Source organism: Typopeltis vanoorti, chromosome 15, assembly GCF_054136105.1.
Source record: "Typopeltis vanoorti isolate ZY-2024b chromosome 15, IOZ_Tvanoo_1.0, whole genome shotgun sequence".
Taxonomy (NCBI): domain Eukaryota; kingdom Metazoa; phylum Arthropoda; class Arachnida; order Uropygi; family Thelyphonidae; genus Typopeltis; species Typopeltis vanoorti.
In genome coordinates this window covers 95902212-95968281 of record NC_143563.1, presented here as the reverse complement: position 1 = coordinate 95968281, position 66070 = coordinate 95902212, and the positions used below count along the sequence as shown (strand labels likewise).

At 33.2% G+C, this 66070-nt stretch overlaps 1 long non-coding RNA gene across 1 annotated transcript; it reads left to right on the top strand.

Annotated features, from left to right (window-relative positions):
- The first annotated feature begins 7612 nt into the window (after positions 1–7612).
- LOC150099000 (uncharacterized) lies at positions 7613–50107 on the top strand. The gene is made up of 4 exons (XR_016549485.1): positions 7613–7828; positions 26118–26308; positions 30726–30786; positions 49785–50107. It is a non-coding gene; the product is annotated as an uncharacterized LOC150099000 (long non-coding RNA).
- Positions 50108–66070: the final 15963 nt, after the last annotated feature.

The following is a 66070-nucleotide window of genomic DNA, read 5'->3' as shown; positions in this document are numbered from 1 at the left end:
GTTAAAATTAACAACAATATTTATTACGTCATTGAGAGTATTGTTAGAGCAGACAACAACATCTATTACGTCACTGACGATTCATTTGCTGCTTTCAAATTTTGTTCAGTAAAAAAAAAAAAAAAGAGGGGGGGAGAATAATAAAGTTTTGTGCAGGAAGGCTATAAATCCTAAACTGTTATTCAAAACTTGTTAAAGATTGGTAAGTAAGTAAGGGGAGTGGGACGCCAAATTAACCTAAAATAAGACGGTGGTAATTTTGGAAAAATGTTTATGCACGTTTGCTTCAGACCTGAATCATTTGGTTAGTTTTAGAATTAATTTGATTTCGAAAAAATTGAATAAAAATAAAATATAAGTACCATAAACGTACACGCATAAGTAAGAGTACTCTCCTCCTTATCATCATCAGTGGTTCTAGCAGGCACTTAAGTGCCCACGACCTTTCGAGTATCCTTGGATTCCTTAACCATCATTCAAGGATAAAGTGGTTATAGTCCTATGCTTATATTTTATTTTGTATGTACATCACGTGTATTCGACTGGTCGTTTACATAAAAGTTCATCACGTCCTAAACACAATTCGTATCGTGTTCTTTCTAACCAACGGGATTGTTCTACACCGATTCAGCAAGAAATGGAGGCTCTCCTACGTACTCTAGTATTTTAAAAGCTCTGCTATTGCTTCATTTTTATCATATACGCAACGGATGAGATGACGATTCTTTACAAAGGTTTTCTTTCCTTGCCCCTTAGGTCCTAGACCTGTTGCTACAATACTAATCGCAGTCTGTCTTTCCATCGTTTTTTTTTTTTTTTTGTTCTTCTTACGGATCTTCTGACACTTGGTTTCCATTTGAACTTACACCTGACAGGTAGCCTGCTAATCACAAGTGCTTTTTATTGTTTTTCTGTGTTGATATTTCCGTGTTATATTTTTAACAAACCTGTTGAAATGAAACACTTCTCTTTATAATTCTGTGCCTTCTATTCATATTACGTTATCTGCATAACAGATTTGATTTACGATACTGTTACCAATATCATCCCATTTAAAAAAGAATTAGACTGCGGGAGTTTTGTTAAGTTCACGCTATTGTTCAATATTTTAATGTATAAAATAGTAACACAGCTAAAAGAGAAGGGGTGTTACTATTTTATACATTAAAATATTGAACAATAGCGTGAACTTAACAAAACTCCCGCTGTCTAATTCTTTTCCTTATTTTAAGGTTTGTTCCATTATTACACTGCCTTTTTATAATGTTTATAAATATCTTTGATAAGATTTTACTATGCTACGTTAAAAATAACGTAGCATAGTAAAATGCTACGTTATTTTTAACGTAACATTTTACTATAACGTAGTATTGTAATATCCCAATGTGTCGTTATTTTTAATAAAAAAATTATTTTCACTATAAAATTTCTTGTAATTTTATACTATTGAATTGAAGCCCAACATCTAAATGAAACACATTGCAAATTGATAGATCGATCTCCTTTTATTGTATCCTTTATTTCTGTTTTTTTTTTAAAAAAAAAATTAAGGTGTACTTATTTTTCCTCATTTATCTAGTAATTTTTTAAAAAATCACACTTTACTTTCTTGAAAATTCAATTGAAATATTATTTATTTTTCTATTTTTAACTTTTCTTGAAAGATTTTCTATTTATTGTGACATTCTTCATTCTCATGCATGCAACTTAGTAAAATTTCTTACTCGTTTCAGTTACATTTTTTTTTAGTCTATTAAGGGTTTGTTTAAGTATTCACACAATTCAGTGCTTTGGCAATTGTGTATATTGTTGTTAATAATTATCATAGATAATTGTATAATCGCACTGAAGATATTTCTTTTTATTTACAGTTATATTATAACCAAATACAAACAATAATTTGAATATGAGATTATATTCACAGTGAGTCAACTAAAAACAGTCGATACAATTCCTACTTTTTTTAGTAGTAACTCAAAAAAAAAAGTTACAATCGTAAAGCAAACTCTGGGAAGCATATACTGCTTTTCATTTGTAGTGCATTTTAGAGTACCACATAGAAGAGTTTAGTATTTTTTTTTTTTTTTTTTTTTTTCCAGTGTGTCGACAGGAGATAAATCCAATATATCAACAAAAGCGAATCTACAGCATGAAAAAAAAAAAAAAGTATACGCTGCTGCTTGATCTATTAATGCTATATGAGTAATATTGCGGCAGGCTTTCAACTTCGATTTTCACATGTTTGAATATCATGCGGATGAATACAAATACATAATACATGCTAATCGAAGTTGAAAGCCTTCCGCAATACTCATATACAATTAAGAGATCAAGCAGAGGCGTATACATTATTGGATTACCGGATAAAAAGAATAAATATAACTGATCGCATGTAAAGAAAAAATACTACATTCTGGGATTTCTTCTGCATTGGGAAAAACAGAAATAAATATCAAAAATAATTCAAAAACTCAGATTCATAAGCTAAAAACATATCGTTTGGTTGTGAATATTTCACGAGCTTAAAGAGTTGATTAAAAACCTGAGCCAAAAGTATTTTATTGTATTATGCCCAACAATATCAGACGAACTTATTATACATTTTAATACGGACTATTCTTTTTTGCTAAAACAAAATGACATTTTAATATCTTATTAAAATCTTATTTTAATACAGAACTAAAAGCTCTTTTTGCTGTAATTCAGAACTAAAACCTTGTCTGATATTAGTAAGAACCACAAGATAAAGCACGGAAAAATATGCAAAACGCTCGTTAAGTCCTGTTAATAATTTAAATGAGAATGAAAAATGCCGAAATGAGAGAATTATACTTGTGAGTGTTGTATGAAATTCTGTCCTCTTTTTGCAGTGGTTCTATACATTTTTTGCACATTTTTTTGTAGTGATTCTATGCTTCTATTCTTTGGTGTGTTCAATTATTATGAATAAATCTGATTTCTTTTAAGTACAATGATTTTTTTTCTTAATTTTTTTTTAACATTTCAGGTATGCATGCAAGACGTTTTTGGACTACGACAAGTCAAAAGTATTCTCAAGCCTTTCAATGACTCCAAATGGAACTTATCAACGAAGAAAATTGTCTGAATCACGATCGTCTGCCTTATTATACGACAGAAATTTTAATACAAATGTAAATCACTTGGGCTAACGCATAACATATTTTCACACTTGATTTGAATTCGTAATCTCAGTAATGTGAATAGTTGGATTATGCCAATATCGATTTTTTTTTTAGTCAAGATTTGCAGTCTTGATTACAAAAGAAAATATAAACATAAAGAAAATAATAAACATAAAATCTGAAGACTCTACTCAGTGCAAATTAGTTTTCACTACACTTCCATTTTAAAACTGAAAAAAAAAATGTTCTAAAAACTTCTGATGTTTACATCCGAAGTTTTTTTTACACACTTTTACATAATTTTATCTTTTATATTATTTTATGTTAAATAAATTTTTATGCTCAGTTTATGAAACAGAGAAAGATTTCTCTGAATATTTTACTGACCGCTAAATAACGATTGACAATCTCTTTCCGAATTTTATTATTATAACAGATGTTCACAGGAACCTCTTTGCGTCTTGCTATATTTTAATGGACAGATAGACTAATTGTTAGAATACACAGATAAATTGTTAAAACTCTGTAATAGAAGCATAGACATTGCACTTAAAATATAACAATACTCTCATCTAGTGATACACACACACACACACACGCGCTCACGTACGTGAGTAGAATTTTGTATAAATACAGCTGTGTACTGTATGTAGATATACTACGTAAGAGCAATTCTAATCTATCTCAGTCCTCCCTCTTATCTCGACAATTTATTTGTTTTTGAAACTAATCAGGTAGATTTGCGACGAAAGAGGAAGTGGTGCCATTTCCTACTAAACCAAATTTGCATTTAAATAAACATTATGTCCCGCAGATTCGGAATTCAATGAATGATTTGAATGAGTCATTTCATGCAATCACTCATTTCAGAAACGCATCGGCTGAAGTCAACTTTTAAATCATACGAAATGATTTCAAATATGACTTTGGACATAACACATTAGATGGCATGTAAAATAAATAATGGGTGACTATGAAATCAAACTAAATTGCAAATACAATTGATTCTACATGTAAACAATGATGGCGCTTTTCCTACAATATAATGACACTGCCATGTTTCGTAGGTGATTTTATTTTGATTTTGCCAAAGTTTATGAAAGACAGAAAGGATTCTCTGAATAATTTACTGACTGCTAAATAACGATTACCAATCTGTTCCCGAACTTTATTTTATAAGTATGCATATGTATGCATGCATTTAGTAAAATTAGTCCTTATAAGGACTGGCTTAAAAGGGCGAAGCAAGAATGCTTTTCATCTTCTCCGCTATCTGTAGAGGACAGTGTAGGGATAAGGTGTTATTGAGCTATCAGTAAAATTTAATTGTATATTGTAATATATGTATCAATATGATATTTAAAAATAAAAGGTGTACTTAACTATACCATATAAAAATACTTTTTCTCAGTAAAATGCAATTTTTTTAAAAATAATAACTGACAAATAAAATATTCTATGTTAATTTATATATTAAAATTTATAAATAAAGGAAAAATATAGTTAGGTATTATCGCTAAGGCAAAGATATGATTATTTCATAAATAAAAAGTCTGTCCCATGTTAATAACTGAATTGAAATATCCTTAAATTAAGAAAACATTTAACTTTAAATTATATTTAGTAATGCGTATAACTCTGAATCAGTAAATAAATAATAATAATAATAAACTTGGTAACGCAGTTGCCTTATAGGAGAACATTCTTCTGGAGCAGTATTTCCCAAAGTTTTTTGGATCATGCCCCACCTCAACGCCTCAAAGATTTTGATGTGCCCCCTCGCCGACAATGGTGAGTGTTTTGAGAATATCAGTGAGAGGTGACCAATGCAACATCATTTTCTAATGGCAACCCAAAATATTCAAATTGCTCCCCTGTGGGGAGTACGCCCCACGTTGAGAAACACTGTTCTAGAGCAATGTTTCTCAATTAAATTAAGTAAAGGGCAACCAACCTTAATGTTGAATCCATGATAGGTCAATCGTCCGTCACTGAGAAAAGTAATTTTTTTATAAAAATATTAAAAATTAATAAAAATAAAATTAAATAAATATTTTTGGATAAAATTATTAAAAATATAGAAAAGAATGAAAGATATAATTCTTCTCATATCTTATAAAATTATGGATAAAATTATTATAATAAACTTCACGCGAACTTAATAGCCATTAAGGAAGGGGAGGAATATGAAGGTTGATATACCCTTGGAGGGTAATGGATAGCAATGCTGTAGCGAATGAAGTTCTAACTGAGGCTCGGCTATTGCTGTTACCCTCCTGCCATGATCAGAGCTTTATATAGCTCAATAACACTTTATCCTTACACTGTCCTCTACAGATAACGGGGAAGATGAAAAGCATTCTTGCTTCGCCCCTTTAAGCCAGCCCTTTTTTTTTAATAGCCATTAAGGTGTTAGTGCAATCATTTTACATAAGCATGTAAAAAGAAATGTAATTCGTTTTATAAAAAATGATTTTTTAAAACAGCTATCAGAAAAATGGCACAAATTAAGGAATTCTAAAACAAATTTAATTTTTAAGGCTGCTCTAGTGTTGAAAAATAGTTGGATTTCATATACTTACGAATTATAAAATGGTTAAATTGGTAATCATGAAATATATTACTGACAAATTCGAAATAACTTCTATGAAATATTATAATATTAAACTTGTACTAATATTTTCCACTAATTCCATACTCTTGAGCTACTAATTGATATCTATGCATACATGTATAGATATCAATTAGAATATATCAAAAAAGCAGCATTTAAAATATTTACTATTACTTTTTATTATTAATTTTTACTCTCAAATCAAAATCCCAGTCTTCCAGATTCATTTTTCATAGAATTTTGTATATGAAAACTGTGCGTAGACAACTTGATTTGCATAATAATTTTGAAATATGAGCACTTTGCAGAATTTCAAATGAGGTGAGTTGTCGCAACATCACAGAGTGCCATCAAAACAACTTTTTATTCATAGACTAACCGTCATCCAGAACCTTGAAAATTTCACAATAAAATTGTCCGACAATATTACGAGAGACTCGATATATTGGAATACATTTCACATATAAATGAATAGGAAAATACATTTACAAAGCCCATGCCGAAACAAATAGGAAACTCTTGTTTGAGATTACTTTAAAACGAATAATAAGCTACTTTGGGGAAGAAGAATCGTTTAATCAATGAATAGTGATTAAACGATTCTTCGATTAAGTGATTAAACGATTAAGTGATTAAATGAATATTATCGTTCCAATAATGATAATATTCATTATTGGAACTTAACAAGTATTCATTTCATAATTGATTGGAAAATCATTCTTGACATTCGCTTTTAAACCAAGCGACTTACAACTATTGTTGACATTTTTTTAATAAAAAGCAGAAGTCGGAAAAGATCAACAATGGGATGTATTCCATTGTTGATCTTTAATCAACATATATTGCTCATTATATAATTTATAATCGATTGTTCAGTTGTTATTGTCAAAACAAATACTGTGAAATAATCAATATCAATCGATAAACAATCATCAATGCAATCCTGTGTTAGAAAACAGCAGATAAAATACGAGATAATGCAAAGTTGGGGAATATTATTTGACTGAAAAATTATTTGCTATCAGAATATTACTTGTATAAGTGAAATGTATAAGTTAATATAAATTGGTTTCAGAAATATTAGGACATGTTAAATATTAGGGATTATGCAATACTTTGACTTCATGTTGAGTCACTTACCAGTTACAACATCCAAGCAATTACGAGAACAACATTCCTTAGACAAGGACTAGAAAGAGTGAAATATTTATGTGGTTACTTAAAGTCAAAAGTAAGAGTGAGCTGATTAAACTCACCCTGCTTCATCCCACTAATCGCCTGCCAGAAACACGGCCACTTGATAGAGCTTTTGAGTTGATAGATAGAAGTGTCACTTCCTGTGATTAAAGCAAAATTCCTTGTATATCACTCCAGTTAGCCAATGACAAGTCCTTATGGAGAAGTTTGTCTAGCAAGCCTGCTAGGGCGAGTTAACAACCCATCCTTCTTTTATAACTTTCTACCCGACGATAGATCCTTTACATCTTGTTCGTCCAATTAAAATTCTTCCTTCTAACTCATCTACTTTCTAACTATCAAGTCGTCAAGGACGAATGGGGGGGTCATTAGTTGAAGTGGCGATAGTAGAGTGCCTTTCTGATTGGTTGTTCGTGACATACGTCATGTTTATCACTATCAAACTTTTAACTTCCTCTTTTAAGTACATCTGCAAGACAACCCTTAGGTTGAATGATGTAGACATGCCCACACAAAAAAAGAAATCCTACAAATCTGTCTATGTAGGTTGGGGAGGGGGGGGATGAAATGGAAAGAGTTCATACTAGTGACATGCAAAGACGTTGTACATGCTCGGTAGGTTAAAAAGGTTAGATAAAAGAAATCGGGGAGGATTCTGAATAGTATTCGAGGGAGGATAAAAAAGAATCATCTGACAAACACTGAATTGTAATTTAATGTCAGTTTTCAAGGAGTGTCCAAGACTATCTACCACTCTCCGCTTCAAGATGCCTAAATAAAAACATCTGATAAAACACCTGAGTGACATTTCCAACTGTGAAGAAGATGAAGGATTGGCGATCTAATTATAATCCTCGACACAGGATACTTGCAGGTAAATAAACGTTTCAACTGTCACTATAAATAGAACTTTTTAATTTGAAGCCGTTTAGTTGAGGGAGTATAAAAATAAAGGGATTTGAAATTGAAGTTCATACGAATATTAGTGGGTTTTATTATGGCCACTTAAGAAACTACTAAATAGAAAGAATTACTGGGCATATTAGTTTTTTTAAGGATGGTTTTATTGAAAGAATTCTCATTAGATTATTTATAGTGTATCTTGGCATATATCGAATGTCGTTTGTGCTGTAAGGATTACTCCAAATCCATCTTAAATCCTTTTTTTTTTCTTCTTTTCGTGTTATAATAAATGCAGTTTCTTTTTCAGAATGTGTAATTCGGAACTTACAACGCAACTGTAATTCGCTAAGATATGCTTCGATATCCGTAAATTTTACAAAACTGTAATGTTTGTCCTGAATCACAATTCAGAAAATAAACTAAACTCTGTACGTTGAACATATAAGGAAGAATATTGGGAATATTATGGAAATCAAAGACTACAGTTGGCTGGCTACGTGATTGTTCATGAACAGCCTTCCCAACCTTCTCATTTCCCTGCTTTTTCCCCTCTGTGGAGTCCAGAACTAATAATTAAAACTGATTCAAAATTTACATGGAAAAAACCTCGAAAGAGACTTCATATTAAGAGATTGTAAATAATATAATACAATCTCATATATTATGAGATTGTATAAAATATTACACATGCTTCTTCTTTTATCACTGTTTCAAGCTCCAATTCTCTATTATTTTTAGAGATCAGAGCTGCATTTTCATCATCCGTAATTATATGCTATCGTTATTATTAAACTAATACTGAAGAGAGTCATAAACTGAACATAGAAGTAGTTTGAGTATACTATCGTTTTTAATCAGCGAGTAAAAAAGCTGTTACGAAAAACACGATCTTCTTTTCTTGACGACAATACCATCATTAGTGATTACTTATTTTTATAAGAAATGGTTTTCATGAGAAATAAATATAAATTTCTACTCACTATTTTCAACTGGTGCTTAGGAGTAAAATCAAGGCACGAGAATAAGTGGATTTTTTTTTTTAAATAATTAATTAATTTATAATCTTAACCAGGAAAATATATCGACAGTGTAACGAACGTTAGCCAAATCACTAAAATTTAAAGTCCAATTGCAATGAACCATTTTGTTCGGTATTATAAACAAATGGATTTTTGTGAGAGCGTGTGTATATTTTGATCTTATTTCATTACCGCATCGATAGACTTCAATATAAAAAAATAATAAAAATTTCCGCATCACAATAGTTCGGTTGTTTAATGAATTCGGGTTGTTTTTTATTCTAACGAATTGTTAGAATAAAAAAAAAAATCAAAACTAAAGAAGAATTCATCTATGAACTCTGCGTGCTTTATAATCTTTCATTTGAAAAAAAAAATCAAAACGCGCATTAAAACTATAACATTAGGAGACACCTTTTTAATACACAGTTTAAATAAATAAAAAATAAACGACGTGTCATTAATGATACCATTTGAGGGAGAAATTCTCAGAAAGCTAATAAACATGTTTATTGGATCGTGTGCATAATTTCCGATCACTTGTGCGGAAATTGCGATCGCCCAGTATGCGGCTGAAGGCCGAAGAATTTCGGCGAGGTCGCCGACGTACAGTTCTCATCCGCGGGGTTTTCTGAATTAGCTCGAATAGATCAAGATACAGCCTTTATAACAAAGGCAAATAACAGAGAAAGTCACAATTCAAACATAAATTTAGTGTTAGTATACTTCTCTCCTGAATATCCGCTGTGATGTTTATTGTTTTGTAATAGGGAGAAAAAGCGAACGAAAAAGCTCAAATATGAAGACGAATTTATCCAAAGTTTAATTTAAAAAAAAGAAAAAAATACAACCACACTCCCGTTTTTTATATTGGTTATCTGAATCTGTTGTGAATAATGTTATTAATATGCTTAAAATAAATCTGGCAGAATTATAAAAGGTTTTATTTTTATAACCTACTTTTTATTACGTAACTTTGAAATGTGATGGAAGTTTTGAATGAATAAAAATATGGAATACTAGAGCTAATCGCCCAAAGCATTTTTAAAAAAGGAAAATAAATAAAATAAAATTTGGACTGATTCGAGTACTGAGCATAAAACTGATCGAACCCGGAAAATTTGCGCAGATCAAACTCAGGCTTTCCACTTTTATATTATTGTTTAAGCCGTTGACGAAAATTATCCCAACAATTGAAAACTTCATAACGTAACCATTCCACAATGGAAATGTCTAATTTATTTTTTATTTGATCATTTTATCGATGAAATATTGATATTTATATATTATTAAATTTTAACTATCGAAAAGTTTATAATTCTGTATGCTTAACATGTTTTTTTCAGATTAAGTTAGCAACTAAAAGCGTTTTCGCAGACGAAGTTAGCAACTTTTATTTTATATATATATATATATTTACATGTATTTTATTAGCATAAAATATATGTAACGCGTTATTTTGAACCAAGTTTAAAATCGGAGTGATTTAATAAGAGATTATTCAAAATGTAAATGCTTACAATAACATACAGACCAAATGCATATTTTTAGTTGCTTACTCTTAAAAATATGATAATCTACATTACTGTTGTAATTTTTTTTAAATCAGAATTAAGAGTACGTGAATTTAAATCAGTATATATCGATGACCTTACTGCTTCGTAGTTCAAATATTAATTCCACTGCTTATCTGTAGATATTTCATTAGCGTAAAATTATTGTAAGAAAAACAAGGATAACAGAGATTCAAAAACGGAAAATCTTTTATATAAAGTAAAACTGAAAACTACACAAGCAAGAATAGAAAAGATTTCTGAACAAGCAAGAATGGAAAAGATTACACACACACACACACACACACACACACACACACCAAAAATTTCGTTCTTTAACATGCTTTCAAACTTGACGATATTCGTACGGATCTATTCTTTCCGTAGATTTACTAAAATTTTCGAATAGCTCAGCATAGCGATATTTCAGGCGAATACAATCGTAATACAGAAGGCTTTGGCTCTGAAGTATAGCTCAGGCAAAGGACATAATAGCCTGAGCTGCGTTTCTATGTGTTTGTGCTATATTAATCAAATGTTTCTACTTCTTTTACGGAACACTAGAAACAATAGGACGTACAGTGGTGAATAGATAGGATAGGACCATTACTTTTTTAAGAGAAGTTGAAGCTTATAAAATGCATTCGAAGGCCTATCAACTGTTATTATTAACAGTAAAACATTGACCAATGATGACAGTGCTAGAATTTACCAGCGTGAGCTTCTCAGATATTATGAAAGAGTTACCTTGCAAGATCATTATGTAGAAAGGGACGACTTCAAGAAGGCTGTACATGAAACTAGTTCAAGTCTGTTTTAGGGCTTTAATAAGAGAAAGCGACGAGAATCCAGAGCAAAATCCGAATAATGACAATAGACTGAGGTATAGGAAATTAATAAACGAGTAAATGCACACAGTCGAAAGCAGATTAAAACTTCTACTTTATCAGCAAATCAGAGAAATCAAAGAAAGAATGGAGAGAAGTTATTAAAATATAAAAATAACACACTGTTGAAGAGCAAGGTGCCATCGTGGCAAGGGAGATAGAGCATTTTGATAATGTTTTAAACAATGCGGCTTTGTAAACCAAGAACAAACTAGTTCTTGGTTTACTAGAAATTAATAAACGAGTAAATGCACACAGTCGAAAGCAGATTAAAACTTCTACTTTATCAGCAAATCAGAGAAATCAAAGAAAGAATGGAGAGAAGTTATTAAAATATAAAAATAACACACTGTTGAAGAGCAAGGTGCCATCGTGGCAAGGGAGATAGAGCATTTTGATAATGTTTTAAACAATGCGGCTTTGTAAACCAAGAACAAACTAGTTAAGTTAAGACTAAAGTAGTTAAGAATCTTAAAGTAACTGATCTGGATTATACTATAATGATCTGGCCTTATTTACAAATAAATGAGGAAGAAATGAGCTTTTTATTGGTGCAATTGATGATGCTGGGAATAAACTAGACTTGGTTATCAATAGGAAAAAATAATAATAATGAAAACAGTGATAAAGATGAGGCTTCAGTCTTTCTTAAAGGATGTAAGTCTCTCATTTCAGTTATCTTGGTAGTCGTGTAGTTGATATTGGGGGAGTGACGAAAGAAGGTTAAAAATAGCTTCTGGATTCTTCAAAAAGTTATGGAAAGTGCAAATAGAAGTAAGAATAAAACTTAAAATTTACAGTAATCTGGTTTTCTCTCTCTCTCTTTGTGTGTGTGTGTGTGTGTGTGTGTGTGTGTGTGTGTGTGTGTGTGTGTGTGTGTGTGTGTGTGTGTGTGTGTGTGTGTGTGTGTGTGTGTGTGTGTGTGTGTGTGTGTGTGTGTGTGTGTGTGTGTGTGTTGTCTCAAGATGGCTTCACTTAATGATGGGATACGTCTGCCGAGTGGTTAGCTACTTCAGAAAAGGCTATGATGGTTCGGCCATGATTTCAGAATGCGAGACATTCGTTTGGTCACTAAAATTAGATTAATTTATCCAGAAAGTATTAGGAAAAAAGAGCTAAGCCCAGAATGGGTTGGATCGACAATATCAAACAAAACTTTAGTGGAAGTGACTTACAGTGACATAAAGCAGTAATGGACGCCAAGGACTGTCCCATTTGGTAGAAAGCTCTCATTTTGATCAGACCTCGGTAATTGTTGGTTGTTTAAGGAAAGTGTGTGTGTGTGTGTGTGTGTGTGTGTGTGTGTGTGTGTGTGTGTGTGTGTGTGTGTGTGTGTGTGTGTGTGTGTGTGTGTGTGTGTGATTTCCTTATGTAAATTAATTGGTTAGTTTTACGTTAGCGTTTGATATTTTGGGCATTTTCTTACCTATTTTGAGACCGTTTTCGGCATCATATTGAAATAATTTAAAATTAATATTATAAGTGAATGAATGTAGTATACTTTTCAGTTTAATACAAGAAGAGACGGAAGAGGAAAATATCTTTATTTTATAATTAAAGTTGTACATAATCCTGGAAATCGTCTGTTGAATGTCATATATGTACTATTTTCGTCAACAACCTGTTGTAGTTTTCCTAGTCATTAATAATGTATTATAAAAAACAATAGGCAATAAAACATGCGATTATATCACCAGTTATATCATATATAACTAGCCGAATAAGGCAGAAATCCAGAATAAAACAATGTGGTTTGTTATCTCATAAAGTCAGTTAACTGAGTGAGTGTTAGAAGAAATGCACGTTATATCCTGATACTTTTCTAAGCTAAGTTACGGCAATTTTGGATTAGACGAATGCCAAAACGCAATTCCTGGTTGTTTTTAATGATTACAACAAGGTAAAGGCATATTTAAATTCTTAAACATATTATCATTAAAATCTTTTTCAAAAAATCATTTTTAACATCTTATCACTAAAATCGTTTTAACATTTCAACAACTCATCATCAATACTTTTTGTTTTCCATTTTAGCATCTTATCATAACATCTTTTAATCCTTTTAACTTCCTAGCATTAATATATTTTTAAAATATTAGTATTAATATATTTTTAACATAATTTCATTAAAGCTTTTCCCTTATCATTGTGTTATCATCACAAATTTTTAACATCTTATTATTTTGACATTTAACATATTATTTAAACATCTTAGTACAAAATGAAATGCTTTGCGATAGATTCTGCCTTTAAATGAAAACCTTGATGAGTGGAAGATTATGTAAAACAGTTCTCATCGCCAAATGCAACTGTACAAGATTATTGGCAATTTCGGAGGAAAATATCAAGGGGAAATACGAACCTTAGGTCACCGTTTCCATAACCGAAAAAGCTTTGTAATGATGAGTAACAGACATGCTGTAGTTAGTCATCAATGCACAATTGCGAATCATTCATCTCATTGTATTATATTAAAGAGATAAAGATGCAATAATAATAATGTTACCTTCTAGGATTTAAATATTATTTTCCAGTTGAATAGTCACAAACAAACAAGTTCAAATTTCCTCATTTATTTGTTTTTCGGCGAAATATCAGAGTTTGGTTCTAACAAAGTACAGGAAAATTCCATCTTACATAATTTGTACAGATGTTAGTAAATCCTGTTTTATGCGCAGTCATCTGCTGGTTCTCACTATTTACCTCTCTCACTATTTCAGCTACGAAACTATAAAAAAGAAAACAGAACTTTCCATTTTATGTTTTTCCATTTTGCGAAGGCGCGAATATAATCAGATGTTCATCTGCTTTGCGTAAGTCGTTAAATGAAAGAATAAAATCTAAAACTCGCTTTAAATTTTTCAATCATGCACACACTCTAAAATGTGCAAACAAGAAGATTGGGAGTAAAAAATGAACGAAGCCACAAGTCTTTCGCAATGAATTTTACTGTGATGCAAGATTTCTTATTATATTCATATCCGTAGCAAACTAAATAAGAAGATGCTAATAAGATCGAAATAAAGTAATTTTTCGACATAAAGAGGCAGCACAAATCTTCATTTCTTTTTTTCTTATCTCGTAAGTTTTAGTTTAGTAAACTGTTTATGATTATATGGTTGATATTCAAAGCATTCTATAGAAATACTGACTACCTCAGTAGCGTAGTCGGTAGCAGCGACTCTCTATTGTTCAATAAGGCTCACACTTTCCGTCCTCACACTCATATAGTTCTACCTTTTCCCTTTCAGTCGTTTCCGACTGTAGATGACTTTGTAGACATTGCTCACAAAGTATTCCTGGTGAGATTTTTATAGGGTAGTTCACCATTGCTTTCCCCAAGCCCCCAATTTTATCCGGGCTAGGATAAAATTGGGGGATTGGGCATATAGCTGGGACATATTCATGACTGTAATCCGTGTGTGTTCTGAGGGACGAAAAATCCGAGTTTTTCTCCATATTAGACCAGCTAACTCACCTTTCGTCGAAAAAGACACCAACGAGAATCGAACCCAGGTCATTCCGACCAAAGAGCTTCGTCTGCACTGACTGAGCTACGGAGGCTCTCACTTATATAATTGCTACAGGATTTTACTCCTCCAGAAACAAGGTTTTTTTGGGGAAAACAGATAAACCTGCCATAGGATACACGAGTAACACACATTCTCATCTTATAGCTTCAGTTGCTTAGACAGATATCCGTACTTTCAGATATCCGTACTTTTTACTGAATAGTAAGTTTATAATAATCAATTTTTTTAAACTAATAAATGGTCATAATCGGTTGAACGATCTTCAATTGCAAACTCTGTATTTAAGGCTGAATGGGCCAAATGTTTAACAGATCTGTACGCAATGATCGTAATATACTTCATATCTACAAAAGTTATGAGAATAGAATGAGCTGTTTCCTACTACTGTTGGCGTAATTAGTATTCCGAAAATGTTATTCAATGGAAAGGGTGAATGAATGACACGAAATCAATGGAATACATCTTAGTACGTCTGGAAAAAAATATCGCCATGAGCAAAAGCTTGTTCAGAAATAGAAGAAAAGAAAAACTAGATTAATGCCATGGTTTATGAGCATGCGTGAAGGTTGTACAACGAATGGCGATCTAATCGCTACTGAAAGGTTTGTCTATCTACTTTCTTAATCTTTCTGGTTTTACTTTATGACTGTTGGCCCGATTTAGCAGCATCTCCGTAGCACGGTCGCTAGGACTACCCAGCATTTGCCCTTCGGTTATAAAGGCATGTTCCAATCTTCGTATAGGACGCAATGAACTTTCTAAGGGCCTTTCAGCAGAACGTGAGTTAGCTGGTCTTAGTTGCTTCTGGCATAACCCAAGTAATACAACCCAGCCAAAATTAAATGATCGTGAATTGTTTTATTAACGAATCTTTGTAGCCATTTAATAACCTTGACAGTAATCTATTCTATTTAACAAATTCAATGGTTAAGTAATCCTAGAATGTTGTCTTTCGCGTCTTAAATTTTGAGTGCCAAAATGGTGGCACTTACTAGCTCCAGCCTGCTTTCAGCAGTTGGAACAGCAAATCTGGTTAGTCATATGAACACGACTAATGATTTTTTTTTTTTAAGGACGGGATATGAATCTAGAAGAATAGAAAGAGCCTCTTGGAGGAAAAGAAATCTTTTAAATAATGCGATGGATGAAGATAAACATATTGCCTTTTATCCATCGTATCGCTCAAAGTCAGAATCCAGTAAATCAATTATGATTCACTTTTGAGAGTAAATCTGTGCTGATTTTCTTTCTAAAATAACACGGTTTTGAAACCAAATTGCGTTTTCGTAGTAGTCCTTTCTTCTTTCCCAAGATTTCAGCTCTTCTTTCCATTTGCATCGTTATCAAAAAAAAAAAAAAAACCGTTGTAGTAAGATATCTTTTCTTCCAATATATGCATTATAAGGCATTTATTGTGTAGCTTTCTTGGTCTTCACCAACAAGTGAAAAGTGCTATTTTGAGAGGCAAATAGATGATGGCCACTAGGAAGAATGTTCGCAATGGTTATTATATCCGTATGAAACCGGTTAAATCGCAATCAACTGAAAAACTCCTTATAAAGTTCCTGCGTAATAAAATAGAGAAGCAATAATTTTAAATTTAAGTTTATGGTGCTAGATTTGCAGAAAAATAAAAAGTATAAGTTTGGTTCTAGTTACCTTACCCGCATAACACAACAAAATCGACCATAAAACACACACTAGTTAGGATTAGAAACGTCGTCTTCGAATTAGCATGTTGTAAGAATGTATTCAATTGCGGGGATGGTTATAGCTGAAGAATAGTTGACGATGCAACGATGAAATTAGAATATTATGTTTTAATTGCATGTAATGTCTGATCTCTTTATCTGTTTTGCATATCAAGTTTGGCATCCCGTTACGAGAATGGCTAACTCATCTTCAGTTAAATATCCCGTAAGTTTCTATCGCGGGATTCGAACCTGGATATTTCCAACTGAAAGACAAATGTTGGTACTGCGTAGGGACAACAAATTCTTGATTTGACGGATGCACTGACTACTCAGCGAGTGCAACTTATGAAATATTTTGATAGTAATAACAGCAATGCTTCGTACCCACTGTGGCTATCATTTCAGTTTCAGTTTCTCTTTCTTAAAATGTGCATCCATTCCCACACTTTTCTTTGAGTTACACTTTTCACCATTCTGTACTGACATTCGTCTGTTTAAATGACGAAAGGGTTGACCCGTTGGGATTCAAACTCTTCGCCGAACAGCACGACGGCAGGTTTTTTTCGATTATGGTGTAAATGGAAAGAGGAGCTGAAATGTTTGTTCTTCGACTGCGCGAGACATGAGCATCGACAACTGTGAAGACACTTTAAGATTTGATTTTGTGTATAGCAAAAGACTTATCCTGTTTATTGATATAACGGCATGATATATTGGAAGCCTGTTCTGGTACGCATTGTTTAGACTTTGGTGTTTTTTCTTTTTCATTTTCCCTCGTAATCCAATTACAATTGACAATCCTAGTATTTAACGCTGACAGAACCCTCTGAACATCACTTTTAGACAGGTTTTAAATTAGCTATTTCCTAATGATGCTATGAGCATTTTATGCCCTAATCTCGAAAACATTGTATCTGTGTGTTAAGAAAAGTTTAATTTTCTTGACCAAAAAGCTCTGGAATGACTTTTAATGGGATTATATTAATCACGTGCATATAATAAACAACTATGTTATACCAACTAGCTTCACAAAAACTAAGGCTGTTGGCATCTTCAGGGTACATAACTGATGTAAGGCACTAAAAAGTAAAAAACTGTTACAAACTATAATCAACCGATTCCAATTATATTAAACAAAGAACAGAGCGCGTACAATACATGCATAGAGCGTGCATGATCTCACTTGTTGTTATTTAGGAACGTTCTATGGTTGAAAAGACAACGAGATGATATACGTTATATTTCTACCATCGTCATTCCATACTTAGGGACAGTTCCCAATAAGATTTCAAGACTCCTTAGACCACATAAAATAAGAGTGGCCTTTAAACCTACAGAAACGATTAGACAATTCTTAAGATCTCCGAAAGATAGCCATCCTTTCTCCAAATATGCTGGAGTTTATAACATACCCTGCTCGTGCGGCTTGAATTACATCGGCCAAACGTCAAGGAGCCTTGAAATTAGGCAAAAAGAACATATAGGTGACGTCGATAATAACAGAAAAAAAAAATCGGGGTTAGCTTTTCATTTCTCAAGAACGAACCATACCATAGAGTGGGATAGAAGCACAATTCCTTACATAGAGGAGGACTTCTGCTCCCGAATTGTAATAGAACAGTTGCCCGCTGTACACAAAACCTTAACAGGAACCAAAGACTAATCTTACCCGTGATCTGGAAGACCCTTATTAGATCTCTCAACTCGCCAGAACTGAATTAGTGCCAACCATAGAACGTTCCTAAATAACAACAAGTGAGATCATGCATGCTCAGTGCATGTATTGTACGCGCTCTGTTCTTTGTTTAATATAATTGGAATCGGTTGATTATAGTTTGTAACAGTTTTTGACTTTTTAGTGCCTTCCATCAGTAATGTACCCTGAAGATGCCAACAGCTTTAGTTGGTGAAACTAGATGACTAGTGAATATACGGTGAATATACGCGAGATACATGTGAAGCGTGCAGGGTGGAACTATTGTTATAGTTTCACCCTGTTATATAGAACTGTTGTTTAGTGGGTAAGATAGAATGCGCAATTTCCTGAAATCCTCTGGAAGTTAATAAAGATAGATTGTTACCTATTTTTTCCAGAATGATTTAAAAATCACAATGTGCATCGCAAATATAGACATATTCAGAAACATTGTGCACTGACCGCCAGAAGCCTATGAAATGCTTCGGGGGGATAATATACGAGGGGGGGCTGGCGGTCCGTCTTAAGCTATGAAGAAACTTGAACCAAGGAAACAATCAGTTTTATCTTGCCTGCCCTGATATGATGAGTCCTTAAAACTAAATGACTTCCGTGCATTGAGAGATCTACCAAAAAAAAATAGTTTTTTTTGGAACAAAACACTTCGTCTTCTCTGTTAAGGACTCTTAGCAGATAATTATAAAATCGTTCTACAAATAGAATTTCTCTTTGCCATGCATACTAGAAACATCGATTGGCTAGCAAATATATTAAAGGAATGTACACTATGTTGCAAAAATATTTGGATATATCCCAATCTTTTTGAATCTTACATTATAAAACGCATGTTGAACAGCAAGGTATACGAGAGTGGTCTGAAAAGTTCTCGGTCTCGACCATAGATGGCAAAGCTATCAGCACGATTTTTTTTTTTTTTTTTCTAAATTGGCACATCTGTTATAAGCATCCATGTGAAATTGCAAGTCATTCTACCAAGTAGTTTGTTTTATACTGAAGCAAAAGTGTTGTCTGTATCCCTTGAAATGGATAAAATTGAGTATCGCGCGGTTATAAAATTATTTGTAAAAGAAGGTTTAACGCCAAAAGGAATTCATTCGAAGTTCATGAAAGTTTATGGGCACTCTTCTCCTTCGTTTTCGACAATTAAGAAATGGGCTTAAGCGTGGCCGTACCAGTCTTGAAGATGATCCACGTGAAGGACGTCAAAAAAAGTGTAACAACACCAGAAATTATTGATCAAGTGCTTGATATGGTATTGGATGACCGGCGAGTCAAAGTGCGTGAAATTGCTAAGATCGTAGGCATTTCAAAAGAACGTGTAGGATATATTTTGCATGAAGAATTGCAAATGAAAAAGCTTTGCGCGAGATGGGTGCCGCGCTTGCTCATAGCACATCAAAAACGCACTCGCATGAAAATCTCTGAACAGTGCTTGGAGAGTTTTAACAAGAATAAAATTGATTTTTTGTGTGTCGATTTATTATTATGGATGAGACTTGGATTCACCATTACACACCAGAATCCAAAAACAGCAGTCAAAACAGTGGACAGAAGCTGGTTGTTCAGCGGCAAAGAAGACAAAGTCGGTTCCATCAGCAGGAAAGGTCATGGCATCGGTATTTTGGGATGCTAAAGGAATTTTTTTTATTAATTATCTTGAAAAGGATAAAACAGTAACCGGGGAATATTATTCCGATCTTTTAACCAGACTAAACAAAAAAAAAAAAAAAAAAAATCGTGAGAAAAGACCCGGTTTGCAGAAGAAAAAAATCATCTTTCATCAAGACAATGCACCTACCACAAAGGTGTTTCGGCAATGGGAAAATTAAGGGATCTGCACTATGAATTGTTGGAACATCCACCCTATTCCCTATCTGGCTCCCTCTGACTTCTATCTCTTTCCAAAACTAAAACTCTTCCTAGCTGGTCAGTGTTTTTCTTCGAATCAAGAGCTGATTGCAGCTGTAGAGGGGTATTTTGCAGATCTTGCTGAGAACCACTGCAGGGACGAAATAATGGCGCTGGAGTATAGCTGGAATAAATGTATTAGTCTTAAGGGAGATTATGCTGAAAAATAAAAATAATTTTGAAATTATAAATTTGTTTTTTTATTGATAGGCCGAGAACTTTTGAGACCACTCTCTTACAAACAGAATGACCTGACAGCATCGCACACATCCATTTCCAGTGCTGTTGTGTGCAATATTGAAAATGGGACATGGTTTAGTTAACCGATATACAGTTAGGTGTTATCATAAGCTGCCATGTTAGTCAGTCAAATCGTAAGATTCTAGTACATTAGAGAATCAGATCAACTAAGATGGATGTCGTTGAAGTATTGAAAGACAGAACATTAAGAAAGAGTTAAGAAAGTCAAAAAATTGATAACAGACTGCTGGAATATCAAAAACTATGTGTTTTGAGTAGACCATTACTTATCGAACTATGTAGCCTCTGTTTATGCATTTGCAGCCAAATATCATCCTCCATCTCTGGTTTGTTTTCTTTGGCACAGAGCTCACCATAATTGGACAGTAGATCGTTCAAAGGAAGTAATATTAATATTTTGATTAATGTTATATCATTTACTAGGTGCTCTACGGAAACGATCCAGTCGAGAATACCTAAATATGTATTATCATACTACAATGGTTGGATTAACATAGTTTGATGAAATGGACGAGCAAAGATTAGTGTGGACAACACAGAATTCCAATGTTGCAGAGCATCTAAAGAAAGAATTTGAGGTCGATTATGAACAAAATTAACATATCCTGGAACATAACCGCTGTTCATTTATCTGTCATTTGTAAAAAGGTGGGGAAACGCTGTCTCATGCTTTATGTTCGTTAAGTGTTCCCCCCCCCCTGGCCGGTTTGCTTTTTTGAGGGATGAAAAACCTTGAGTTTCCGGTAGGAGAACTTCCGACCACCGTATGAGATCAGTTAACTCGCCTTCAGTTGAAAAGTCCACATGAAGATCCTCCTCGTCCTAGAGGATTCGAGCCCAGGTATTCCTAAACCAACCGGATGAGCTATAGCGGTTCCTCAGTTCTTTGTAGTTGCATGTACATTTTGCTTTATCGATTCATAACACACGCATATATTATCGCCCATTCCTCTTGGTAATAATTTGGTCACACGCACGCTATGCGACGCAATTCACTCTTAATTACGTATAATTTGGATATTTACTTATATCTCTATCATTTTCTGAATACTTCATACAGAAAAGGCATGATGAATATATAGAGTATTATTGTTGTTGTTATTCACTATTGTTATTCGCCTATTTGAATTTAAGAGAATCAAATGACATACATTATGAAAGTGGATACAAAGAAAATGGGATGAATCTTTACTGGAACTTCATAATCGAAGTTGTACACTTTACAGTTGGTTGGAATTGAAAACATGGCGAACATCGATTGCATATTTATATTCGTATTTTCGTATTACAATTACCAATGAAAAGAGAACAAGTGCATTTATAAATACAAGTACAGTAATAGAATAACGAATCGAGATGAGATCTGGAATATCTTTAATGAAAGTTAGTTTTTAATGAGTAGCACAATTGGTTTTCCACTCAATTCTCCACACAATCAAAAAAAAAAAAAAAAAAAAAAAAAGTAACCGAAAAGCAAAATTACAAAAAATCATATACAAATAAATGATTCTTATCAATATCAATTTGCATCAGTTAATATTAGATTCATTAAAGAATTATTCTATGCAGGATATTAAAAGGTGAAATGACTAGATTTCAATATTAACGAGTATTTTAAAATACTTGTTATATAAAAGTCATTTTTAGAATAATATATTTTTTTTTCCAAATTATTTTATAATAATTATCTATAAATAATGATCATCTTAGTGGGATAACTGGTCTCAGACTAATATTATTCTACACGATTACGACATGCCGTCTATCCAAAAGAACTTCAAGGTCTGATTTCAATCAAACTGAAACAGAATTGCGTTGTATGGTCTCAAACTTTTATATATATATATATATATATATATATATATATATATATATATATATATATATTAAATCTCAAAAACTGCATTTCCTTAGCTACTAACAGAAATAAATTGATTTCTTATACAGAGATCCGAGTTTCCGAAGTATGATTAACAGTCGTAGTCTTAATTCATCTTTGGTATTCTGAGTTAAAGAATCCAGTTTATGATATTAAGATCCAATTTAAGATTTTTCAGGCATTTATTAGCAGGGAAAAAAAAATGAACATCGAATGCTTAAAGAAATATAAAATTTAGATATTATGTTATCAATGGAAACAGAAAAAGGTGTCAACACTTACTTGAAAACTAACTTTTTTTTTAATTATTATAAGAAAATTTTAGATATTTTAACAAATATTATTCAATTAAAACATTTTATTAAAGGATAAATACTCACCCAACTCTTCTATGATGTTTTAAAAAGTTTAAAACTAGGCTGTAGAAAGAATTGAATATAGAAATTTATCAAAATTCAGCTTATTTTTTACATAATAGTTATTAATTCTAAAAAATAAATAAATATTGGCTAACAAAACGAGTTTGAAGATTGCTTCGGGGAAGAATTAAACGAACTTCACAATTAAAACGAATTTGGTAATTGATATAAAATTATATTTAGAAAAAAAGCTTCCATTTATCTACCTACAAAACCAAATTACATCTTTGCATTTTGACTAATTAGACAGTATTAACTAATAACGATCGGACAATTATCTGGAGTGCAGTAATACCAGTTCTATTATGGGCTTGCAGCTGGCTACTCTGGGATGTGTCAAATTGACCCGCCCACTTTGGCTCTCTGCCAACACCATTGGTTGCAGGGTTATAGCGGGCTATAAAAATAGAGGCTATAAAAGTTAAGGAAATGTAATTTGCATGGAGGGATCCTCCTCCTCATGCTTTCCAGGCCTTGAAGCTAGTAGCAGGAACACTGGCGACAACCATAAAAGGCCTGTCTGTAGACGTCCTACTATTCGCTAGAGGGTCATAATTCCGGCCATGAGAAATTCACCGAAAATTGCACTTTCCCGTTCCGGGGCTCTTCAAGTTATCGAGTTTTCCTCAGGCTTTAAAAAAAATAAAAATAAGAACACCAAGCGTTTCAGGGGAGGAGAAGGGGGGGGGAGCAGTACAACGATCAACTTAATGCTAGACGAGTGTTTTTCTTGAGATTTTTAAAGGATCCAGAGCAAAAATGAAACCTTGCAGACTGTCCGTTTTCATTTTCTTTGTATGGGAGATGTGAAACAGTTGACCGCTTGGACGTTATGCTGTCTCCTAATGTTAACTTGATTTCAAGATGTGTTTTTAAATAATGATTATAATCTCTGTATGGCAATAGAAATGTTGAAACTCTCCAAAACATTCATAATTGTTTATTTATGTTTCTTTTTGAGGAATTTCAAGCAACCTCAAAGATCAGTACTTATTATTCTATAATTAGACTTGTTTTCATTGGAAAAGACAGCAAAAATTCCAATTTGCCATTAAGATTATTAAAAGAAATGAACATCCATAATTATTTTATAGGCAAGACAGTAGCCGCGTTGATATTGCGATGAGTGTGCTGCTGCTTAAATTTAGGATCGGACTCATTCTGTGTATTCGCCTTTTAATAATATTGCTTACATGTCAAAATTAACGTCTCGAATCCAAAAGTAAATTTTCTCCCCTACTGTTCTAAGTTTAGTTTAATTTCGTGTAGAGGGCGCTGATTGTTTTTCATAAGGAAACGTTTCAAGTGACAACTGATAAAAAGGCCGTAGAAAACAGAAATATAATTAGAAATGCGCATTGTATATATCCAATCACTACATAGCGATTGCATAGGGCTTATCATTCTTTTCAAATTGTTAGGCCTAATGGCTTCTTTCAATAACTTGGCTTTTTTTTTTTTTTTTTAAAGAAAAGCCTAAGTCAGATAATGACAGGGTCGTTATTTACACCTTACATAGTTCTGCTGTGTGTGTGAAAGCGTAAGCGATCTGTAGTCAGTTTGATTTGCAGAAGCAAAATCTACTGTTCCTGGAGTTTATAATTTTCATTATAGTTCTGGTATTTAAATGAAAATTATAAACGAAAATTATAAATGATCAGTTCCCTTTAATTGTCTACTTCATTGTTCTAAAAGTTTCCCATCCATTTAGAATTTTTTTTTAAAATTTAGTTGCAGGTATGCACACGAGCTGTAACTCTTAAATACAAAGTCATAGGTTATTTCTTTAAAACCACCTGCGACGTGTAGTTATGAAAAGTTTTAGTACTGTGCTGTGCTATCTTCTCTTGTTTATTTGCTAGCGGTTCACGGTTGATGACTCAAGAACAGTACTCTTATACACAGTATATTTCGGTGTACGTTTTGTTCATGTCTTTAGACTTATCCATGAAGATGCTATTTGCAGTTCCAGCAACAAAATACTGAAACCACTCAATAATAGAATGCTTAGCCGGATCAAACGTTATTTGCACACGATAAAGTGATTCTCCCTGTGAAATATCGATGAAAGAATCTGAATCAATAGACAAGAAGTAATAGGGATGGTTGAGGTTTTGGATTAAGTCGGGCAGCTGAGGTATGTGTAAATGGTGGATGGCAGGGAAACAGAATATACTGTAAAGGAGTTGATAATCCCTATTAAGAGGTTTCGCGAGGCATCTTCAAAGGGTGCCAATGTTGAATTGCTCTTATAAAGATTCTTTGCTTTCTAGATGGATTCGAACCCAAGCGCTTTCATCCAAAGGATATCGCCGTTAAACTGAGCTAAACTTCAGCAGTCGTATTCTTATTGTATAATCAAACTACGTTTCAAGCTTCTTAAGAGGTGAATTCAGCATTGCGATGCAGATTTCGCGAGTTATTTTTCAATTCCCATTTGAAGTAAACTTCTGCTTTTTGATTCATTAATAGAAGATAATTATTTTTCCTGTTCATTTTATTTGTTATATTTCGCGTCAAACACGAAATATTCTGAATGAACGCCATCCCAAAATGAAACAAAATGGTTAAAACCCATTTCAAAAAGAAAAAGATTTATTTGAACGATGGATTGAAAATATTCCCTTCAAGATTCGGTGAATTGTCTCCCAGTTAGTTACACGCCACAAACTGTAAGATGCCCAAGCAAGTTCCAACATTCAGTATAAAAATGGAAAACAAACAGTTTATTCTTAAATATACTGATCGATTAAAAGCTTGCATGCTTCATTTACAAAATGAATACGCAAACATACGTCATTTTCATATTACAAGGAATTCTATATTAGCAATCTATATGTTCAGAAACAGTCTGCCTAGTCCTACGGTTTACGTAATTTTGTAGTTCAAAGATAAATATTGTGGACAGTTCCCCTTGTATGGACATCAGTACGGATCATCGCGGGATGGTTGATTTTAGATAACTTCAAAGCAACTAAAACTACTACTACGGAAAAAGGGTTATGCGTTCTATGGCCTGTTTGTCTGTCATGAAGCATGCAACAACACAAGATTACAGGAGGAGAAACGTTTCATCTCCGTATGACAACAGCTAACCTACATTTAGCTAAAAGTCTATAAAAGGTTCCTCTCAGCGTTATATTTAGGGGGGAATGATTATTCCCCCCCCAAAAAAAATACTTTAATTTTCATTCTAATAAAATCATATATACTCTACATGTCATATACGTTTTGTGACTTATTTAGTACTGTACTTCATTTATATTAATTAATACTTACTTGAACTTGTTGATTTTGTTAATAATTCCTTTATAGTGTTGAAATATCATCAGAATTTATCATATTATTATTATTTTTTATATTAATCATATTCGAACTCTCTCCACACAGTATCGGAATTGGTATTATTATATGTTTACCAGTATGGGAAAATGTATATCCAGAAGGTTGGTAATGTTCCGCAAACCTCAGAATTGCTAGAAGGTAATGTGATATACGACGATGGAGAAATATATTCGAAATACCACGGAAATAAAATGTCACTGGTCAAAGATCTACGCACTGGCTTCGCCATAAACGAGGTATGTACTCAATTATTGTCTTTAAACAGAATTTTGTCTTTTTACACTTATTTAACTAGTTTAGAGTAAATTGCTTCTCAATTTTCAATTTATATGATATTAAATATGATGTCAAAAAAGAAAGCGTTATTTAAAGACCTTTCTATAAAAAATAACTGCAAGATGACGATAGCAGTACAATTAATATGCTGATATGGTCGTTCTGACTAAGCACGTTGAGTCATGCAATGGCATCCACAGAACTGTTTAGGGAAATGAATAATATCCTATCGATCGGCAGCAAATGATCACGTCTTAGAGCATGCGTAAACATGAAAATATTCGTAATGAATTACAACTGATATTGTTTCCATTGAGTAACAACATTGAGAGATGAAGTGATATCAATCGGGGGGTGGGGAATTGATGCTTCTATGGTACGGGACATTTCTTTGTACACATTATGAACGTTGGTTGTAGTCACGTATGTTTTTTAAGTAGTGGGTTATCTGGATAATTATTAATTCAGGGGCTATCCTGTATTCTTCAGGAGGGGCTCCACGTTTTGTAATATTTCCATCAGTATGATTAACAACAGAGCCACTTGGGGATGGACAGAATCGGAAAAGGCCAAATGCTCATTTGTTATATATTTTTATGCAAATTAGTATATTTTTGTCAGAGAGAGAGAGAGAGAGAGAGAGAGCTGTTGACTGCTTGCGTTCCTAATGGATAACCATAACCTCTAAGTAACACCATAAATATTTTACGGCATTTACCATTCTGTTTTACTCCGATCTTCGTCATACCTACACATTTCGCATGTTTATTGGCTTTTTTATTAATCTGTTTCACCAAAATCTTCATTCTTAAGGTTTTTTTTTTTTTTGTGGCAATACATATCGATATAGTGTTGCAAAATTCTAAACAATAAATAAACGTTTGGTATTACTAAACAGGATTCTAAAGTTCACCTTACGTAACCCCAAGTGTCAAATAAACGATTTTTTTCCTTTTTTTTTTTTTTTTTTTTACTAAGCAAGATGATTATGATAGAAATCTCAACTGTGCATCAAAGAGTGCACTTTACAACAAGCCGCTGGCTTTTTGTTAGTCACCAGCATACACGACTCATCTCTAACCCTGTGGTGATAATTCACGAACTAGCATTTAGTTATTATGTTCGTCAAACATCTGTTTTCAGCTATTGCCTGTGTTATTAACTTCCATAATATTATACACACCCCTCATATTAAAAGATACTCATACTGCAATTTTTATGAAAGTAGCGTGTACACATTACAATTAAGGGAATTTAATGAGTTGTACGAACAAAACTTAACTTCTGGAGTTACTATTATTAAAAAATAATTGTTTTTCTTAATGGTAAGCAATCGTTAAAAAGTAAATTAGGCAAATATGATTATTCGAATTCAAAATGTGTTTGTGATTGTTGTAGTTGACGCAACAATGACTAGTAATAATGAAACTGAGCAATTCCATGACGATATGTGGAATATCTGCAATGAACAGCGAATTATTTCAGTTTCATAATTGGAGACTAACCGCTATAACTAATAATCTCGAACTAGACTGAAGTGCAGCGTAACAATTTTGATATGAAACAAGATATGAAGTAAGATTACTGAATTTACTTAAGAAACATTCCTACGAATATTAATAATAATAATAATAATAATACTTAGAGAAGCAGATAACATTTACAAAATAACAGGAAGAAGCGTTTAAACATCTGAATGGGATAGTGAGGTTTTTCAAAGTGCTAAATAAGACAAACCGGCCACCGAATACACTAAGTTAGCAGATACAATATTATATTATGGACGCAGCCTTATTTACTCGTATTGTGGTCATAATTACAGCCAAACAAATCATTTCAAGTTTGGAAGAGCCGTTGCATCTGCCTGTTTTAGCATGTAAGACATTATCCAGAAAATTTCATCGAAAACAATTTACCGAAATGCAATTTATCGAAATAACAATGTAAGACCTAGAAAATCTTCTGTCTGTCATTCGCTAAAAACGAATGGCTTAAACACGAACTTAGTATTAGCATCAGTATTAGCAGCATCAGTATTACTTCCAAGCCTTAATGGAGTCCGAAGACTCATCGCGGGATAATCGGACACTCACAGACTACAATAGCTATCATGTCTTGCCTTGAACACAATCTTGGAGCATCCATTATCCACTCGGGCAATGCATCCCCCCCCCAAGCAAACAAACAAACAAAAAAAGTTCTTTCACTTCTTTAATCATATGACCTTTGTACAATTTCCAGGGATGCTCTCTCGTTCTCGTATCACCTGTTATCCCATGCGATAAATCTCCTGTATCTATTTCACAGACTCTTCGCACCAACTTATACGTCTGACTCATATCACCCCTCTCTATCCGCCAAGCTCTGAACACTTCATTCCCACAATGTCTGCTCATACTCAATATTCGATAGTCCGGAGATCGTCTTAGTTACTCTTTGTACTGTCCCCATTGTGTCCTTATCATCCAAATATAGCCATGTGACCAGATATGTACATAGAAATCCAAACGAAGCTTAATTAGCACTTCATACTGTGGAACTTTCATCTTTTTATTCGTACATGTCAGTGTTCTTGGTATTATAGCAGCAATTTTTGGGTAATCCTTACAACTTTTGCGATGTCATCCCTGAACTTTTGTTCCCTGTCCTCCATTTCTTGAAGCAGAATTCCTCCAATCTGGAGGAACTCCATATTGGAGTAAACCCCATTCCATCTTCTCTAATCAGAATGCATAACTTTACACTTAGAGACAATAAAATGAAATCCCTATTCTTCAGCCCAAAGTACCAACATATTTAAATCTTCTTGCAACAACAACAACACATTAGAACTTCCTGACATCGCTTTTCCCAATTTAGCTTTATCAGTAAACAACTGAATATCTCTTTGCACATCGTGAACTACTAGAGGACTGAAAAGTTCTGATAAATACCTAGAACAAAAATGATATTAAAGCAACTCCTATAACCCCAAGAAGGAATATATGTTAAAAATCTTTAACCCCATGTTTCATCAAATTGCGTAAAATTTCTTCTTTTTCTTTAAGGATATATAAGAAGACATGTCAGTTCCTTTATACTGATTATCACAACTTTTCAGCACACCCTCGCATATCATTAGTATATAAGTTAAACAACATGGATTTTCAGAACAGAACTCAATGCAACCCGCTCTTCGCCTTCATTTTTCGGGACATTACACCCTTCATACATAACTCACCGGTTCCTATTAGTCAACCATCCATGGAACCAAGGTATCCAATATATCCATCCTCCATCCTGCTCAATTTCAACAATAGATGAAAAACTGCTTTGCAAATGTATTCTTCGAGATATATTTTTGTTAATTTCACAGTACCTATGCGTATACTATGCAACAACGGGTTTGTATCAATATCAGTTATTGCTTTTATAAGGAACATCTTTCATTAAAGAACAGGTCAAGATTAAAAATTATTCCTTGTTATAAAACCAAACGAGATCCGCATTATGATCCCGACAACCTCCAAAATAAAGGAAACAATTTATCATTAACTTATTTTTACATCATTTTTGGAAACTATTAATGTCATTCTTAGTACTTTTAGCGAAATGATTCTCTACCTGAATAGAGATATTGAAATTTTTATAACTTAAAAACACATTACTTAAATGTAATAAAAACGCTAATAAAATTGTTGTAAGCTCTCCCAACAATTTTATTGGGCATCTCAGTTTTCGGGTGGCGCATTTGCAATTAGTAAATTATATCCTTATTGCTGTATTTTTATATCTTTGTTTATTATGCAGTGCTACCGAAATGAAATAGAGCAACAAGTTTTTAAGTGTTCTAAAAGGTAAGTATTAAAATAAATATTTTTAATACAGGGAATCAGATATTCATGAAGTCTTTGTGCTTACATTGGTTTCTGAAAGGATTCCATATAGATAATCAGCAGTATACTATTCCTAAATGCAGCGACTTAAATATAAAGTTAAATCTTTAAAAAATATATTTTAAGAAATAATCTATTATTTTGAATATGATAGAAATTTACTTTTTAAGACTCTCTTTGAAAAAATAAAGAAACAATAATAAAAATAACAACACCATCTAATTTTAAAGATGATATTATTATTTTAATTATTCTGCATTGACGTACATTTCGATTTATCTAAGCATATTTCAGTCCAAAATCTCCCCAAAGATTCGTTTTTTATTTTTTTTTGGCTTTTTGTTAGGAAGCTCCGTTCCATATTTCATTTGCAACAGCCATTCATATGTAAATATCTTTTTTTAATAATTTTTGTTATTATGCATTATGTATTTTTATTTCATTAAAATGTGATATAACTTTTTTGTTTGAATTTTAGGTTAACTATTTTTGTGTATTTTAGATACAGCGGTAAGTGATACACCATTTGACCTCCAATCGAATACTTGCATATACATAATCAGGTAATCCACTTTAGAATACTCATGTAAAAAAGTATGTAATATTATATATATTAAGCAAACTAATATTATTGTTCATATCATGTAATTATTTTGCTTATGGCTATAACATACTGATGTAAATGAAAAAAAAATATATGAAATGTTAAATTTACAAACTCACTGCTTAGTAGCACCGCTTTTTAGTAAAAAAAAAAAAAATACAGTGACTAACCTCTCTAATTAGAGACTGGATTCCCTAATATAATAGCTGCAAAATTCCTTTCCAAAAAGGAAAAAAAAAAACACAGTAATTTTTCTCATATTTTCAAGAGGAGGGAGCATAATACATTGAATTTTACATATAAGGCCACTGGACGTTCCTTCCTTTCTTTTTCTTTCTTTCTTTTTTTTTTTTTCTTTGTTAATAATTCGAAGGCCAAAATTAGTTCTTTTGAAAACTCCCAGGAATACAGTGTCTCCGATAATTGACTGCTAGCTGTACACGTGTCCAATATATTCTCTCTGCTACAATTTTAAAATATCACCTTAGGTTACAATTAAACAGCTAAAAATTACAAGATCCTTTTATATACGGTATTTTTGGAGTTGTCGTAATTGGAGGTATGCAGGATTACTTCAGTAAAAAGTAAAAATATTTGAGCAGAATAATTAACTTTTATACGAGTATATCTAAGATTTTAAATGTTAATTTAATTGTTTTAATTCTTCATTGAGCGGATTAATTAAGGTTTGTCATTTCGTCTATTTCTACATACAGATATAGAAACACAACGTCTCTGTATAATAAATACTCTATATAATAAATAGCACAAATAATCAAAAAATTAAAATGAAATGATTGAGATATTCACTTGTGTAGAATAAACTGTGCGTATTACTTTGAAAGAACAGAAGTAACTATAGAAACGAGAAGTAATTATAGAAACGAGAGTTAATTGTTTATTGTGCTGGTGGATTGAAGATCGGGAAACTTAGATAATCCTATTTTATTTTTCATCCTGTCTGGGATGCGGAACATTTGTTTTCGCACGATGATATAACTTAAATTTAACATAAGTCTCTACGCAAATATCTCAAGTGAACAATCTTGGGAATCTGGAATAGATTAGGAGGTTAAACAAAAGACAGCTGGAGGTGTTAGCTGGACTCGTGTGGAAATGGTAGGGCTACCTCTCCCGAAAACTCAGATTTTTCCCTCGCGGAAAAACAGTCAAACGGGCCAAAAGAACACACGCTATTAACAGACCCACTACTTATAGCTTTAATTGCTCCGGCAGCACTTATAATCAAATCCCAGAACTACATAAAAGTTATCTAAATGAGTACAGTGATTGGTTCAAAAGAAAGAACAAGATGCCAACACCGAACTAAAGAACTCCTTACATCCGAAGTTATTGAGTTTTAATAAAGGTAGCTTTACGAAAAGGGTTCGTGAACAATCATGGATGCTATTTATGAAGGCTTAGAGTAGACGGCAAGGGAAAACAGCGGATCATGTGATGCATGGACGATACGATTCAAAGTTTGATAATCTCACGAAAAGATGAAGAAAGTAATGATGAAAAGAACTAAGTACAAAGCAAATAATAATAATAAAATTAAAAAAATCCCAATTAGCTAAAGGTTTGAATGCAATATCTGCTTTACACAGAGAGAGGTTTTCTTGTTAATGTACAGTATATGACAATTTTATTGATCGTGATTAAGAAATATAAATCTTATAATTACTAATGGAAGATCCATAAGGCTTCATTTCGGTGATAAATCCTCTCCATCCCCGAGTTGCCTTAGCTTGTACTACTTAAAAGACATGGGCGCTGCCCAAGCATTCGTGTATTCGCCTTTTATTAGTGCATTTGATAAAATCCTCAGGGATACCGAGGATTGTATCATCGTAAGCTCTCAGGTCAACTTACGGAACTTTCATAGTTTCTACAAACATTCGGCTTTGAAATAATGTTGGATCTAATATCCACTTTGCTGATATAAAATTATGCATCGTACACTGTATCCGATGATTTTTCCCTAAGAACTGGCATGTGATATTTAGCTAATAATATTGCCCAATATTATATAATAGCTGTATAAGAATAACCTCTGGAAGTGCGGATTCGGATCAGACCATTGCATTCAACAACCATCAAACAGTGCATTAGTTTTATGAACTAGTGGAGAACAAACATATTGAAGAAGAAAAAATGGCCCAAAATCTACCCCGTATGTGAATATCTATTTGTCTGAAATAGAGCGCTGTTACGATACTTATTTCAACAAAGTGTATAATACAAAATGTAAGGATGTGTGCATCTGATTCTCTAAGATTCGAGTATTATTAGACCCAGAATCCTCTTAAAAGCTAAATAATTTGGCTTCTTATAAACCAAATTATGCCATGGCAAGAAAACTGATCTTATCTGCATAGTTATCTTCTTCTCATCAAAGATTAGGTATTTGCCTATTCCGGCTTCAGTGGTGTTGCCATGGAATTAGCTCCCTCCCTTTTCTTTTTTCTTTTAGTCTATATTTATCTATTTCTTTTTGCTAGTCAATATCTTTCCATTCTATACTCTGTTCTATCTGATTATGTATTATTCCCAAGCCTATCTATTTTGAAGGGAAGAACTCCAGTTTCCGAGGTTAAAAAAAAAAGAAAAAATCCTTCCTACTTATGAAATAGATGATCACTATTCATAGACATCTCTTATAAGGATTCTTCACATCTTCGATGAGATTCAAACCAAACCCAGATCTTTCCAACCACAGCAATTAAAGAGCTGTATAAGAATAGCAATGTAACACTAATACAGTCATCATTTAGACTTACTGAACTGACCTTCCCCCCCCCCCCCCGCCTTCTCATTTCGCTTGTTTTCTCTTTTTTGGTGAAATTGTCCTTTATATTTTAAATACAACTTACTAACCTGAAGGAATGAAATGCAACATTATTATTTTTTTATTTTTTTTTGTTGTTGTTTTGTTTTCATCGCAATAGCAGCGCCATACTTTGTTGGTAACTATAGAAAATTTTATCTCTTCCATAACCGACTGAGCCTCAGTAACGTTTCTTCAAGTATGAACCTGAAAATGCTTAAAAAGGAACACACTTATAACTAAATAGTGCTTTAAAAATATGATCCACCTGATTTTTCGGAACTGAGTATACCTAGATGGTAATACACACTTTAAAAACTACATGCAACTGAGTTCTATGGACTGAGTAGCAAACGAATGATGACGTAACAATATATAAATATCTGCCAGCTTTGAGAATAATTGTAAGTAGTATTAACAATGAAAACAAGAGCTATGTTCATTGTTACGTATATACTTTGAATACCTAATATGGTCATTGGATAAATGTTTATTTGTTGATACAATTCACACCAATTTATTCTACAATTCAGGAAGAAGTGAAAGTTGTAAATCTGAATTTAGTATATAAGGTTCATAGATTTTTTTTTTAGAAACTCCAAGATCAAAATTATTATTTTGAAAACTCGAAAGCAATACAGAATCCGATAATTGGCTGCTAGCTATTTATGAACTTACATTACACGTCTACTCCCTTCTAGAATTCAAAATATTATCCCGGTTTCGAACAAAACTACGGAATGTACATGCTAATTACATTACTTGCTCTATTCATGTGAGAAGAAGGGGAGGAAGCATCCTGTGTATTAGATGTTACATTTATGACTGTTATAAATGTTAATTTTAAAAATAATTTCGTAAAATTGACCCACCTGGTTTTCAAAGGGCTCGATATAAGATATATTTTATTTTAAAACGATACTTTTTGATCTCATGGAACAGACAACAAATAAATGATGACGTAACAATATAATGGTTGTTATCTATGGGTTTCCATTCCAGATGCATCTACTGTAAGTAAATGCATCTGGTCATTATTTTCATTGTTACGTATAACTGCCATGACATTTCTCAACTAGAGTATTGAACAACATCTTCTGCCTACTCAAAAACAGGTAAGCGTGTAATTGATCATATAATTCGTACAATTCCTTTTACAATATGTATCCCTTTGCTGTAAATTTTAAGAAGATATTTTATATCGATGATATTATTATACATGACCACAAAAGATGGATAAGTCTTCGTTTGAAAACCAATAATATAAGAATATAAACAGTTTATACGTGCATGTTTCTGTGGAGTATGCGATAAAATATAAATTTACTCATCTTTGCACTGCGTGCAGTTTTAAACCATAACATTGTATATAAACCAATACAACATATTTATTATGACTTTTAGTATTTTATTGGCTAATGTAATTATATAATTCATTAATTTAATAAGAGAAAAACACCTAAAAATAAATCGTTCGACAATATGACAGTTAAAATGCATTTTAAAACATCTTTATACTTAAAAGACCTCATACATACCTTAATATAAACCAATTGGCTGTTATAATATAACAGCCAACTGATCCATATTATGGTATATATGAGGTCTTTATATAATTAAAATGATGTTAATGATTCGAGGAAGGACTTTGAAAGTAAAAAGGGTGGTTTGTTTTCCCTCTCCTCCGCTCATTTCTGAAGTGAACTACCGTACTAAATTTCTAAAGATCGACCGACATTTTTTGGCTAATCTATTGCATTCTGGGAGCCTTAAAAATATAAAATAATTAGTTAATTTAATAGCAAATACCTATTCTTTGCAGAAAAATTATGATCATATCATTAATCATCTTAAAATAGCACATTCTGGACATGTGAGTTTGCCAACTCTATCCAAATTGATTTACCGTATCTTTGGATTTTTTTTTTTAATTCAAACAACTTTTAAATTGTAGTGAATTAATCTGTTTTCTAACGCGGAAGTGCTTATATTTATTCTGAATTTATTTTTACAAGATATAGTAGAATGTAAAATATTCTAATATATTATAGAATCGACCTAATATATCCTGAGGCCTTTTCTGTTTTTTTTAAAAAATGATTGCATGCAACAGTCATCAAGTTCTTTAATGGCTAAATATATATACTAATAAATATTTTAGAACTTAGTTATAAAAATTTATTATTCGTAAAATGACGCACACAAACCTTGTACTTTTAAGGAAGAATGAACCACATCAAATAGATAACACATCTGCTTCGAACTATCGCTAAAGGGAATTACGAAAAAAAAAAAAAAAGCTGTGTAATAGTGAGGAAAATAGAGGGAGAAACTGTAGAACAGCGCCTTCACAGAAACTAAAACCATAAATGAAAAGTTAATAATAATTTATGAATGAAAAAAGTAGAAATCTGATCAGAAAACAGAATAATAGAACTTTCAAAGACATAACAATGGATAGAACTGTAACTTATAAAGAGTGCCAAGAATTATATTTTGGCTATTCTTACAATTCTAGTCCTTCTATTGCAAATGCAAAGAATTGTATTCTTTGTCGTCGAAATATCACAACTTGAGATATTTCAACGACGTTGTTGAGATATTTCGAGATGGCTGGCCAGTCATCTCAATACGGCATTACACTAACTGCAAATTTAGATATATAGTTCGTGCTCTAGTTATAAGTCTGTAATATTAATATCACAAAGTATCGCTGCTTGTAGCGATATAATGGTAGTATCCATACTATAATATTTCTTATGAATTCATAAAAATTCCGTGCGATTTTTTGTTTAAAGAAAATTAACTGTGATTTTTTTTTTTACGCGATGCCTGGATCTAGTTCCCTCTGGCCACGACGTGATCTGGTTCAATGACTCTCTCTGACCTTTCTTATCCTTCATCTGACATGGTGGAAAGCAATTAATACAGATATTAAGTTAATAAAATACACTCGAGTATACCAAGATTAACCTCTTAGATAGTTTTCCGGTTTGACCATTATTTTCCATTTGTTCACCTATCCTGAATTTTGGAAAAGTGTGGTTGAGCACTTGTAAATAGTTGTTAAAACAGTTTATCCTTTAACATGCATAGAAACCTTATTTACTTTGTTTTGTACCAGTGAATAATGCTTGATAATAAAGGGAAAATGGGAAACGTGCATTATATTTCCACAATAGGTGAACTTGTTGCTACCATAATCCATTCTTTATTTAGTTTTCATTTAGACCTTTTTCTGTCATTTCTGTATCGGATAATATCTACATTTACCATTCGGATTAACTCTGCATATATATTCTTGGATATTAATAATGTATAGTTTCTTGTCTTCATTTTTAAAATAGTTTTACAATCATCCTTCTCTATCTTCCGATTACCTTCTCAATTACCATTAAAAGTCTCATATCCATGGCATCTCTTATAATATTTGCTTCTAAACTCAGCAGACTTTCGCCTTTTCATATGCCGGCTTGGTTTGGTTAGCATATTCGCGATCTAACCCACAGGTAGGATTTTAATTCAGCCATGGGCATGGATGATTGTGATTGTCTTTTAGGTGGGAGATGGATTTCATCCCCAAGTATGAAACTACCTCCTTTAGATAGGGTTTCTGGATTATGTAAAATTAAATAAAAGATACAAATTAATAAAAAAAAAAAATCCTTATCCCATCCACGGTACTTGTATAGGTGGAACACATAAAAATTAAATTCCTTATTTTTTTTTTTTTTTAAATACCATTCCCTTTTCGGCTTTATGAGGGTTTATCCGTTCTTCCCTTTAATTTTTCACGGACTGTTTACAAGAAAGTAACTTGGTTTCGTCTTGAAAGAACTACTCATGTTCTTTAGCTAGTTTGCTAGCTGTTCAAGTGTTTCGGGTCGTAAAGTATCCATCTTTCTAAATTTTGAGATAATCTATTCAAAGTTTAAACCTTCGTACATTTCCCCTGGTATTCTCCACTGATTCTTGCAAGGAGATTTTACGATTTCTTCTTTTCCAAAAATGTCCCTTTCGTCTTCTTGATTTCCTACCTAAACTATTGTCTGCGCATAGATTTCTTAATTGTTTATATTCTTATTCTATTAGGAATATTCTTATGGAATATTCTATTCCCTAATTTCTCCATCCCTTTTGTAATATATTCGGCCTATCCTGCAGTTCTCATTTAAGCTCTCGTAATTCTCTTATCTTGTTTTGGAACTATTCACAATCATTTTTATTTTATTATCAGTATCTTGTTTTTCATTTATTGCTTAAAAGTTATCCCAAGCACAAACAAGAGAAATAATACACTGCACTCGTATTTTTTGACGATTCTGTCGTGATTCAAAACGACATCTGTGATTTGTTTTCTATTATATCATAAATTTTCAAAGTGGTAATCAACCTCCATTTTAATAGTAAATACCATCCCCATGTAGATGCTTGAGTACTTTATTTCTAGTTTTGAAGTAAACCATTGTCATTATTGGTATTTAACAGGACTTTGAGTTTGAGGCCTGCGATCGGCCAAGTCATCGGCTTGATTAATGAATGTATTTTGTCTTCGCGTCCTTGTCAGACTTCGAAAGAGGAGTTCTTAACCAAAGGACATCTTTGGTTAAGCAATATTTCATATAGTTTATGCGAACAGTACTGGTCATAAATAATCAAGTCTATTGGTATTGTTAATATCAATATACGCAAAAGTAGAACGTAGATTCAACAATTGTTAGCATAAGTAAACATTACAATTTGACAATATCACTGTCAATCCACTGCTGATACATGATTAGTCAAGTTATTCAATTTATTTCTCATTTTACTGATTTATAAAATTAGAATTGGCTAAAAGTTAAATTATCAGAAATCTTTCTCTAAACACCGAACATGATTTTTTTTTTCAATCCACATCTCGAATAAGAAAACAGTGGTCTCATAAAAGATAATCTTATACCATCTTATCCTTTCACATATACCTTCTAGAACAGTCTGTTCTACTCATTCCTTTTTAAGTGATCATACAAAATCACTTGCCCAACAATCTACACTCTTAACATGTTGCTATACTTGGTAGTTTGACTCAGAAACAAACTTAATCTCCCTTTTCGATTAGAGTTTCGTAATATTTGAAGTGTCTGAAATTGCAAATCATTTTATTCGAGATAAAATAAACGCCAGTCAGAGTAATTGTTTCCATTTGATAGGAAATGAAAAGTGAAACGCACTGTACTGTTCTTCCTTGAATTTCTCATCGACTGTACAATCTACAAACCTCTAACTTCGCCTGCATCTTAATACCTTATAAATATTTATTAACAATTTTAGTTGTACAAGTATTTCTTCTCTAGAAATTTCTTCTTTTGAATTTGACAATTGACATTTATTCTTTAAGGGTGAAGCAAAATGCTTTTCATATTCCCCGCTATCTGTCGTGGTTACAGTGAGGGTAAAATTTACGAGCAGTTTGCTCGCCCTGAATGGGCATGGAGATTATGTATCGCTATAGGAGGCTAATATAGTTTTTGGTCTTCTATATTTTATTTATTCTATAAGAAATACTTGTACAACTAAAATTGTTAATAAATATGTCCGTTGGCTCGTATGCTGCAGCTTGTTGAACCAAATCGTTGGGATGTGTGGACGTCTTTAGAAATAAATTGGAAGCTAAGGATTGTAGATAAGAGAGAATATAGGGAATATTTGTCTCTGTGGAGTTGGATGTTTCTAACATACCACGGGGCGTTCAAAATCATTCTCAAGCACTTGTTCTGCACTCGCTGTATCTTAATAATGTTAGTATTAGAGGTGTGGCTCCAGGCTGGAGAGGCATAGGTGATTATAGGACGAATCGTCATCTGGTATAGCTGCAATTTGATTCTGTTGCTGAGTTTGCCGTTTCTATTAATTAGCGGGTAGATCTGAGCTATGGCTTTAGATGCTTTTGCACATGCAGACTTGATATGTTGGTTGAAAGATAGCTTTTTGTCGAGAATCACACCCAGGTAATTTGTTTCTTTCTGCCAGGGAACTTTAGTATTGAATAGTAATACATCTCCTGCAGGAGACATTGGCCTTTTTGAGAAGAGAACCGCTGAGCTTTTCAGGGGATTGACTTCCAATCTCCACTTGGAGAACCAACCCTCCAGCTTTAGAAGATTTTCTTGAAGCTTTCTGGTAACGAAGTGGGGTCTGAGAGATCTGGTTAGTATTGCCGTATCGTCCGCATACAGTGCTAAAATGGAAGTCATCGGATTGTGTGGGATGTCTGACATGTATACAGAAAACAGCAATGGAGCCAGTGGAGATCCCTGCGGCACTCCAGCAAAGATATGGCGCTGGGACGATGTAGAACCGTTAATTTTAACTTGGATTGTTCTATTCTGAAGATATGAACGGATTAGATGAACCATTTTTAGTGAGATACCGGCTGAGATAAGTTTGTGCAGGAATCCAAAATGCCAGATTTTGTCAAATGATAGGTCTGGCAATACCGCTCCTGTGCACTGGTTCTTCTTTTGACATAACATACATAACATCATTGGCCAGAAGGGTGAAGCAAGATGCTTTTATTCCCCGTTGTCTGATAAGGAGGATGAATTGGAGGAAAGATTTATGAGCTGAGAGCTCGCCCTGGGGGGCACGGAGATCAGTCATTGTTGCAAGTATTTAGGATGGCTTTTGGCCTCTTGTATTTGAAGAGGTCAGTCTCTTCATAGTCTGCTGCTTGTTTAACTAGATCGTTGGGGTGAGTAGAGATCTTTGAGAAAAATTTTTCTGCTGTAGTTAATAGGAAGGAGTAGATGTAAGGGATGTTCGTATCTCTATGCAGTTGCACGTTCCTTACGAACCACGGTGCGTCCAATATCATGCGTAAACACCTATTTTGCACTCTCTGCAGTCTGAGGATGTTGGAGTTGGATGTGTGGCTCCAGGCTGGAGAGGCATATGTCAACATTGGGCGGATCGTCAACAGGTAGAGGAGCACTTTGATTCTGGTATTCAGTCTACTTTTTCTATTTATTAGAGGGTAAAGTTGTGCAATAGTTTTAGATGCTTTCGTACATAAGGCTTTGGTGTGTGGGTTGAACGTTAATCTTTTGTCCAGAATTACTCCAAGATATTTTGTTTCTGTTTGCCAGGGGATTTTGGTGTTGAAAAGATAAAGGTCCCCCATGGGAGTTGCCTTTCTTCTGGTGAAAAGTATTGCTACACTCTTCTGGGGATTCACTTGTAATCTCCATTTGGAGAACCAATGTTCTAGTTGTAGTAGGTTTTCTTGCAACTTTTTAGTGACAAGATGAGGTCGTAGAGATCTGGCAAGAACTGCTGTGTCGTCCGCATAAAGTGCTAAGATGGATGACATTGGGTTGTGCGGGATGTCTGCCATATATATTGAGAATAAGATCGGAGCCAATAGGGAACCTTGAGGAACTCCCGCAGAGATCCGTCGCTGACTTGAAACTGTACCATTTATTTTGACTTGTATGTGTCTGTCCTGGAGGTAAGATTTAATTAGGTGGACGATACTTGATGGTATACCTGCTGAAATGAGTTTGTGTAGCAGTCCCAAGTGCCATATCTTGTCAAAAGCTTTCGCTATGTCAAGGAAGACTTCTCCGGTGTGCTGGTGCCAATTGTATCCGGTGGTGATATACTCAATTATCCTATAAATTTGTTGAGTAGTACTGTGATGTTGTCTGAATCCAAATTGTTCCTTAGGAATGATATTTAACTCATTTACTGAGGCGTGGAGTTTAGAGAGAATGATTTTTTCAGCAATTTTGCCTAAGTTTGAGATTAGGCTGATGGGTCGATAGCTTTCAGGCAGGTGTGGATCTTTACCTGGTTTATGCACTGGGACTACATCTGCAACTTTCCAATAGCTGGGGAAATAGTTAAATCGGAACATGGCGTTGATTATGGTGGTGAGATGTACAACAGCTCTTCGGGGCAGCAGTTTTATTACTCTATTTGTTATGCCATCTGGGCCAGGGGCTTTTTTATTCTTTAGGTTCTTTAGAATTTCATAGATTTCCGCTGGTGAGGTGTTTGGAGGTATGTTGTTGCTGGTATCGGTGACTTTCAGTGCATGTCTGACATGGAGGTGGATTTTATAGACATGTTTGAAATCCAAGTTGTCATATGTAGGGCTACATTGTTTTTCTAGGTTCTTTGCTATCTCTTCAGCTTTTTCTGCGTCCGTGTGTACTAGTCCCGTGTCTGACTTGAGTGGGGGAAGAGATTTGCTTTTGTTTCTGAGACTTCTTAATATGTTCCAGATGGAGTGATCGCCAGGTGATACAGAGGCTAGTTTGGCTTCCCAAGTTTTGTTCCTATAAGCTTTAAGTGCTTCTCTAACTTCATTGTTCAGTTTGTTGAGAATCCCCTTATCCTGAGGTGCACAGGTGTTGTGGTACCTTTTCCTTGCTTTGTTTTTGATCCTAATTAGATCCATGATGTCTTCTGGGAGTCTGTTTGGCTTAAAAGTGGTTTTGGTAGAGGTGACAACCTTTATGGCTGAGGTGATTTGCTGAGTCAGACGTTTGACAGCATTTTCATTCTTCTTTTGAAATGAGAACGAGAATAATTTATACTTTTTTTATATAAATTAACAGATGGTGTCTGAGTTTTTTTTCCATAAAAATTAATCAAATAATTTTTTTTCTCTTATAAGAAAATATGTAAATTAAAATCTTATATTTTTAAATAATAATCAATTAATCCAAACTCTTCTGTTATTCATTATTGATCTGTACACAGGAGCTATTTTTCTAGTTATTGCAGTCCTTAGTTAACTTACAACGTAAAATTCATTGTTGTTCTGTTCAGATAATTTGCAACTGAAACTTGAGACTATTTCATTGTTACAATAAAACGCTGTTGCAAAATCCACAAACGAATGACGTCACAATACTGAAAGACCAGATATTTACGTTATTACAATAGGAAAAAAGGTATATAAAGAGATGACACAGAAATTAGGTAATATGATTGATCTCAATCAAAATTATTACATTCATACCAGTATAATAATCAAAGAAGCAGCATAATAAATACCTGAAATTAAAATTTTTCTACTGTTGTATTCTTGATATTCAACTTTTTTTCCCCATAGAAAACCGAATATTTTTTACCAAGTTATATCCAGATACGCGCAGCTCACATCGTATTTATCTCAGAAAAGCCAAGTCCACTAAACAGTCCAGATATAATATCGAACAAACATGCACAATCACCATTTCCAATCTTCGACTCTGTCGCTAAGACCACCCATGTAGCAGTAACACAGCATTCTCAAGAGGACACTTGATGAAAGGATACGCACAACGATAGCATGAGTAGTCAACAGTTGTTCTGATGACACAGAGAAATTCCTCTAACGAGTCATGTGATTCACATGAGTTGCAGTGAATTTTTCAGAATCATATTTATGACAGAAAATTTCAAGGGACAATCTGCGAGCTGTTTCTACACATATATTTATTATTATTAATTTAAAATCAAAACGTCAGTCCTAAACTAGAAATGACTCCAGTAAGTCTATAAATATATACTATAGGCCAAAAATTTGAGCCTATGAAAGCTAATTAAACTGGCTTTTGTAGGCCGCCTAATTTCTTTGGATAACTTTAATATGATTTCCATAGTCTTATATCATCTTTCAAGACATTTGTCTCCATCTATTCATAAGGGGTTTTTCTCGAACTGGAGTTTCTGGAAAGAAACCTGGGTTTTTCATTCTACTGGCAAACAAGCCACAGAACATATGCAATTAACAGACATTTATGAAAAAAAAAAAAAAAAAAACAACTAAGGATACGATGCCAGTGTATCAGGTATCTCAATGCGTGTATTCTATAGTCGGTTTCTTTTTTTCTTTTTCTTTTTTTTTTTTTTTGATATGCAGCGAGAGGAATGGTGTAACCCTCTCTACAAAGTAGACAAACCCTTTCGTTGCAGGATTTTTTAAAAGAGACAAATTCTTGATTACAGGATTTTTTTCTACTAATTTTAAGGGAGAGAAGTATTGGCGCCTCTGTATGGGTTCAGCTAGCTCACATTTTAATGAAAAAAGCTTATGACCGTTTCTCGCATCCTACACAGGATTCAGTTCAAAGGGTGTTCTTATTACCGACTCATTATCATCATTTATTTATAATTTTACAATTATAAATAGGGAAGCCAATCAAAACAAATAAGTAGTCTGTGTACACTAAGATAGGACTTGGAGGTTGTTATGACGTGAAGGAAAACCAGGCTTCTCTGTCATATGCTAATTGGTGGATCTCTGATGCAGAGAGTTGGGGGGAAATGGGGATAATATTGCTGATGTATTTCCAATATGGAGTTCGGGATCTGCCTCTTTTTCCCTCTGTAGGGGCGTAGAGGACCAGAGCATCAAAGGATATAGAGGGTGAATGTCTAAGTTGGTGGCCGAGCCATTTTATTTGGTTTCTTTGAACAGTGCTGACTAGAGGATCTTGCTGGGTTTCATCTAATATAGTAGAGTTGGGAATGTGGCCATCCAAGGAGTAATCCAGGATATTTCTTAGACAAGTAGTTCCAAAGCTATTTATAATATTGGTCGCTGCTTTTGTTGAGATGTTCCAATTCTGGGAGCCGTACAGAAAGACAGACTTGTAAAGACGAATCTTCGTCTCCTTTAAGATGAGGCGCGACTTCCATACTATATTAAGACTTCTGTGGAACTGCAGTGCTTTCTGTTTTCTTGTTTTAATGTCTGTTAAGGAATCTTAGATGTGTGATCCAAGGTATACAAAGTCCTCTACTTCTTCAAGGTGATAATTTTGATTTATATAGATGTGCCCATCTATCTGATGTTTTAGTATCTATGTTTTTTGGGAGTTTATTTTTAATCCAAATATTTCTGCGGTTCTCCTAAGGCTGTTGAAGTGGTTTTGGGCATCTGTAATGTTGGAGTCAATGGGGAGTCAACTACATCATCTGCAAAGCTCAGGTCTTCAACGTGCATCTAAATATATGGGTCTTTGATAAGGATTCTAAATTTAACTTGCGTTAATTTAAAAATATAGTCAATCACTATGATGAAGAGATATACGGCCAGAGTATCTCCCTGTAGTGATGGGAAAACTGTCTGTTTTGTCTCCGTTAACTAGTACTGTGGCTTGATATCCCTGGTAGGGTGCCTTGATTGCCCTGATAAGTTTAGGTGGAATGCCATAAAGTTGGAGCGTTTTCCATAGCCGTTCCCTGTCAACAGATGTTACCGACTACGCTACGAAAACATTATTTAACTTCATAACAGTTTTAATTTATGAAAGTAAGTTTTACTCATTTTATTATTGTATAATAAATATAATATATTTATTATAATACATTTATTATACTTCAGTTAAGGAGCTGCAATCAGACCTGAAATTTAACCATTTCTGTGTAATAATTATAAATATATTTTTGCGCTAAGAATATCACTTTAATTCTCCTTAAGTAGCTTCTCCAATTTGGAGATTAGCAATCAAGGTACGCCAGAGTGTCCGATCTTCTATCATTCTTTTGATCTCGTCATAGCTCTTGTTACCTTATTTCTTTACATCATTAACAGAAGAAGTTCTTGGTCTACCAGGTCTAATTTTCCGTTTCCCCTGCTGATCCTCTTAATATGTGTCCTGCCATCTTGCACTTTCTCTCTATAAGGTCTTCCACGAGTGCTCTTTTGGCTCCCATTAACTTCAATACCTCTTCATTAATTTTTTCCCTCGTTCCAAGAAATATTCATTGCTCTATTATAGCCTCACATCTCCAAGGCCTGCAATTTCTTGATTAAGGATTTTGTATTTGTCCACATCTCATATCCACAATTCAATGTGGACCATACATAGGATTTTATTATTCTTATTTTACTCTGTTTATTTATTTCAGAGGTCATTAGTAATTTATTATTCTAAAATGCTTCTTTTGCCTTAGCTATTCTTGATTTTATTTCCATAACTTTTGTTCGATCTTCTGTAATCATTACTCCTAAATAATTATAAGCCTTGACATTTTGAAAGAATCCTGTTGATACTCTTAAACTTGTCTATTTTTTTTTTTTGCTTATTACCATATACTTGATTTTATCTGTATTTAATACTAAGCCATAATTCTGACTCTTTTTGATTAGTATTTCAACCATATTTCGTAACTCTATTTTTGATTTCGTTATTAACACCAAATCATCATTTATTTTCATTCCGATTTCAATTTCTTCGTATTCTTTCATTATCATTTCACTGTATATATTGAAAATATAAGGGATATTATACACTCCTGTTTCACTCCACTTTTGATATCTATTGTTTCATTATTATGAAAAAAAAAATGAAAATTCTATTATTAATGAAAATCGTTTATAATTTATAATTTGATGCCAGTATAATTCTATTATTATTATTATTATTATTATTATGAGATCTTTTTGAATGTCTTTTAATATTTCTATTCACTTTTCATGGTTTACTGTGTTCAATGCTTTTTCAAAGTCTATAAAGCAGAAATATATGCTATTATTTATTTCTATTGATCTTTCAATAATAATTTTCTAATTCATAAATGACATTGTACTTTCTCCTGGCATGAATCCTTTTTGCTGTTCACCCATATGGCATTTAATTCTGGAAAACATTCTTTTTTATTATTTTCAATAGTATTTTTGAAGAATGGGATATGATATTAATTGTCCTAAAATCTTTACATTCTGCTGCATTATTTATTATTATTATTATTATTATTATTTTGGTATCGGAATGCAAATAGATTTTATGAAGTCTTCTGGTAGTGCCTGATCATATATATTCTGTATTATTTCCATAAGAAAATCTGTTCCTTTTTCTTTATCTCTTTTATTAACTCAGCTGATATTCCATCGCATCCAATCATTTTGCCATTAGGTAGTTCTATTATTGAGCTTACTTTTAAGTATGTGATGGATTTTACTGCTTAAATTTTTAGGGAACTTTTTTATATATAACGAGGAAAGAAGCTTCTGAAAGTAAACAAACGGAAATTCTCGGGAATGGGTAAGTTTCTTTCTCTCTCTCTCTCTCTCTCTCTTATAAGATGCTTCCGATTTAAATGATTCTGTATGTTGTTCAAGGATTACTCATACTTATTCTGTACATCTCGAAAGATCATTGCTGAAATTTCTTCGTTTTATCTAAACCGATGCATCAACTTTCTGTTGACTTCCTCCGAAAAGATAGGATAGGGATGTATTAAAAAATTTATCAGGAAACATTACTCTGTCTTGCTATAATTTTCTTTTCTTAATAAATCAAAAGACATTACATTGAACATGTCATGCTATAAGGAAAATACTGATACAAGGAAACTCCTCAATTATAAGGAAAATTTAAAAAACTACAGCAGTTCAAGAAATTTTAATGTAATTTATAATTTTCCTGCGATTTGATCTAAAAATTGCTCGGTTTGTCTAAAAAAAAAAATCAAATATTTATTTAGTTGATGCCTATATTTTGATATGCGTTAAATATGAATGCCTTATTATGGAATGTTAGCTTCTCTCTCATTTTAAAAACGAAACGATATGACCATCTGAATTCATCTAGAAGTACTCTGGGTAATCTGTACTGTACTCTTTCCATCATTTATCATACAGATTTATCCTCTAAAATGAATGTTGTGCGAGATAATACCAAAATATATATTAGATATTATTTATTTATAAAGGAATATTTTAAATTTATTTTTATATCTTTTAAAGATATTCTTATTTTTTTGTAAAAATCTATTTTTTTCTTACAAATTGTGCAAAGAATCAAAATACTACGCAAGGGCATATATAACACACGATTTCAAGAAGCAAAAATTAATATAATATTGAAAAAGACAGCAATGTTCCTCCACTATAATCAAAAACATAGCACTGTATATATTAGCAACATGAGACTCAGATTTGAAATTTACTATGTAATTAACTTCAGGAGCCGGAGGAGGCAGTTAAATCAATCCAGGCTAGGTAAACAATCAAAATGCATCATTGAATTGTTAGAATGTTACTGTACGTATATTTTAATTGTTAACAATATCGTTTGCTATTTATTTGTTTCAAACATATTGGTAACAATTAAAAATACGCGTGAAAAAAAAAAAGTGATTTAAATTCTGCAGAATTGCAGACTTAAGTTATCATTATCATTAGCGTAAAATTTACAATAATTTTTCCACTAGATTTTCCAGTTTAGTTTTATAAAGCTATTGTTTCCACAGATGTGTACATTACTACCGGAAGTATCTTTCGCGTTCGGAAATCTATTGATCTAAGGATTGATTTTTTTAAAATATATTCATAACCGAAACAAACATATCAATGCTAAACGACATAAAGACATAAACTGTATACGTCATACATATAGTAAATAATTGCTAATTACTTCTAAACATTATAACTCACTGCGAATCATTTATCCACCCTCCTTCTCGACTGCATATCTAACTTCAAAATGGCGACTGTTAACTACTAGAATATCTCTGACGTACACTGCATCTGCATTAACTGCTCCGTACATCTATTTTTGGACATCAACGGAAATGAATCAAGGACTTTATTTCAGTTTCTTTCTTTCTTTTTATTTTTTTCTTCTCATTCTTCTTTTTTAAACATAGCGAAAGTTTTGTGGCAACAGTTAAGTTATTTTCTCATAATTAAAATAGAAATATTTATTGGAAGCACCATAGCTTAAGAATGTTAATTCCATGTATGATGCTTTTCTGGAGTTCTATATAACAAATTTACTATCTCAAATGATTTTCTTGTATTCAGTATTTTGCTATTATTGCATGCATTTCACAGTACGATGATTTGTGTATAATTTTATTAAAGTACATAATCGTGAATATTGCTTTCAAAATTTTTTTACTGTAAAAAAATGAACGTTAAAAATAATAGTTTAAAAGATTCATATAAATGTTTGATGATTTAATACTATCAGTACAACAAAATACAACAATTATGTAAACTGTTGGTAATTTAAAGATCAAATCGCATTATGTATCGTAGTTAGATTATTTGTTATTAATCTGTGGTATAACGAGTCATAGAAATAAATATAAATGTAATACATTACACATTTAGATTTATTTCTTACATTGTTGCAAGTCATTGTTGTGACTTGTAACAATGAATCAACTACGACCATATCTTTTATTGCAAAATAGCTTATATCACGTTCAGTAATGCTTTTTTAAAACCGCTTTTAAGTATAATTTGGCATTTCTTTAATTATTTCAGTCAGTATTTTTAAGTTATTCCATTTATTTCACACTCATAGATACGTTCTCTCATAGATACTCATGGCAAAACAGTAATTATGGTTTAAAAAAAAAAGTCACCTGCTCAGATCCTTTTTCTTGATGATATATTTAAAAGACATCTTACTGTTGCAAAGACTCCTTTTAGGAATATCCTTTAACAACACCCGAGGATGTATCTCATCCATCTATTGCCTTAAGGGGTCATTAAATCCGTCAAATTTTATACCTTTTATAAAGCTAAATATATAAATGATTTTAAAGCATGTAGTTCTGTCATACATCCTATTATTTACAGAAATATATCCATTTTAAAGTTTTTTTTTAGTTCTGAAAAAAAGTCATAATTCTGTTTATATCCAACCCTTGGTTATTCAGTGTATACTTCAAATAAAGCTAATAAACCCGGTAATAAATATAAATTGCAAAAATATATGCGTAGACAGGTTTTTTTAATACAAAACAAGCAAATATGACAGTCTTTTACAGTATAATTTAATGTAATAAATCTGTTACCAACCTCTTCTCTGTTTTTTTTTCTCCTTAGATTATAATTATTGTAATGTATCGACTGAGGACTTTCCGTAGGCTATGAGGAGCAATGCCCATGTTAAGTTAGATTTATGTAATATTCTTGGAAATAAGATAAAAATTAAATATAAAAATCTCCTATGAACGACTCTGACAGATAATAGATACAGCTGAGGTCATGAAACGAGGCCATATCGGCAAAGAATATAAAATCGAAAAATATTTAGAGAGGAATGGTATCGTTTAGAAAGTATTTGTACCATACAGAGTAGCATATTTTATTACGAATTTTATTAAGTTCTTTTTTTTTTTTTTTCCAGATTCGGCTTGGAATTGTTCAAGTAAAGTCAAGAGCGAAAAAACAGAAAGTGAATATTACATCTCATTGCCTTCCTTTACTTTGGTTCTGCTTCTTCATTGTGATAAGTACAATTTAATAAAAAAAAAAGATTCTTGAGATATTTATTAGCAGAAAGAACGACTGTTTCGAGAAACTGAACGAAAAAAAAATATTGTTTTTCTTAAAGATCAGGTCTTTCTCTATCTTAAAGAAACTAGAATAACCAAGACGTTAACACTACGTACTTGGTTCCTGAGCATTATAAAATATTATTCTTGCTGATAAAAATAATCAGTTATTACCACAGATGTTTATTTAAACGTATTTTAATACACAGAAAGTAGAATATTTATAGCGTGTCTTGCCCATTCTTATTCTGTGCAAAGTTCTAGAAATTGTATTCAATCTTTTCGTATGTTTATTAACGTGCTGAATAAAATACCCTATTTGCATAGAAAATAGTTAAAAGCAATTTATTTCTTCTGCTTTGCAAATTAATAGACATTCATCCAAAACTTAATGAACATATTCACAAACGGAAATCTGTAAAAATACATTTATGTTGGAGAATATGTTCAATCTCTTATACCGAAATTAAATTGTTTTAGTGTGGTGTTGAGATGGAACCTTTTTGGCGATATCGGTCTTTAATTGTTTGTAATCTCAGAAAAAATTCCAAATAATTAAAAATTTATACACTCAGTAGTTTAGTCATCTAAACTCTAGCTGATCATAGCAGGTAGGTTTAGATTGCTATAGTAGTTCTTTAAATTTAACACGAGCTGCAATGCTTGTACCTCAAAATAATTGGTCTAATCTTACGATTATATAACCGAATGTTGTATAGGCACATTAATGAAACATGAACAGAGCTTTCCTTTAATATTCTTGGCATATTTTATAGCCATTAGAAAACATGACTTACCGGATTTATTTTATTCGATGAGTTATTTCCTACCTTTAATATTTCCTTGAGGACGTTTTATCTAGTTTAGAATTCTGCAATGGCTTACAAAATAATATATTCAATTTCAGTTCTATTTATTTATTTTATTTTATTTTTTATTAGATCTGCGAGTTGAGAGACTATTACAAAATTAATTGAAATCGGAATATCTATGTGTACAAATACGTGCGTTGTCAGTTCTGTGAGAAGGAATTTTTCGTTACAAAAGGTTTGGAATTCTGCCTGGAATTTATTAACTCAGAAATAGTATCACCACCAAATTATCTAAATCGATAATTGTAATCTTTGTCAGCATTATAATCATGAAAATAAAGATCAAAGTCGAATTGTTTTTATGAAAAGATGTCCGACTGATTTCTTTTTTTCAGTTGTTCTACTAAACACACTCGAAGTCTTTTCCAATTCTAACTGTTCACAGTCGATTTAAGAAAATCAAATGATACGTGTTGAGAAAGAAAACCTAGACTTATCAAGAATTGCAACTTATGATTCTTTTATTATCGAACAGTTCCCCCCCCCCCCCCTCCCAAAGAAAATTTCATTGTTAGGAATCGACTTTTACCAGCCATAATGTACTCTGGCATAAAACGAACATGTCTTATATTGAAAAAAAAAAAACTGTTTCATAAGGAAATTTAAAGAAGCTGCTAATATGCTTAGAATTCCAACGCAATGCAACAAAAACCAGGGCCTCATTCTACACCAAGTTTGGTCAGCTGTGATAAAAAATATACCTGAGTCAGACTTCGGACAGTGTGAACGTGAACAACAGAACGTGACAGCATCCAGCATTGTTCAAACTTAGCATGCACAGATTCTGCATTCGGATTTTTTAATTTAATGGACAGTTAGACGGCCATAACATCATAGAATGGACTATTTTGAGTAATTTCTCATTTCTTGTGTTTAAACTTTTAGTTACCTTTAACCCCTGAGTAAGTCAAACAACATACGAAACTTGTCGGGTTTGTTTATTTTTATTTATCTTAATAAACATGTGGTCGCAATATCGGAATCTTTCTTTTGAATGATGATTTTACACATCGGTATATTATTTAATAAAACAAAAATAAAATAACAATAAAATTGCGATAATGGTAACACGTCACAATTACTATCCTCAAACTAAGATAATTTCAGATAATTTTGAAATAAAAATCTATAAGGGAATCGTGTAATAAAAATGAACCGCTCTATATATTTATAGTGAACAACTATTTCGGCTGAAAATTTGAGTTTAAGAACGAGTTGGCCGTAAAAAGGTGTACGAAGTTTTTGTGGTCGATTTGACAAATGGAATCTCCCATTCAACGTGAATAAACTAAACATTTTTATATCACGAGAGTCAAATACTTAACGTAAGTCGTTCCTATCCTGTAAACTGGTGAAATTTATAAACAAACTGACACTTTTTTTTCTTATTTTAAAGTAATTGAAACAATCTTTAGGTAAATACGTGTGTCAATCCCTTCAAATGCAAATGTCTTAGCAAATTCAAGAATAACAACTTTTCAACTTGATATGATTTTAAAATCTGAGGTAGGTTTAGATTCGATGAAGATATTACTATTAAATGATATACCTGTTATATTATTTTTAAAAACTGAAAATAATTTAATGTAATAATGTTTCTAGAGTGGGACTGTAGCAATTATAATGATTTCAATAATTACTTAGACTGGTGCAAATATCTGGACTCGAAACTCGTTTCGTCTGAGGTTTATAGTGTTATAGTTTGCTGCATTCCATTTATTTCATAGGACCTTATGCGCCCCCCCCCCCCAACTTCAATTTTGGATATAAAAAACAAGTAGTACATATACAACTAACAGAAGTCAAATATCATCGGAGTTGGAAAAGATTTTTCCCATTCCCTGGTACACCCCCAATCTCGGTCAGTTTGGGATACGTCTAATTACCACAGCTATTCTAAAGTCTATTGTAGTTTTTTTGGTCAAAGAAATCTACCCATTTGGGTAGATTTCTTTGACCATCATAGCATTCTTCACTATGATAGTAAGGAAGACCATCATAACATTATTCGCAGGTGCTATAACATAAGAATAAATGCAAATGACAACTGTCTTAAAATGTTGATATCATGCACTGTTTTTTTTTTTTTCTTCGATCAAAACTTATACCTCTGTTTTTATCTGATGCCTTTTTACGATTATAGCTGAAAAGAAAAGTATAGAGATATCACCAATTAAACTATATGACCGACTTTGTCAATAGCAACATAACAATATAAACATTAAATTTATGCCTTGTAGAAGCGTGTTTTAAATATGAGTAAGGTTTTACCTAGAATTAAAAAAAATAATAAAGACAAAACAAATAACTTGACATGTAATGGAATCAAAACTTATCTCATTCTCTTTTAAAATATTTATAGGATATGTAGGCATCGTTATCAAAAGAGTTCCCACCATTAAAGAAGAAATTATTTACAAATATTTCTCAAAGTTCGATTTGGGGGGGGGGGGGTTAGAAGCGTGTTACATCTACGTGAGGAGTTAGCGAAAATTTAAATTACATTAGTCTAATCTCAACCATTCTAATTGAAACATTAGCCTCGAAACTATGAAACATTATAAATCTACCCAATTGAGTTGATACGTGCTAGGTTCTATAACTTTTTTAAAATTATGGTTTCTCGTGTGTTTTGGCCGTGACTACTATAGAACAGATATGCATATATAAATTTAATTATTCATATATGATTAATTTACTTTGTACATTTTATCAATCATCTAATATACCTTCTATTTGTACTAAGTTCTGAGTAATATTAGACAGCGTGTCAATTTCGTAAAGACAGGCAGGGACTTTACCACCCTTGCGTATCATTTGCGTGTAAACACAGCCGTAAATCAACTCTAGACATAAGCATTACACCCTTTTTTATAACCCCATAACCTTTTTTTTATATGCAGTATATTTGTCAACGCAATACTTCCCAAGGCTTAGCGTCAAAGTAGGGTGGCTTTTTATAATTGGTTCTTGAAAGTATCTTAAGTATACTAAGTGTTTAAACGGGAATTAACTCGATGTAACTTACTCCTATTTTCAGGATATTTTAGATGCTCACACGGCTCCTTAAGAAATTCTTAAGAACGTACTGTCTTCAAACACTGACGTAAAATTTCAGTTGGTTAATGTCTGGATTCGAAATGTCAATCTCAGTTCGAATTTTAAGCACAAAAATTAGAAAAAAAAAATTAACGCACTAAAATGTTGATAGTAATCTTGTTAATCTAAACAGATTTTTGAAAATAATATATTAATACCAAAGTGGATTTTATTTTGTTTTTTATTCGTCGTGATATTCTTACTATTGTTTACGGAAGATTTAAATCAAGTCTTTACTCTTGTAATGTTTAGCACTGAAACTGCAATCTAACAAACGAATATCACAATAGGAAAAGATTAGATCGGTAGACAATGTTCCAGTCACTAATGCTGGAATGTCACCATTCAGTGTCATTCTTTGTCAACGTTTGGTGAAAGCTAGCAAAGGATAGCGATACTCAAACAAAGAAATTGTATTCGACCAAACACCCACCTTACGTAATTATTTATGCATTTTCAAACCATCCGCAAAAGACACTACAAAAACGTAAGAATATAATAGGCAACGGTGAGTTTAATGAGGGTCTGAAGCTACTTTGCAGTTGAGTGGGTGGCTTCTGAGTTAAAATCGTGCAGCAACCACCACTGTACATCTTTCTCTCTCTCTCTGTTTCTCTCAGTCCTTTTTTTAAAGAGCATAAAACACTGAAGGACCATTGTCTGACATTATCGTAGCCACCTTTATGTTCCAGTTTAAGAATCCAGGAAATCTGTTATGTAGATTCTATGGTGTAGATGTCTCGTTATCCTAAACAATTAATAGGAGTTTCTCAACATACCGACCTATAAGAAAGACCAGCATTTCTGTAATTAGACTTTTAGTTGCTGTGTCAAACCGCACTTATATCCTCTAACCACATCTATTGTTGTGATAATTACCAGCATTCAATGAACAAAGCATGGCATTTATTGCAATAGCTAAGCGAACAATAACACAATAATAGCTAACTAATAGTGAGCAATGATGAATTGGAAAATAGTTTAATTTCTTAGACCTCCCTGCTTTATTCTAAAAGAAAATTAAAAACTGTGAAGACAATAATACATCAGATCAAAATTAAAATAATGGAATTCCAATACATTTTGAAATTATAACAATAAAACATCAACAATTAATTGTTTCACATGTTAACAATTAATAATTCTAACAATTAAAGTTTCGCAATCTATTATTAAATAGTAGTACATTGTTCTGCTGTAAAACAATACTCTTTAACCGGAATTTAAACGGATTAAGTAAAAGTATTTATTAAACACAGCAATGTTGTTTGCTCAATTGGACCTCAGTGACCTCTACTTTCTTGCTGGACCGCACATATTTTCCGAGGGCCAAATTTAAAAACGCCAATAGTGTTCACATTCATGTTTATTAATAGGAGGAGGTGCTAAACGTAGGGTCATTTATGATTTCCAAAAGTGGGCAATAGCATTGGACACTTCGGTGGACCGTCCTTTGCGGGGACTGGTTGCGAAGTGTCCCCTGAGTATCCCAGGAAGCCATACGAATGGGGGACAGAGGTGATAACTAAATGACTATGCACCGCCCTTTTTAGTCACCTTAGGTGTGCAAACAGATTAGATCCCATACGTCACAGCAGTTGAATCCGGGATGGACTACCCCTTACTACTAACAAGATATTTTAATTATGTCTTCAACTTAAATAATAAACCGAAGTACACCGCTAATCAGGTACGTAGGAAAGTTAACACAAGTAATCTGGATCCTCTTAAATTCCCATTTTGGGAAGATTAAGTGATGGTATTTGTTTATTGATGTTCTAATTAATAGCTACATATTCATCAGTTTGTCCGCATTGTCTCCTTTGCACATTCATAGAGTACTAAGGGAAGTCTGTTCATCTATCGAATCATATAAATATTTAAACACTGCATTAAATTAGTGTTCCAATAATTGCATTATATTTGACAAAATTGCAGGATATTATTTATCCCAGTACTGCTTATCGCAACAATACAAATATGGTGGTTAAGCACACGATGTTTTTCAGCTTCTGACAACAATGAAAATATGTTAAAATTTAAGCAGAAGATTCCTGGGATTGCAACAATGAAAATAAATATTGACGTGTCAGCAAATTTATCAATTGTTGCATACACTTCGGCATGATATATTAAATGTGATTTTTTTTTTTCATTTAAAGTTATTGAATTCTAAATTCACTAATATTTTCAAACTTATTGGTGAAATATTAGTGAATCATCAACTTTTCGGTGTTCAGGATGAATAACATCATGAGCTATTCAAATAGACATCTCGTTGATGGCAAGAATCGATATCGGAAAACTTTGCCAGCTATTTTAACTCTGGACAAGTTGCCAACAGAAATTTTCTACTGAAGCCTTTCGGCATTTTTTTCCCAAAGATGAATCTTTTAAATGGCAACCTAAATACTGTAATTGTACATATCAGCAAAGTCCTTTCAATATTCTGCCTTTATGACTTGTGAATAATTATATCGCCCCATTTTGTCCCATCATTGATAAAAAGTCTTACAGCAACTTGTGGTTGTCGAAGATCTGCAATGACACATCAGGTACTTGACTATGAACAAATATTTTAATTACCAAAATCTGAGTTCTTCCTATCTAATTTAAAAAAGAAAAAAAAAATTGAAGGGCAGTCGGCGCGCACACACATACGCACATTTTTTTTTTGTTTCTTTAGAGCACATATAATTTAAGACAGCATGATACTTCCTTATTTCTAACCAATCAAATGTTCTCAAAATTTTGTGTTCAGATGAACCTAAAGCAAAATTTTTCGTGTGAATATTTTTATAAATATTACCAACATAACAATAGCCTCAGTTAACAATGCTTGCTTTTTGGTGTTATGTATGCATGAGATACCTTTAAAAGAAAATGGAATTTATTCAGAAGTAAAATGGACAGAAAGAAAATAAGAAGAAACTAAAGAAAAGACTAATAAAATGTTATGTGTGGAATGTTGCCCTGTATGCAGCTGAAAGAACATTTGGACATTGAAGAAAGCAGAAATTAAGATTTTGGAATGCTTTGAGATGTGGATTTGGAGAAGGATGGAAACAATCAAATGGACAGATAAAATAACTAATGAAGAGGTCTTGAAAAGAGTAGAAGAAGAAAGAAGTCTGTTAAGGAGGATAAAAAGGAGAAAGAGAAACTCGACGGACATATTCTGAGAGGGAATGGAATCATCAGAGATGCCACCGAAGGAAAAATAGACGGAAAAAGACCCAGAGGAAGAGTAAGGAAAACAATGCTAGATGAAACGCTCAATGGAGACAGGTACACAACCTTGAAAGAGAAGGCTCAGAACAGAAGAGAGTGGAAGGAAAGTTTCTGCTACTAAAAGAAGAACCTGCTCAATTGCAGAATACTCAAGCAGAGAAGATGCATGAAACATATATTACCAAACTGTTAGGCAACTGTAGTATAGTAATAAAAGGGTATCTATTGTTACGTCATTTGGCGTTAATAGTTGCGAAAGTCACAATAAAGAGTTAACATCAATACTTATACTTACATATTAATAAGCAACAATATACCCTATTCTTCATAAAATATTAAATTGTGTTTTGTCTCGCATATGAGTCCATGGATTTTATTGTTCCAGTTGGAGAATTTACTTTCAATCCCTATAATTAAATAAATGATTCTAATCAAAGAAGCATACGAATGACTTTTAAGTTAGGGTCGAAATAAGAAAAATAATAAGACTCAGAACTAGTCGAGAATCATGAGGGGCGGTAACGTCTCATTTGAAAGTTACTTGCAAGTCATCCTCCTTTTCCTCCAATTCCTAGAATCTTTAACTACTGATTGATCAATGGATACAATGAAGCAAAGTTTCTTCATTCACGCACACGCTCATGAGCCAAAACATAACCTTTGCCAAGATAACCGCTTACACATCGACATTGACTCCACTAGACCCCGGAGGGTGCCCTGAGGTATTCTGGGCCATCTAGACAGAATAATAATAATATTATTATTTAAATTAGATAAGATAGTTCCATTACATAAAGGTGTCTCAAAGAAAGAAGTAGTAAATTACGGACTGATTAGTATCTCTCTTGGAACCGTGCCAGAGCTGAGACTTAGATTAAACAACTTCGTCAGAGGCACTGTCAGTTCACCTTCACATTCTCGTAGCACACGAGAATACTGGACGACATACCGTCCAGTGCCACTGCTGTATTCACATTGATATTTTAATATACTGAATTACTCCAGTTCATCTGCCTGAAAGCTCACATCAGTCTCAGTCACCTCGGTGACTGCAAAGTCACCACCTGGATGATGCACGCTTGCAAAGAGATCACTTCATAACTGAACTATTTCATCTGCTTCTGTCACTTTCCTACCATCAGAACTGAGTAAAGTTTTCTTTCCATAATCATTCTTTCTCTTACTTGCTATGTAGCGAAAAACCTCTTTTGGATTTACTTTGATTGCTTAGCTAATTTTCTCTCAAAATTTGATTTAGCCTTCCTTATCCTATTAGTTACCCTTCCACAGATCTTTTTTTTGCAGCTTCTGCTTTATATTGCTTATCCATTTAATCCCTACTCAGTTTATCTTCCTGACCCTAGGTATGCACTCTGATACTGCCTTGCTCAAACAATCCTTGACCGCTTCCCATGCACTTTCTTATGCCATGTCACTGCTCCACGTTGTCTCCTAAGTTTGTCATAATTGCCAGCTTTGTAGATCCGCGTAAACCCTTTCTGGAATGTAATTTTCACACGATGAGCAAACTCCCAGGACAAAATCACTTTCCCGATCGATCAGAGGCAGAGTTGCTACTGTAGTCATAGATAGATCTTCTGATGCTCTTACCAGATTCAACAGTCTCAAACCCCTGATCCCCTCCAGAGCATGCTATTTCAGGTGATTATCCCTTAGTAACTATATAAATTCCCTTTCCATCTTACCATGTGCCCTTTCCTCCCTCCATTCTGTATCTCCATAGTTGAAGTCTCATGTGATAACTGCTCTGGCTGCACTCGTTTTGCTAAGCTGCGATGTATGTCATCCACCTCTTCTTCTGAACTCCCAGGGTCTACAGCAGCAACCAACAATATATTTTATCCTATTGGTCCCTATCTCACACCAGACAGCCTCAAATGAACCATTTCCATCAGATCTGCAATCTTCCTTAACTTCTATTTTTGTTGGTTGAAGTTCTTTAGCTCTCATTAATAATACCCTCCTCCTGCTCTATTTTCTCTATCTTCTCTGAAAATGCAATATCCATTGCATTCTCTCTCTCTCTCTACATCATTCTCTGTCAACCATTCCTTGATGCCAATAATTTTTGGCCAAGTTCAGCCGACCAGTGCCAAAAATTCCTCTCCTTCATTTGAGATACTTCGGGAATTCGTGTATATGCATTTCTACATCTCCTTGGAACCACAGTCACCCTTATATAATGTCATTATCTGTCCATTAAGATTCAAAACCTTGGAAACTGCACCCAACTCATGACAATCATTCTTACACTCGTACTTATTTATCCCAGGGTTTGCTATTTCCACACAGTCATTTCTGCACTAGAACCAGGGCAGAATTGATTCCCCCCCCCCCCTAATGTCTCTAGTTTTTCTAGTTCTTCACTTCCAAACTCTCACCGAACAACACTTTCTCCAAGCACCTGACTCCAAAACCACTTAAGTGCAGTTCGTCAGGCATAAACAGATGGTTACGTTTACAAATTCGTTCTACACGTCTATAAACCGCACACCATTCCTCCTTCTCAATCTCATCAGACCGAGGCAGCACACTCACAGTCTTTACTTTCTTACTCTTCATTTTTGCTTCTTCTAACAACTTTTTCATATCTTCTCTCATTGCATATTTCCCTTTCAAATCATTTGGGTCGGCCAAATTAATTAACTCATTCGCTTCTTTTTTCTGCAAACTTAAAGCTATCTAATGACTTTATGTGACTTTTTGTAAATTTGTGAATCTATCCCGGAGATTAGCGATCGAGAGACACTGGCGTCAACCGGCGGTTGATACATTTCACATGATCCACTGCCGGTTGACGCCATTGTCTCGCTGGGTTACGATGTGACCCAATGTAGAGCAATACCTGTTCCGAAATCTTCAAGGTGTGTGTTCAGTGTGTGTGTGTGGGGGGGGGGGAGTAATGTACATGACAACAATCCCCATAGCAGAATATCGCACTGCCTGTTTCTGTATTATATATAAATAAGTAACAATTATTGACGAAACTGCCTTTTTTGTGGGTGGGGGGGGGGGTTACAGGTCTGGAGCATCCAAAATCCAGACGTGAAAACTTTTTATATTGCCCTTGATGATACTTTTCAACTAACGTTTGTGCTTAATACACAAACAGTTTTTTTTTTAATTATTTCTTCCAAGGGTTTCGGTGAAATTCAACCAACTTATTATTTATCGTTAACTTCAGATTAGTTTTTAGCTATTGCGATAAAAAAAAAGTTTGGATGTTGTGCTCATCAGTGCAATTGTTTTGTATTTACAAGGATTTTTTGGATTTGTAATTAATAGGCGTTTCTCAACACACTATTTATCACTATAAAGAAAGAGAAACATAGTGAGAAAACATTGAACTCAATAGCGGGGGGGGGAGGAATTATTATTATTATTATTATTATTATTATTATTACGGGTAACTCCAAGGAGTCCTTAGATTCATCGAGGGAGGCCATAAACACCATGCCAAGCTATCTGACATTTGAATAGAATCTATCATACTTTAATTTGAATTTACAGTCATGGCACCCACAACAGACTCTGGCAGCTTATTCCACTCATTTACTACTATTATGTCATTCTTTTAACTAGCATGCTCGTGTTTTCTGTTTAACATAGAAATAAAACTGTAATTAATATTCTATACAAATCATGATTTTAAAATAATAAATCATTTGGCTGATGGTAACCGAGATACTTCGGGACTATGTTTTTTTTTATTTGTTTTTATATTTTTTTTATAACAAAGGAAGTCTTCTCTAATTAAATGCCATTATTTAAATGGTAAACTTATCTCTGAATGCATTGAATGAATTATTCAAATCAGCTCTTAAAATATGTATCTCTTAATATTAAAAAAACATTAAAAATGAAACAAGAAATTGCAAGTTTTAAAATGGCTTCCAGTAAGATTATGCCGATAACAAAACACATTTTAAAAATCAGCATTCAGCGCTGTGATTGTTGTTCTATTTGCAATTCTAGGAAGAACCTGCTTAATTGAACTACAGCGCTTCAGGTTTCTTTTTCTTTTCTTTTTTTCTTTTGCTTGTTTCTTAACTGCTTAAAAGTGCCGGTTCTAACTCCTCAGCCATCTACTTTGACTTAATACACGGAAACTGCATAACTTACCCAGTAGGCTATCTCTCCGTAGGGAACCGGTATGGACCACCTCCTTGTGTTAAAACTGTCTTCTGTCTAATTCGAAGTGCATGTGTGATCGTCGACTAAGTCACTTCACCATTAACGTAGAAGTGCACAGATTTTGTTTTGCAATTATATTCCAAAAATATGAAAATATTTTTAATAATGCAACTATGATGTAACAATAATAAGTGTTAAAATATTTTTAATAATACAATCGTGACGTAACAATAATAAGCGTCGAAATATTTTAATAATGCAATCGTGACGTAACAATAATAAGCATTAATTTTTAATAATGCAATCATGACGTAATCATTACGCACCAAAAAATACGTTCAACTTGTGGTCATATTTGTGCTGTATATTTAAATTCAAACCCTTTTCTGTAAAAAAAAAAAAAAAAAGTCTTAATAAAACCATCTTTCCGTTATTATATCTGTTTGATGTCGGTTGGTTGAAAAGACGAGTTCTAACATTCGTTGCACTATAGAACATTTTTTTTTTTTTTTTAAATAAAGATAATTTAGCCTGTCTCTTACTGAGATGGTAACTTTCTATCGCCTGCAGTTCGGGATTTTTTATTTCTGCAGAATATATAAACCGGTCTGAGAATACGTCTACCTGACAACATATTACTGTGATTGTGGTTGTATAATATTGCCTGAGTACTTAGACTTAATATTTAGGGATACCCCTGAGATACATCCAACCTCTGGTTTACGATGTTATTGTAGCTTTAATCTGCCATTGTTTTTAAACATCTTTGGAAAGATAGAGATCGTAGCGCTTCGATTTCGATACATCTCTCAACTGTCTTTAATTTTTAAATATGATTCATAATAGCCTAATAATGTATTTTGCAAATCACATTACACATACCTACCGTCCGACTACCGACCAATCACCATCATTTCAGTCTTCTCCAAAATAATGGAGAAAGTCATCGATATACAACATCTCCTCTACCTAGAGATCTGACCGTTCATTATAGATGATCAGTATGGATTCTACCAATCAAGATTTTGATCAGGATTGGATCTCTGTGTTTCCTTGGGCTAACGCCAGGTTCTTCTGGCATATACACACATGACATCAATCATTATGTCATCTTTAAAAAAAAAAAAGAAAAAAACCCTAAGTATTCTTTTCTACTAAAGATATAATTTTCCTCCATCCAATCCTCTTACTAATCCTGTATAAATCCCAAATTCGGCTATCTTCAGAATACTGCTCGTATTTTTGATGTGTTATTGTCAATTCGCGATTGCATTATTAAAAATATTTTAATAATGCAATCGTCAATTGCATTATTAAAAATATTTTAATAATGCAATCGTCAATTGCATTATTAAATTTAGCATATATACAATTTTAATAATACAAACTTATCATATGTTTGGAGTGGTGCATCTAAGACCTCACTACAAATTCTCGATTCTATAAGAGTGATTGATCTTGTAGATGATTCAACCTCAGTCTCACAGATGAACTGTTTCAGCTCTGTATCTTTTCTATGGGTAATTCCATGGTCAATGCTCCAGTGAAGTGGTTGGGCCTGCTAAATAAGAGTGGTAGCTGTTCAGCATCTGCATTTTTGTCCTTTGGAACAGCTTTCCACACGAAATGTTCTCAATTACTGCCTCCAACTCAACACGAAAAAAACAGCACACTTCTTAATTCCCAACCTTCATCGTGGTATCACACACACAGGGCGCTTATTGGCTTATAGGTTCTTCTACCTCTCGTGCATCAGATCAGTAATAACAAAATCTGCTTCTGTTTCCAATTCAGATTCGAATAAGCCTGGAGGGAAGGAGAAGGAGCAGGCTGTCTATAAGACCAAACGTGATAAGACTACCTATTTTCCCAAACCGTTTTGTCAAGTTGAATATTAAATAATTCAAATAAAAGCAATAATCTCGACAACCGGTCCATTTTCTCACCATAGATCATGAGAGTTGATATTCTGTGGCATGATGTAGCTCCTTGAAGAGGAATCACTTCAACGAGGAACTACTTTTTACCTTTTGGTCAGAACTGCTGTTTTGTGCTTGTTCAAAAAACCCTCATGCACTCGTTCTAGTTGTTAAGAAAATAAATACTTTGTTATCGAATCGAATTCTGTCTGGATCGAGAGTTTTGTTGCTTCGTTTGTGTTGACCAATTTGATCTTATGCACTCAGAGGACTAAAGATCACTCAGTTCATCGCAGATAACGCTGATGAAACGCTTATCCCAAAGATTTACCAGCACTTCTACAATAGACATTTTCAACCAAAAGGTGAGTTACTTTATGAGACTTACGAAGCTAACAAGTTTCCCCGTAGCAGAAAGTCAGTTTCAATTCTGCCAAACAAACCACAGGATAGGCATATTTGCAGACTCACTTTACGAGCGAGCCTCCATAGCTCAGTCACTTTCAACGATACCTTTTGGTTGGAAAGACCTGAGTTCGAATCCATTCTAGGACCCCGAAGAACCATTCATTCGGGTCTTTTCAACTGAAGGTAAGTTATCCGGTCTCATACGGAGGTGTTTTCCCGAGAACTCAGGTTTTTCATCTCCGCAAAACAAACAAACCGTCCATAATCTAAACTATTATCTTTATTAAAAACATATCGCAATAAGTTCTGAGTCAGCTAAACAAAGTTTGGTATGAATTTATTTGTTTCATTAAGTTTAAGGTACTGGCAGGAACTAATAATAAGCAGGAATGCGCTAGTTTATTGGGAGATGATTTTTGAGTATATTGGTTGGCAGTTGCATAAAATATTATGCATTTATGTATTATAAAATACATCATGAAAGAACGATTTTATTCATTATATATTCTTTTAAGAACTTCTTCACAAAATGGATTATTTAATAACACAATGGGTTGTTTTCGCAAACACCATAATCAAGATTTGACTGCACACAGAGTACAAATATACGTAGACTAGTTATATTGTTACTATAACAACGCTAGAACAATTTCTCTTTCTCTCTCTTTCCCTTCCTGTTTGCACCTAAGGAGGTCATGTCTGTACAACTTCCTACTGTGATTTAGCCAGAAACAGCAGGTGTACTGGGAGACGAAAGGAAACGTGCCACCCAACAACTACTGATTTGTATGTTTGCTGTGGATCGGAACTTTTATTCTTCTTCTCTTGAAGTGGCGTCTAGGGAAAGCTGCACCACCAAGATTCTTTTAATCATTGCTTTAGTTTTCCTTTAGGGGCTTTAGATTACAAAAATCGCACTTTAACATTTGAAATGTAAAAATAAAATGTATTCTAGTATGATTTTGTTTAACAACAACAACAAAAAAAAAAGCGGTTGCGTGAAATAAGGCTCACGTGAAATATTTAATTGTGGTAACAATGACTAGCAATACTGTATTGTTTAAGATGTAAAGAAATATAAATGCTCCGTTATCCTATGAAGTCTAACTTCATTGTTGTGGTTTTATTGATTTCTTATTAATTAGTCGTTATCATTATTATTATTATTTTTTTGAGTGACTCACTAAGGAAAGGTTTTGACTTACAATAGTGCCATGGATTAAATATTATTTTCTCTTTCTTCAGAAAAAAGGGAGATAAATTCCCTTTTCCCCTCAGCAGTGAGACGGCTAAGGATTTATTTATTTTTTTAAATAAATGATGTGACGTGTATTTTTAATCTATTTTTCATAATCCTGAAGACAAAACATGAAACTTTTTATGCCACTTGAGACCTTCAAGTAACAAAAGTGTTAAACATAACAATCCAATCCCTACACAACGTATACTTGGATATGTGGTCAAAAAACTTGACTAAACAACTATAATCAGTATCTTAGGAATAAAACCACTGGATCATCGATTTGCTGATATTACCATCTTCTCAAAAGATCCTACTGAATTTATGGGGATGATAAAAATTAGATGATCCAAAACGAATTGGACAAACAGGTCTTTAGATTGTAGATGACGTTCATCAACCGCGGTGGAATTCGAAATCACAGATTACTGTTGGTGGACGAGATGGACGTGCGGCCCACTTGGCCAACATACCAAACTGCCATGAGTATGTATTATAATAGCTCTTTGGGATATTTTTACATTTTTAGTTATCTAAAAATGGCTTTTCTTTTATTAGTGCGAGATTTATTTTTCAGTTTTGATGCCTTCGTGGTTCAGTCACAACAAGGTTCAACTCCACTTATTTGGAAACCGTAGAATCTGTTAACCGAAATACGTTCTCTTGATGTTTGTAGATATTTGTATTGCCCCCCTTATCTGCATTATTTCGCTCAATCCCACAGATATTCTATTTACAAATTGTGGTCGTTAGGATAACACACTCGTTTTTTCTTCTAAAAAGAAAGAACTTTCTCCAGGCATTTTCTATACCATATGCCCACGAGATTAGAAGAACGTGTATAGTAAATGTACTCCCGCTAAGACCGATTTACATTTCTCCACCTAGAAGCTCTGGTATCGTGGTCTGTGTAATTAGGTGATGTGTAGTTTCATTATTAGTGAAAGTGTACGAGCTTCAACTCTGCATGCAGCTCTAGATGCATTGAGAAACACTCGTCACATTGCAAACACGGCAACCACAAGTAGATTCTCTAACGATTAATAGAAAGATGAGCAACCCAGCTTCCGAAAAGAAGTAGACTTCTGTCAGCCGATATTTTAGGGTTACCTTTCTTTATCTTAGGATCATTATTACACGTTCATTTCCATTTTTTTTTCCAGTACGTAGCCAATTCTAGATTGATGATTGTTGCACAAAAGTACATACAAATA